Genomic DNA, 72,089 nt, shown 5'->3' with positions numbered 1-72,089 from the left:
TCTATAATTGCTTTAAGCTAGAAAATGAATATGAATATGAATTATGATTTTTGAATCTGGTATGGATATCATTCATTAAAACCCTTTACTCTGTTATTATTCACGGAGCTCTAGCTCACTGTATTATTTATGTATGTAGGTGATTAGGCGCGTGACCAGGCTTAGAGGCATCTGCCTAGAATCTGTTTTTGTTAGCCAACCTATGTGCCTCCCGTGGAGGTTCCGGATATGTCAAGTGATTATCGCTATGTGATTTAAAGTTTAAGTTCTATTTTCTTGTTTGCTTAAACAAGTCTTGTGTATTTTGAAAAAGGGGCCAAGTCCTTTTTGTCTGATCTGTATATATATTATGATGTAGGGATGATGTGAATATATGTATATAAAAAGTTTAAAATTTTTCTGTCTCATATAAGTCTGCACAGCTCAATGGACGTTGTATATTTGTTATTTGCTTCCGCTAGCCCCTAATATTATGTTAATTTGTCTCAGAGGCCTTCGGTAATCCCAGGATTATTGGCCAGTTACGATGCTAAACCTATAGGGACGGGTTTAGGTCATGACACTAATAGGTCCACAGTTTTTTAAATTTTGTACCCGGAGGTCTCATTTTTTATTTTCTTATTTTTTAAATGATTGTATTACCTTTTGTTTTGATATATATATATATATATGTGTGTGTGTGTGTGTGTGTGTGTGTGTGTGTGTGTGTGTGAAAAATCAAATATTTGCCTCTGCGATCTCGATTTCTCTCTGTTATGGTGATCTCTTTGTGCTGTGAGGTCGATCTCGTTGTGCTGTGAGGTGGATCTAGTTGTGCGATCTAAATCTCTGTGTATAGGCGATCTCTGCGTACGCTCTGTGTGTGTTTGTGTGTGTGTGTGTGTGTGTGTCTCACTCTGTCTCTATCTATCGATACATATATGTATGTATATATAGATAAGCAAATTTGCGTGATATCTAGTTTGTGTTTGGCAATGTTGTTATAGTTCTTTGTTTTGTGATAAACTTTGTTTGTTTGATACTTATTTTGTGATTTTTGTATGTGATATAGTGTAATGATTTTGATTTTTTTGATTTTGTTTGTTGTATAATGTAATGTGTTTTGAAGTTGTAGTTTGGAATTGTGAATTCTGATGTTTTGATACTGATATGCTGTAACTGTATAATTTTGCAGTTTGGAATTGTGAATTGTGAAGTGTTGATACTGATATGTTGTAACTGTATAATTTTGCAGTTTGAAATCTGTGAACAATTGTTTGTTGGTTTGTGATTTTGTAGTATGGATGGGTGTTTCATGTTAATGTGCAAATATAATAATTCTTGTGCTGCTATTAAGATTAGTGAGTGATGTAGTTATCATGAAGTTATTGAGAAAATATCTGCGAAGTTCAAGGAGTTGAGTGTTGATAACTTTTGTTTGTTTTTCTCTATTCTTGGATATTCTAATTGTATTGTTGAATGCGATGATGATTTGGGGAATATGATGTCAATAGTAGGTTGTAGTGGTTCTCATGTTATTGATATTGTTGTGGGTGATAGGTGGAGTGTTGGCGTTCCACATTGCATTGGCTAAGTATGCAGTTGAGTGTAGTTTTGCAGTGAATTATTTGAAGAACGATGCAACAAAAGTAACTGTTGAATGTATGATGAAGTCGTCTACGAGTTGTAAATGGTTTATGCATGGAAGAGTGTTAATGAATTCCAGTATTTTTTTTATTATGAAGTTAGATAATGTGCATACTTGTGGGGTTGTTGCTCGTAGATCTTCTAGCAAAATGGTTGGTTTTAGACTTGTGTCTGATACTGTGCATAATGATATTAGTGATAATCCGTTGACTCGTCCTATTGAAGTTAAAAAAAAGTTGAAGAAGTAATATGGTATAGATGTTTCTTATCGGGTTACATGGTTAGGAGTTGATAAGGTAAGAGGTGGGTTGTATGGTGATTTTGCAACTTCTTTTGACCAACTTCGATGGTACCTTGAGACGGGTATGAGAACGAATCCTGAAAGTGTATTTGAATTAGATGTGGATGAAATTAGTGGGCGTTTTCGGAGGTTGTTTGTGGTATTTCATGGATGTTTGTATGGCTTTCAATTTTGTTGTCTTGTTTGTTGATGGTACATTCTTGAAGGGGTGTTGCAAGGGGTATTTGCTTGCAGCAACATCAAAGAATGGTAATCAAGGTATGTATTTATTCGCAGTTAGTATAGTTTTGGTTTGTCAGTGTATTATTGTATCGTGAGTCTGCTAATTTTTGCTGTTTCATGTTATTTTGTTTTCAAGCCTGTTTTCTTTGGTTTTTGCAATTGTTGACACTGAAAATCAAGATAATTGGATGTAGTTCTTAAGTCAGTTGTTAAAGGCTGTTGGTTTAGGCCGGAGATTGACCTTTGTGTTTGACCGTCAACATGGATTGCTAGACGCTCTTTTAGTGGTTTTTCCCAATGCACATCATGTATATTGCTTGAACCATTTGAAGAGAAATTTAATTGACAAATTGGTGGGACTTCATACTAATTATAAGCTGATTTTGATGAAAATATTAGTTAAATGTGCTTATGCGCCAACTGTTGCTTCTTTTCAACATTATATGGAGAAATTGAGGTGTATTGCTAGAAATGATAGAATTGATAGTATGTTGGATGGTTTGCAAAATGATAAGTGGGCCAATGCATTTTTTAGAGGGAAACGATATGGTGAGAGGTCATCTAATGCTGCCGAGTCTTACAATAATTCGATTGGTGGGACCCGTGAGTTGCCTATTACTTGTATGGTTGATATGATTATGGTTCAAATCATGACTCAATTGTCTAATAGAAGAGCTGAATCTAAAGGATGGACTACGAAATTGTGTCCAGTTATGGAAAAGAAGTTGGTGGACTCTTTGAAGCTAGCTAAGACTTGGGATGTGATTGTGATACTATGCTTGAGGTTCATTCTTCTATTTCTTTTTATGTTGATATTGGTATATGGACTTGTTCTTGCCATGAATAGCAATTGAATGGTTTTCCTTGTTGTCATGCTGTGCATGCTTTGCGTAGAGTGGTAGAGGTGTGTATGATTTCATTGATCCTTTTTTCATGTGGATTGTTTTAGAGAGCCATACAAGGAATCTGTTTTCTAGTGCCTTCAAGTAAGAGATTTGACTTTGATGGTGCCAATAGTTCGATTATCAAACCTCCTATAATGAAGAAGCAGCCCGGGTGGAGCAAGAAGAAAAGGATACCTTATAGGGGTGAGAATGTGAAGCAAATCAAGTGTAGGAGGTGCTTGAAATATGGGAATCACAATAAGAAGACGTGCAAGGCTGCTATTTGAAGCCATAGTCTATTCGTTTGGATTTGTATTTGCAGTTGAGGAATTATGATAATAAAATGTGATATTTGGTATTATGAAAGTAATGAATAAAGTTGGTTGCATTCTTTTTTCTTTTTTGATGCGTTATTTAGTTATTGAAATTGTTTTGTTTTGTTTTGTTTGTTTGTTTGTTTTGTTTTGTTTTGTTTTTTGTTTTTGTGGATTTGGTGGGTTTTATTTTTGTGAAATGCTGAGAAGGTTGTTGAAAATTTCTTATTAAAACTGTATAATATTGAAATGTAGTTGTACTACATGATATATTTATTTCATATTTCATAGTGACAAAATTGTAAAATTTTACAGTTTTATTTTCAATTTTGAAATGCAGTTCATCTATTTGTTGAGTCATAAAATTGGATGCATAATTGTGTAGCATAATTTTTGTTTGAGTAATGAAACTGTATAATTTTGCAGTTTTAAGAATTATGAAAGACAATCTGATGAAACTACATAATTTTACAGTTTTAAGAATTATTAGAAACAACTTGATGAAACTGCATATTTTTTCAGTTTGAAGAATTATTAGAAACAACATTTACTGTATGAAAATATATGCAACCACAAATGTGACGACAATGAAAATATATGCAACCACAAATGTGACGACAATAATAAGCAGAAGAACACAAACAAGTATAATAAGTACAAGAAGAAGAACAACAATAATAATAACAACAAGAAGAGTAACAACAACATCAATGACAACAATCATTTTTACCATAATAACCACAAGAAGATCAATTCCCAAAAGAATAAAAACTACTTGTCACATGTTAAAAAAAAAGTACAAAAATATGTTCACTTGAGTATTTGTATTGTCAAGAAGTTTGTTCATTGTTTCTATGATTTGGTATGTTTTGTCAACATTTGGTAATGCTCGAGTTTCCAAGATTGGTTCTTATCATTGAGGAATTGACTGATGATTTCTGCTCGAAATTTGACCCACCCAGTTGGTCGAAGTGATTTCTGCACATGTTGCCAGTTGATATATTGGTTGATAACATTGCAGACGACGATTGCACAATCATTCCTGCAAAGTTTTAGATGAAGTTAATTAGTTAAGTAAAACTGCAAAATTTAGCATATTGGAACATTATGTCACGACCCCAAACCGCCCCTAGTAGGATGGTGCCGTGATGGCCAGTAATCCGAGATTACCGAAGGCCAATTTTCAAAATCCACACACAACAGAGTATAAATATATGGGGCTCACAAGTACAGAAGCAATACATACAAATCAGATTAGTCCATAAGAGCTGTGCGTAAGTCAAATGAAATGGCAAATATCTTCACATGGGTTACAACTTAGTATAAATGAAGTAAAGTACTTATTACATCTTGATCAAAAGGCTTCTCAAGCCGACGTGTGCAAAATATAAGTATTACAAGTCGAGAAGCATAATTTTCAAGACTGCCGACGTGAATACAAGTCAAGCCGACATAACAAAAATCCAAAACAAGCTCGCGAATCACATCTAGGCATCACCGCCTTCTTGTTCATCACCTACATATATATAGAGAGGGTGGGCTTGGATACTCAGTGAATGATATAAATAATAAAGGGTTTGCATGAATAATAGCCGAAGTCTTTTCAAAACGATACATATCAAAACTTTATATAACAAGGGATGGACCTCGTCTATCTAGCAAATCTTTAAAGCTTCAAGGGATGCTTACTAGCATCAACATATTACAAATGATGACATTCCGGACAAACAAACCCACGCGGTAAACCGTCAGTGGCAAAACAAGACAAAGCAATGGAGATATCTAAAACAAGATGTGCAGTTGCATTATCGTCCACTGGCACTAAGGACTCTCAAAACAAGATGTGCAGTTGCATTATAGTCCCCTAGCACTAAGGACTCTCAATACAAGATGTGCAGTTGCATTATAGTCCCCTGGCACTAAGGACTTTCCGAGAATGTCATCAAAACAAGATAATGCTTGATATACAAAATAGGGACAATCATTCATGCTTAACAAATACTTTTCAAAACAAAGCAAAACAAAGCTCATCAAAACATTGACAACATAGCTTTATTAAAAATACCACTCACTTAGTTCTTCAACGTCGGGGTCAAGGCAAAAGTCCGAGTCCTACAAACACATGACAAAGTCTATTGAACGTACTTTCAAACAAGATTCACATGCAAACGGATGATCTCGGCATTCATCAAAACTAAGTTAAATCAAAACAAAACACTATTTCTCATCTCGGGAGAACGTGCTGCGCACCAACCAGGTCTTGGCCAAGGTCCCACACCATCTCGCCGAGGTGCGGTCTCGACGGCCACATACAAAAGCGAAGTCGGGAAAATCTAGGTTTCCCTTGGAGGAACATGAAGAACATGAAGATGGAGAAGATGAAGAACATGCATGCTAAAATCATAACTTGTTATTACAAGGTCTGAGATTTCGTGCTATGAGTTTGAAAACATGGACCTGGGCACCCATATTCAAAGATCTTGTGAGAACAAACACAAAAACATGGTTCTAGATGCAAACTTTCGGATCAAAACAAGACTTTTCTTCAAGAGCACAAGAACACTATTTTCACTTACTAAAACCGACTTTAAATCAATGCATGGCATGCAAAATAGATTCGATCATGCAATGCAGCTAAATGATCAATAAGAACAACAAGAGTAGATTAAGATTCTAACCTCAAAACTAGGATCTAACGGTTCAAACTCTAACGATCAAGCTTGGAAGTCTACTCCCTCACTCAAAACTTCTCCTTCTCCTTCCTAGAGTCTCTCTCTCTAAAAGACAAGGTTTGATACAAAATGATATGTTTTCTCGATAGTCACTGACTTAACCCTCTGCTGGGACACGTGGCATCGGCTGATTGGCTCTACTAAAAAAAGTGACTGACTGACAAGACAAGACCATGACAAAGTGTGTTCAACAAGCTAGACAGCAACAGCACTCCGGCAAGTGATGATCTCGGCTAAGGGCAAAGCTTCAGCAAGTAGGGTGACAATGACATCGGCTTGGAAGGACGACACTTGACTAAGTTGTGCCACACCTTGGCCTAGATGTGCCACACCTCGGTCTAGGTCATACCATTCCTGGAACAAAATCACTAAGTGCAAGGATCAAGGATCTAGAATGCCTAGATAATAACATCTCGGCCTAGATGATGCACATCTCGGCCTAGGTGACGCGCACCTCGGCCTAGATGGTGACATCTCGGTCAATATGCCAGGGTGAAGATGGAGGTCAACCGAAGTGGTTCCAAGATAGTTCTAAGTGTGGAAAGGTTCCAAGGTGTCTAGGCTTAAGATGACCTCGGCAACACACCAGGCAAAAACAAGAATGCAAGCAACACTTAATCAAAACAAGACAGGATTTGCAAATGCACCAACAAAACAAGATCATACGTAAATGTATGCAAGTATGACTAAGTTGAAGTGAGGGTTGTTACATCCTACCCCCCTTAAAGAAGTTTGGTCCCCAAACTTGAGTTACCTTGTTCCAAAAACAATTCTGGATGTTGGACTTTCATTTCCTCTTCCATTTCTCATGTAGCATCCTCACCGTAATGCTCCTTCCATTCAGCTTTCACCATTGGTATCGACTTACTTCTCAACTGTTTCACCTGCCTATCGATAATCTGTATCGGCTTCTCTTCGTAGCCTAAATCTTCATTAACTATAATTCCGAAATAGTCGATCACATGTAGTGGATCTCAAATATACTTCCTTAACATCGAAATATGAAACACATTATGGACTTGGCTCAATCCTGGCGGCAAAGCAAGTCTGTAGGCAGCGAGGTTAACCTTCTCAAGAACTTCAAAAGGCCCGATGTAATGGGGTGCTAATTTACCCTTCTTCCCAAATCTTGTAACTCCTTTCATCGGCGAAATCTTTAGGAACAATGGTCCCCGACTTCAAATTCCAACTCTCTTCTTCTCTGGTCGGCATTACTCTTCTGTCGACTCTGTGCGGTTTTGATTCTTTGCTGAACGAGCTTAATCTTCTCGGTTGTTACTTGAATTAACTCGGGACCAAGCAGAGCTTTGTCTCCTACCTCGGTCCAACATATCGGCGACCTGCACTTCCTTCCATACAACGCTTCATACGGCGACATGCCAATGCTAGCTTGATAACTGTTGTTGTAGGTAAATTCCACCAATGGCAAATGTACTCCCCAACTTCCTTGGAGGTCCAATACACATAGCCTAAGCATATCTTCAAGTGTCTGAATCATCCTCTCTGTTTGCCCATCAATCTGGGGATGAAAAGCTGTGCTAAACCTCAACTCGGCCCCAAAGGCTCTTTGTAGGCTCTGCCAAAATCTGGAAACCAACTTCGGATCTCGGTCCAACACAATTGACATCGGTACTCTATGAAGTCTAACAATCTCATTCACATACAACAAAGCAAGTTTATCGGCGTTGAAGGTGGTCTTAATAGGCAAGAAGTGTGCTGACTTAGTTAGTCTATCCACGATAACCCAAATCGAATCCATACCCTTTTGTGTCTTCGGCAAACCAACCACAAAGTCCATGGAAATGTGCTCCCATTTCCACTCAGGAATCGGTAAAGGTTGAAGAAGTCCTGCTGGCCTTTGATGTTCTGCTTTCACTTGTTGACAATACAGACACTGGGACACGAACTCGGCTATTTCTCCTTTCATATTCGGCCACTAAAACGTCTGCTTCACATCCTGATACATCTTGGTGTTCCCTGGGTGAACAGCAAACTTGGAACCATGAGCTTCCTGCAAAATTTTTCTTTTCAACTCTGGGATGTCGGCCACACATAATCTTCCTTCAAACTTGAGCACTTGATTTTCTATGGTGTACCCTGATCTCGGCTTTGTGATAATCTCATCGGCTACCTTCTTGAAGAATTCATCCTCCATCTGTGTTGTCTTTACTTCCTCAACAATAGTCGGCTCCACTAAGATCGTGGTTAGACATGCCAAGGCGTTAGCTTTACCTGGATGATATTGAATTTGCATGTCATAATCTTTTAACAACTCGAGCCATCTTCTCTGCCTCATATTCAATTCTTTCTGAGTGAACAAGTATTTTAAACTCTTATGATCTGTAAAAACCTGACAAGAAGCTCCATACAAGTAGTGGCGCCAAATCTTTAAAGCAAATACCATGGTTGCTAGTTCTAAATCATGGGTGGGATAGTTCTTTTCATGTGACTTCAATTGACGAGAGACATATGCTATGACCTTACCCCCTTGCATTAATACACAACCCAGACCCTTATGCGAAGCATCACTATAAACATGAAACTCTTCATTACCTGATGGTAGTACAAGAACTGGTGCTGCGACTAACCTCGTCTTCAACTCCTGGAAGGCTGCTTCCCTATCCTCAGTCCATTCGTAAGCCGCTCTCTTCTTAGTCAGTTGTGTCAATGAAATTGCAATCTTTGAGAAATCCTTCACGAACTTCCTGTAATAACCCGCCAATCCCAGAAAACTACGAACCTCGGACACATTAGTCGGCCTCGGCCAATTCACAACGGCTTCAATTTTACTAGGATCGACCGAAATACCATCTTCATCAATTACATGACCCAAAAATGAAATAGTAGAAAGCCAAAACTCACACTTGTTAAACTTAGCATACAATTTCCGATCCCTCAAGGTCCATAAGGTAAGTCTCAAATGATCCTCGTGTTCAGCTTTACTCTCAGAGTAGATCAATATATCATCGATGAAGACAACCACAAACTCATCTAGGTATGGCTTAAAGACTCTGTTCATCAAATCCATAAATGTTGCAGGGGCATTGGTCACTCCAAAAGGCATTACTAAAAACTCGTAGTGGCCATACCTCGTCCGAAAAGTGGTCTTCTCAACATCCTCGGCTTTAACCTTAAGCTGATGATAACTCGACCTAAGGTCAATTTTGGAAAAGACTCGTGCTCCTTGCAACTGATCAAACAAATCATCTATCCTCGGTAACGGGTACTTATTCTTGATGGTTACCTTATTCAGTTCCCGGTAATCAATACAAAGACGAAGTGTGTAGGAGAGGGTTCAAGAAAGGAGTTGGAAAATTCGAAAATCTTCGAAGATCCTTGAAGAACAACTTCGAATTCTCTAGAAGAAATGTGAGAGGCCTAGATTCTTCAACGGTCTCAACTTAAGAAACACAAAAGAAAGGAGATGATGGAGATAAGAGATTGGGTGAAGAAGAAGGCAAAATGGCTAGAGAGAGAATAATGGCAAGGCTCTCCCAGGGATCTCCCACTTTCACTCTCAAGGTTGATAATGGAGATGGGAAATTAGTTCTTTCCCAAGAGTTAAAAAATCTCCAAAATCTATCCCTTGTAAAGCTATGGGTGGGTGCTATTTATAGGCACCTCATGATGTAGGATGGAGCCCATGTGCAAGGCACATGGGGGATATTCTCTCTAACCATCTTGTCCGAGGAGGTGACCTCTCCGAGGAGGTGACTTCTCCGAGGATGAGAAAACCCCGAAGAGGAGATCACTCCCTCGGCGAACCCTTCTTCTTAGCCACACCTAACCAATGATCCCCAATCATCCCAAAGGGTCAGGGGTAGTCCCAGAGGACGTCCTGCCGCAAAATATTGCCGAGTCTCATGGACCCCCCGTGGTCGTGCCACCTCGACCCGGGTATAGGCTAGTTTAACCGAAGAGTGAATTTATCTCCACTCACCGTCCTCGGGATCGGGTCCTTTGTTCGAACTCCATTACGCCCATGGTTCTGGTGCGTAGATCCCGGAAAGCTCCGAGCCCGCAAGTGTTCTGGGACTCATTAACGGAGCGACTTCTAGATTGCGTCTGAATCCGTTCGAAGCCAAGTGTTTAGGACCTCTAGGTTCGTGGATCCGAACCCTTTCGAGTCTGGGCCCGAGTAAGTCTCTAGGTTCGTGGATCCGAACCCTTTCGAGGCTTAGAGCCATTCAGCCCGTTTGACGGCGATAAATCCAAGCCCACCAATCTTGGACTTGCGATAAATTCGGGCCCACTAATCTTGGGCTATTGGGCCTAAATAATTTAGTGGGCTCAAATTAGCTCCTCTTACATTTGCCCCTTGCGTGTGCGAGAAATTGTAATTTTCTCGGACATGCATACTGTCATTTCTTCGACCCTGCTTCGCGTCACGTTTTCCAAAAAAAAAAACATGTTGTCACGACAGAGCCTATGGATAAAGTTGATGACGCACTTCAATTTACAAAAAAAATTGACAAGCAAATTTTTTTTTTTTTGTACTCTTTTTTTTTTTTTTTTTTTTTTTTACAACTCAAAATATTGATAATTAAATTTTCATTTCTCCAAGTATTGGAAAACGTAAAACGTTTTTTTTTTTTTTTGTTCCAAGTCAAAGAAATAAGAACTAAAAAAAAAAAAAATCAATTTCTGTATTCTTGACAAGATAAGCCACACTTTACAGCTAGCCCACTTTTCACTTTATAGCATAAAAAGGTAAGGCTCATGCACCTTTATTTTTGATTTGGAAAAAAACAAACGGCAGGCTGTTATGTAGGCATCACACCATTTTTTTTATTGGCTCCAGATAAAAATAAAGCCCACGTTTCTCGGCCCCCTCTCTCTATGTATCACCAAAATATCTTAGGGTTTATAGAATCATACCCTTTTTGAGGCCAAATAAAATTTGTCTTTATTATTGCAAAAATCACTATTTCAGCACTATCTCTCTCTTTGAACGGAGAGACCCAAGTTGGATTCCATCTTCTTCAAGGAGGCTCTGTTTCTACAAACCAGAGACCACCACGTTTGCTCATTTTCCGCTGCAGCAACTTCGCTGCAGACCCACTGTCTTCAACTGTGATCTGGCCAACGCCGACCACGCCGCCCTTTCAACGCGGCGTCGGTCTGCCCAGCTACTCCGTCGCTTGTTCGCGTCGCAACTCGTGGCACTGTCAACAACGAGATTCAAACCACTGCTCACATGCATCATTGCCGGACCGGTTCGTTCTTGGCTGACCCACCGTGGCCGCTGGTTCTTTCTCGTATCTGACCTGTGCGCGTGGCTCTTAACCCACGCTGCGTGCTTCGTGACCCATGGTCTCACCACAGGTTCTTCTGATCTCCTCATTTGTCTGTTCCGGTGTCGTTTCTTGGTAATTACAACCTGTGTCGATTTCAGCTTGGCATCGTATCACTCTCTTCAACTTCGGACTTTACTTCGGTTTTTTTTTTTTTTTTTTTTTTTTTTTTTTTTTTTTTTGGGACTTGGCAGTGATCAACACCAGATTCAGCTTGCCAACTTCAATATTTGCCCACCCTGGCGCCGCTTCATCACGATCTCGGTTTATACTGTTCTTGGCCACTCTCTCATGGGCGTGGCCTTCAGATCTGTAAGCATTTTTTCGAAACCCACTCTCGATCCTCTTGTTTTGATGAAATCTGAATTTCTGAGCCTTACTAGAAATTTGATTTGGGCCTTTGAGATTTGCGAGCATTATTGTATATCAATTTTGAACTCGAGATAGCTGAAGCTTCCATTGAATCTTGACTTGCATATGAAATGTAATCCTGAAATTCATATTTTGGAGCTTCATTTTTGGTGGGCCTTGGTCTTCCTCTCAACTAATTTCATTTTTTTTTTTTTTTTTTTCAAAAACTTTCTTCTCTTGATTTCGGGTTTCAAAAAAAAAAATCTGGGTAAGTTTTGGCCCTTGTACAACTTGATTTAATACTCTGAGAATTTGTAATTTCTGTCACTCTGAGAATTTGCAATTTTTAGCTTGAGATAGGTAGTACTCTGTTGAATTTCATGACATTGCACTCCTGCTAATATTTAAAACTTGAGCCCGTGCTTTGATGATTTTGATACAAATAGAGCCATTGAAAAATATTGATCACTCGTTGGTTGTTTCTGGTGAGTTTATCCATCGCCATCCTTGTGAATGTTGGAATAGTTACTATTTGAACTCTTGTATATACATATAATTTATGGTAGTCTTATGATTCCAATGACACACATTCTTCTTTTAACAGGTTAGAGACTGAAGCCGTGTGTACATTGATTGCTATTGCAAGGCCAAATTCAATCTGCTATTGAAGCCGTGTGTACATTGTCGGTTTCAATCTGCTGCTACTCCATCACCAATCACTGTTGGCTTCAACGGTTCCAACGCACACCACACACGTTCGCCCTCTCAACGCAACGTGTGTGGTTGCTGACTCTTTTGTAGTACCAGCGTTGCTTCCGGCTTTAACTTGTCCGACGCCGACCACGCACGTTCGCCCACTCAACGCAACGTGTGTGGTCCTACCAAGCCTAGCCCAGTCTTGTTGATTACAGTCTGTAAAGCCTCTCTGATTTCAGCTTGAATTTCCAGTATCGGCTTTGGAGTTCACCTCTCTAACTGCCCAAATTTGTAAGTATGAAATTCGGCTCCCTCTTCCGAATATAAATATATTTAAATATATATAAATATATTTTTGTGGCAATGTAGAGGGCTCAAGCAATTTGATAAAAATAAAAAATAAAAACTGAATCTGAATATGGACTCAATTTTTGTGGCAATCCCAATGACATTTTTTTTTTAGCTCAAACACCGTGATTTTGGCCGCATGGAAACATACATTAGCACTTAAAACCTTATTGAGGTGCTTGGCTTGAACATAATTTGTTGAACTTTATCACCGAGGAAAGGCCGAATATAACTTGTTGACTAGTATTTGAGCTCCATTTTTGACATGGAGAGAGAAAATCCTGGGCTTATGAATATGGACTTTGGAAAGGACATTTTTGTAATTTGCATAATGATCCATTGAATCTTACTACTGATGAGCAATGTAATATGCTTCGGATCTCGGGCCTGCAATTTGCTATTGAACTTCACTCTGTCCAAATTTTGAGCCTCGTATAAATTGGACCTCTAACATGGAACATAGTGACTTTGAGAAATTGACCCAATTGAACTTCATCACAAAACGACCTATGATATTGCATCTCTTATCGATGATGAAAACTGAAAATCTGTATGTTGTTGATACACATATCGGTACTGTAATTTGTTGAGCTTGAGGAACACCCGAGAGAAAGAATTGTTGATGACTTCCGGGGTTGAACCTGGACTCTTGGTGTAAAAAAAAAAAATTATCGTAGAATTTGTTGAATTCATGGACTCTCAGAGAAACGAATAGTTGATGCCGAAATTTCATTCGAATGTGTTGCTTTAATTCCAATAGAATTTGTTGAATTTTAATACGGTCAACTCCTTACTATTTATACCTGTTATTTCAGCCATATGTCTTCTCAAAAGAAACCCGTAGCTCCGGGGTCATCAGAACCGGCTCTCATGAAAGAGAGGGATGTACCTCTGGCATCTGAGTGGAGGAAATCTCCTTATTTTGGTCGGAAGGATCCCTTCTGGCGGGCGGCTACCTCCACCACTTCTCTTCTATCTCCGAAGGCGGCTCCATTATGTCTCACTGAGGACACTGACTCTGGACATGAGGCCCTCATTTCTCCTTCCTCGGTGCTACGCTTTCGGATTGAGCGGGGGGACTTTCCATACTGTTATCCTCAGTTCAAGGCCTTCTCAAACCCTCCTTTTGGTTGGCGGGAGTGGGTCGATGATGTCCTCTTGGACAAGAGCTTCTGTGAGCGGCTTCAAGAGGCCCGACTATTGATCCCAGTGAAAATATCTCGATCCCTATCCATCCGTCGCAACAATGCTAGCCTGGAAGCCATGGCTCTTCGGTGGAGCACCGAGACACACACCTTTATACTTGGCCAGCACGAGATGGGGCCCACCCTTGAGGATGTGTTCATGTTGCTGTGTCTGGAAGTGACCGGCCCTGATGCCTTCGACCCTGAGCAGACACCCCCCGAAGATGATTCTTTGATCCAATCTCTGAAGCTAAATCTTCAAACTTGTGGTCGGTGGAGTTCCGTTTTTGATGGTTCAGCGAGGAGGACTAGTCGAGTAAGGACGGACCGTGCCTCCTATACTGCATGGATCCGCCACTTCTTCAAAGATCTTCAGCCCTTGGCCAGAGATGCTGACCCTAACTCTCGGGAGTATGAGGTCGGTCCGATGTATGACTCCAGGCTCTATTTCTTGGGATTTCTGGCTTGCTTCCTTTCATTCTTCATTCTTCCGAGCACGCCTCCGGATTCCCTCAATCCTTTCGTCTTCCCCTTGGCAGTCAGGCTCTTCAGAGGAGATCGGATCCCTTTGGCTCCACTATTTCTTGGGAATCTCTACTATCGGCTGGATCTACTACATCGAGATATGGTTCGCTCCGTGGGTCGATATGAGCCTGTCTCCTTTATTCACAGCCAGTTCCTGCTATGTTTCTTCTTCGAGAGGTTCCCAAAATTTGCCCCTGCTCCGACTGTATTTGAGGCGGAAGTTCTTCGGGAGATAGTGGATAAAGATGGCATCCCCGTGCTCGATACTGATGGATCTCGGACATTTGAGAAAGCGAAGTCTTGCCAGCCGTTGATTACACGGTGGTCACGTACTATTTCCACCTTATCCTTGAATACTCTGGTGGATGATCCCCAACGCTTTGTGGCACAGTCGTATGTATGCCCACCTGTGGGTGTGGCCACACCGCTTATCTATCATGGTTCCTCCCGCTCGGTGTCCTTTCCTTTGCCGAAGAACATCCCTGCACCTTTTGTTGATATGCTGATTATGATTCGTCCGAGTTCATTACCGGTGTGGCATGAGGAAGGCGTTGATAGTGCCGTTTATAGGCCTGACCGCGTAGCATGTCAATTCGGGTTTGATCAATGTACCCCGGGGCCAGCACCTCCTTTATTATCATTTTCAGCGAGCTACGGGCGCTTCGGTCGCGGGCTTGTACACACCGTGCTTCCCATATCCGGCTCTTTGACGATGCCAGGCTTGAGCCGAGTAGGGGGTTTCACCCCCTTTTTCAGGCGGTATTGGCAGAAGAATATCGATGCGTTTATTACATTTGTCCAGAGCAGACCGACCGTATGTTTGCCTCCGCCGATTTATAAGAAGGATTCTTCTCTTCGGCTACCCGAGAGCCGAAAATCTGACCACATGTACGAGAGTTTCTTCACCTCATCTGCTCCAACTGACCCTTCTGCTCGGGCATCTGCTTCTAGCTTGGCAATTACTTCTCCGGAGCCAGTCCCTTTGAATAAGGCCTCTGGTCCTCGGACGACCCGCCTTAAAAAGATGGCTCACAAGAGGACTTCTGATGCCAGTCCTTCCGCTCCTCGCCTTTCCAAAAGGCTTCATGAGGTACCCGAAATTTTTGATTTGAAGCTACTTTCCTTTTTGCGACTATACCTTCTAAAAATGAAAACTTTTATTTGCCCATGTTGTGTAGGATCCTGCGGTTGTTGACGTTCTCAGTACCGTGGCTCCTGGCCATGCTGCCTCCCCCAGGCCGGACTCAGACTTGGACGACACCCTCCATTTGTCTGCAAGACTTGTGAAGATGCGCACCTCTCGTATAGCAGTTATAGATGATGACGATGATGAGGCTGAGTCCTCCGACCATTTTTGTGACCTTATTCCACGTATGCGTCGTCACCGCCCTACCGTAGCTGAGGAGGAGCGCTATCTTGGTGACGAGGTTATTGGGGCTCACCGTTCTGATGTTGAGATTACTGGAGGGACTGATGCCTCAGAAATTGATGCCGTAGGCCATGCTTCTAGAAGCAATGTAGAGGCGATGTGCGCCTTTGGGAATGGTGTGGAGGTGGATGTGCTAGAAATCTCTGAGACTCGCTCTGGCACTTATGGTGATTCTCATCCTCCGGCCCTCCTTCCTTCTTCAGGGATGACTGCTACTGTTCAGGCTTCATCAGACATTGAGATCGATCAAGTGGTCTCTACACGACCAAGTGACTTTGTTGATGCTAGGAGTCCTTCAGTTGCCCCTGCTTTGCATATTGATTCTCCCTCTGGTAATCTTTCTTTCTGAAGTTTGTCATTTACTTATATCTGTAAGAAATCTTTACTTAAATGACTTTCCTGTCCCCTACCTCTAATAAGGCCTTCTTATCTTTTCTTCAGTGTTAGCTGCTAACGGGGTCTTGCCTTCACCTACCTCAGACTCTGCTCCAGTGTTAGCTGCTACCGGGGTCCTGCCTTCACCTGCCTCGGACTCTGCTCCAGTGTTAGCTGCTACCGGGGTCCTGCCTTCACCTGCCTCGGGCTCTACTCCGACTCTCTTTGTAACTCCTCACGGTTCTCCTTCTCAAGGGGGGACACCTGCCTTTGAGACGACTGCCAGAGGTTCTTCATCGCCAGTGCCTTCGAATATTTTGGATCTGAATCTTAGTGATTTCCACATTGATAGTGATGCTTTTGGTCTTTCCCCTTATCGTTCGGCATTCTCAGGCTCGGGACCTCTGCCGGGAGTTACCCCTCCGGGTGGTTCATCTAACCCGATAGACATTGGGGAGATTCCTGAGACTAGCAGCTTTCCGACCCCAATTCCTCCTTCAGCTTCTGGCAAAGTATCATTTCTCCATTATTGGGTAGCTCCTGAGTTTGCTTCAGTTCTACAGCTTGTGCATTCAAGTTACCCGGAGACCTTTGCTTCATTTGCTTGCCAGTGTCCACTCATTCAGACTGCTCTTCTCGAGTCTTTTGCCACTATCTTATATAGCTTGGACATGCAACGGTTGTGTGACCTTAATGGGAAAGTAGTCGAGACGGCGTATCAGGGGATCTCTGACATGGAGCGTCACCAAGTGGACTTATCATGGCTTCGGAAGCGCCTGGATATAGCTTCGAACGCCAGTCATCAGCTGGAACTTATGTCTGTGCTTGCCTCTTATCGCACCTCTATAGATGAGATAAAGGCAACTCTTCGTGAACTTGAGTCGGGTTATGCTCGGGCCTTGGAGACTTTAGAGGCACACTCTACTGTTTGTCCTCCAGATGTAGATATGACGGGCGGCTTCTTCGAGGGTGTCTTTAGGAAAGATTGAGTTTTTTTTATCATTACTTTCTTGCCCCTTTCGATAAAAATGTTTTATCTAGGACAATGCAATGAAATGACAAAATTTTTGTTGTTTGGACATTTTCGCATTGTTTTCTCATTCTACTTGATAAAATATTTATTTCGAATGACACAATGGAAAGAACAATCATATGCACATATAAAAGCTGAAATATTCTCATTAGTTCTTCAACTTTCTTGACGAAAGTATAATAGATTCACTGTAAGTGATGGGATAAAACATGCACCATAGAGAAAACCAGCTTCTTCATAACGTAAGGGAAATACAACTTTTAGACAAAGTAAGAAAGTGAAAATGAATTTCAACATAGATGAGTCCAACTATGGGTAGTAATGCTTGATAAACTTTGCATTGAGCGGGCCAGTTTGGAAGTCGTCTTCAACCCTTACAAGTTTGTAGTACCCGCTTGAGCTCGCCCGAACCACCTTGTAGGGCCCTTCCCATTTTGGAGAAAACTTGGGCAAAGGCTGTCCTCGCATGATTGGGTCTACAATCTTCCATACTAGATCACCTTCTTCAAACTTCCTTGGTATCACAGTCTGGTTATAGGCTCGGGCGATGGATTCATGATACCTTTCCATGACTTTTGCAGCTCTGTCATGCTTTTCCTCTAATGCTTCCAATCTGGTGGTTCGAGGCTCCAATACCATCCCCGAGGCGAGAGCCATTCGAGCAGATGGCGTTTCCAACTCTATAGGTAACACTGCCTCGGACCCATACACAAGGGAGTAAGGAGTTGCTTGAGTTGGCTTTCTCTTCGAAGTGCGATACGCCCATAGGGCTACTATCAACTGTTCGGACCAAGTCCCCCCAAACTCATCCATCATCTTGCTCAGAATCCTTATCAGTGTCTTGTTTGTGGCTTCCGCCTGCCCGTTCCCTTTTGGATAGTAGGGTGTGGATTTGTGATGCTTCACTTGGTAAGTCTCTAGGAGGCTCTTCACATATTTGTTTATGAAGGGAGTGCCGTTATCCGAGAGGATGGTGTTTGGTACCCCAAATCGGCAAATGATATTCTCCTTGATGAAGTTTGCGACTACAGGCCCCGTAGCGTTCTTTAGAGGAATTGCTTCGACCCACTTTGTACTCAATTCTGTGGCTGCGAGAATCCACTTGTACCCCTTAGAAGATGTGGAGATGGGCCCTATCAGATCAAAAGCCCAGGTATGGAACGGCCATGGCGTTCGGATACTATGCAGGTCTACAGCTGGAGCGTGGATCAAATTTCCGTGTTTCTGACAAGTCTGGCACCTCTTCACGTGATGGGATGCATCTGACTCCATGGTCGGCCAGTAATACCCAAGGTGTATAAGTTGCTCGAACAGCCGAGCCCCTCCTTGATGTTCAATCTCGTGGGCTCTTTCGAGGACTAGATCTGACTCCTCCTTGGAGAGACATCTCAGGGGAGTGCCCTCAATACTTCTTCTATACAGCTTGTCCTGATCAAGAAAGTACCGCCTCGCTCTCCTCTTGAGGTGTGCAATGTCCCTCGGGCTCTCAGGTAGTGTTCCCTCTTTGAGATAGTCAATGTAGACTTGCCTCCAGTCAGGGGTATCAATTTCAAAGCAACTCTCATCCTCCTGGATGTATGACTGACACTTGGGGCATTCCCTCTGTAATTGATTTGAGTCCTTCTCCATCTCGGGCCAATAATAACCTTGTCTTTGGATTCTTCTATACAGACTGATATCCCCATCTCCGCAAGACTTTTCATGGATCTGTTGTAGTCGGAAGCTTGCTTCTTGTTGGCCAATACACCGGGCTAGGAATCCGGTACCTCCTCGGAAGTAAAGTTCACCTTGAATAATTGTGAATTGGGCAAGCTTGGCCATAGTCAGTTTTCCAACTTTGCTTCTGAGTTGCTCGAGGACTTCTCCTCTCCAGTCCTCCGGAAGGCCTTTGTCTTCGGGTATTATTGAAGGTTCTGTTCTCTTCTTGATAACAATTGTTGCCTCTTCCTCTGGAATGTCAACTCTTGCCCCTAATGTTGCGAGGGCATCTGAAAACTTGTTGTCGGAGCGAGGCACATGCTCTATTTCGACCTTCTGAAATTTGTCAAGAAGCCTTTGGACTGTTGTTCGATATGTGGCCAAGGCAGGCTCCTTTAAGACGAACTGTCCTGAAACTTGCTTCACTATCAGCTTTGAGTCCCCCCGGATCCGAATCTTCTTGATACTGCGCTTCTCAGCTGCTATCAAGCCTAAAATAAGAGCCTCATACTCGGCTTCGTTATTCGAACAATGGAAATCCAGTTTATAAGACAAATATAACTTTTCCCCACTTTTTCTTGTAAGGACTATCCCGGTTCCTCCCTTCCCTCCGGCTGCTGCTCCGTCAAAGCTCAATGTCCAGAAGCTTTCCTCGGAAGCCATAGCTGCGTGCACCTCTCCTCTTAATTCTTCATTCACTGGTTCATAGTCACCACTTGGAAATTGGGCAAGGAGATCAGCTAAGGCTTGGCTTTTGATCGCCTTGGGGGCTACACATGTGATCTCGAATTCACCCAATGCTAACAACCATCTTGCCACCTTCCCGGTTAGAGCAGGCTTGCTGAGGAGGTATCAGATTGGATCACTTCTAGTAACAATCTGAATCTGATGTGCTAGGAAGTAATGTCTGAGCTTTTGGGCAGTGAATACCAAAGCTAAACAATGTCTCTCTACTGGAGTATATCGGACTTCTGCTCCTCGAATCTTCCGACTGATGTAATACACCGGGCGTTCTACTCCATCTACATCTTGGACCAATAATGCCCCTATGGACTTGGGGGTTGAAGTTAGGTACAACATTAGAGGCACCCCGGGCTGCGGGGCTATCATGGTCTGAGGCGAGGTCAAGGCCGCCTTGATTCTCTCAAAGGCCTTTTGGTGCTCTTGGTTCCACTCGAACTTGGCATCTCCTTTTAACAAAGAGCCGAAAGGCGCAGAGATCTCTGCCAGTGCTGGGATAAACCTCCGAATATAAGACACCTTCCCGAGGAACTTCTTTAACTCCTTCTGAGAATGCGGGGGAGGCATTGCTCTGATAGATTTGACCTTGTCTTCATCTGCCTCGATACCATGCCTATGTACAAGAAACCCGAGGAACTTCCCGGCCGTCACCCCGAAAGCACATTTGAGAGGATTCATCCTCATTTTGAATTTCTGGCACCTCTTGAATACCTTCTCAAGGTCTCGGAGATGGTCTTCTTCTTTCTTGGATTTCACCACTAGATCATCAACATAATCTTCCATCTCATGATGGATCATGTCATGAAAGATTGCAGTCATAGCCCTTTGGTAAGTTGCACCGGCATTCTTGAGTTCGAAAGGCATGACTGTATAGAAGAAGTTTCCGAGAGGTGTTCTAAAAGCAGTCTTTTCTGCGTCCTCTTCAGCCATCTTAATCTGATTGTATCCACTGAATCCATCCATGAATGAGAACATCTGGTGTCCCGAGGTAGTATCCACGAGGGTGTCGATGTGAGGAAGAGGGAATTCATCCTTCGGGCAAGATTTGTTCAAATCTCGAAAGTCTACACATACTCTGATTTGGCCATTCTTCTTCTTTACTGGCACGATGTTTGCTAACCACGTGGGGTACTGTATTGGCCGGATGAAACCAGCCTGTTGAAGTTTTTCAATCTCCTCCTTAATCTTCTCTTCGAGATCTGGATGATATTTTCGAGCAGCTTGCTTAATTGGCTTGGAGTTTGGGAACACATCAAGATAGTGGGAGACTAGGTCAGGATCTAGTCCGGGCATTTCCTTATATGACCAAGCAAACACATCTGAGTATCGGCTTATCAACTTTAACAACTGTTCCCGCTTTTCTGGGCTAAGGCTCGAACTTACGAATACCGGCCTCGGTGCATCTTGTCCATCACTCAGATCTATTTCGATAAGTTGTTCAGGCTGAGGCTTCGGCCCATCTTGCATACATTCTGGAGCCACTTCAGGCTTTATTACTATATCATTGTCAGGAGGCTCTTCTTTTGACTCGGAGTCGGTGACTGAAGAAACCGACTCCCCGCACCTTCATAAATAATACACCATCTTGCCTCCTTCTCGAACTTTCATCACCTTCCGAGGAATAGGCGGACTTTCTGGTCTAGACATCGCCCGCTTACTTGATTCTGTCATCGGCTCCTTGTCATCTTTGATATCCTCCCAACGAGGAATTTTGACCCCTCGAGGCTTAGAGGTGGTGGGAACTTCTTCGACAGCCAGTTCGGTGAAGTAGATGGCATCAGAATAATGAGCTTCATGGATCTCGAACGGCCTTTCTGTAGCCTGAATTGTCACCGTCTTCTTTCCCCATTTAGCCTTAACACACTGATGATAACTTGATGGTACAGCCCCATATCTATGCATCCAGGTCCTCCCTAGAATGATGTGATAATTTGCCTCAGAATCGATAATATGGAACTTGGTGGCCGAGCGAATCTCTCCAACGGCTAAATCAACTGTTACGCATCCGATAGTAACTCTCCTTTCTCCACCGAAGCCAGTGATGACTATCGGCTGCTTCACAATGCGTTCTTCAGTGATTCCGGCCTTTTCTAGAGTAGCGCGAGTCATAATGTTGATAGAGGCTCCACTATCTAGAAAGGCCCTTTTGAACTCAACCCCGTTAATAAAAGCAGTCACATAAAGCGGGCGATTGTGAGAAAAAGGATACTTCCGATCAACCTCGGAGAAAGTAATGGCACTAGATTGCTCTTTTGCCTTCCTCGGGATAGATCCCTCAGTCGACATGCATTCCTCATGGTGTGCCTCGGCTATATTAATGATAGACTTGGTGATTTCTGTTCTTGCCACCTTGGAAAGTCCAAGTTGGTCAAAGAACTGCTTGAACTTCACACAGTCTTGCAAAGTTTTGGCATAGTGATCCGGATCTTTTTCCACTCTTGGAGGCTCGTAGTTAACCATCTCCTCGGTCTCCTCAAAATAAGATGCCACATAAACATGGTGTCCTCCTCTTCCATAGTACTCTTCTCCTCCTTCTGGATCAAAGGGATCTTCGCCATGAGTCATAAATGCTCTGCCCTCTGGATCGATAGCACTTCCATAGTAAACTTGCTCACCCTCTGGCTCGAGGATGTCGTCCAGATAACAGTCATCGTCATCGAGATTGGCGATAGCCTCGATCATCGGGCCTTCATAAGCTATCATAGCAACATTCTTGCCCTTGTCTCGGTGTTGAGGATATGGTTGTTCTCGGATGTCTTGAGTCCCTCGCTTTTTGAACCTCAATTCGTCTGCCTCGACTTTATCTCTGAAGATTTTCCTGAGAGTCCAACACTTCTGTGTCGGATGTTTCAATGTACGATGGTAGACACAAAATTCAGGGCTCTCGCGGTCCTTTTTTGAAGGCATTTCTTCAACATAAGGCAATTTTAGCTCTCCGTCAGCCACCCATTCCTTAACTAGAGCTTTTACTTCCTCGATTCCACATGGATAAGAAACATTCGCCTTTTCACTATTATATTGCTTCCTCTTCTGGCCTCTATGACCTCCTCCTTGTGAATTTCGGGTATCCGGGGCAGAGGCAGCAGCAACGATAGGTCCACGAGATGACTTGAAACTAGTCTTGTAACTGGCTTTAAATCCGGACTCCTGAGCCTGAGGAATGCTAATGTTCCGAGCTGCTTCTATTAATGCCGAGAAGGTGGGTAGCTTGTGGTTAACTAGAAACATTTTGTACCTGCTCAATGCCCCTTCTAGACAAATTTGAACCAGATAACTCTCCTCAACAGCTTCATGACAATCCACGGCCTTGTCCTGAAACCTTTTGACGTAGTCAAGGATGTCTTCACTTTCTTGTTGCTTCTCTTTACACAATGTAAGTGTGGTCACCTTCTCCGCCACTTGAAAGAACTTGGAGTGGAATTTGTTAACCATTTCCTCCCAACTTCGGACAGAGTTTGGGGCCAAATTAACATACCAACTATATGCTCGGTCGGTGAGGGACTTAGAGAATTCTCTCAGTCGGAGGACGTGGTTTGAACCATGAATACCTAGAGTCTCGATGAATCGCACAACATGTTCTCGGGCATTTCCTTGTTTGCCGTCGAACTTGATGAACTTCGGCACTGTATACCCCTCAGGGTATGGATAGCTCAGCATCTCAATGGGGTAAGGCGGCTTGACGTCTGGATCAGGCAAAGAGGGTAAGGTCCTCTTGCCCCGTTCGAGATCGAACATGGCCTGCACATCGGCGAGAGTGAGAAACTGTTGAGGGAGAGAGTTTGATGATGGTATTTCCGGGACTTGGCTTATGTACCCGAAGACTGAGCTAGGGGCGTCTTGGCCATTCTGGTGCTGCGAATTCATCATTGGTGAGGACATTTGACGATACTGGCCATCAGCGCCTATAGACAAGCCAGTTGGTGATGGGATATTGAATTGAGGCCCATAGAGTCCACCGCACGGCGCCGCTATACCGGGTTGTGCTTGCAGATTTGTTGTCGGCACCAAAGGAGGCCCGCTTGGTGCTTGGGTAACATTTACTGGTGGCGTGACAAGATTAGGTACGGGCAGAGCCCCCTTTTGCGCCATCATGCTCCTTATGCTTTCCTGGACACCAACAGTCGCCGGAGCACCATTCATTACACCAGAAACTCCTTTAGTCACCATTGGATCTTGGCTCGGCACGCCATGGAGCCCGGGCATGGGCAAACTGCTGCCGCCTATTGTGGTTTGAGCATGTGTTACTGTGGCTGTGTTGCCATGAGCCATAGGTTGATTGGGGCCTACTTCTCCTTGGATTTGATTTTGTACTTCGGCGGGAATAACTCCACCACCAGTTTGATTTTCGTTTGGCGCCGGTGCAAAGTTAGAACTCATCACCAACATGGTGTGAGTGAGATTCTGAAGAGTGGTAAGAATCTCTTGCTGAGTATTTTGAAGTCCTTGAATGGCTTCAAGCAAAAGTGATTGATCTGAGCCATGGTTCTGTCATCACCACCATTAGAGGATCCTTGTTGGTGAACTTCATCTTCTCCCGCCATCCTTGTTGGAGTTGTATGGATTCCAGATCTCGTTGAGACCATTAACCAATCTGCCTCCCCAGCAGAGTCGCCAAAATGTAGGAGAGGGTTCAAGAAAGGAGTTGGAAAATTCGAAAATCTTCGAAGATCCTTGAAGAACAACTTCGAATTCTCTAGAAGAAATGTGAGAGGCCTAGATTCTTCAACGGTCTCAACTTAAGAAACACAAAAGAAAGGAGATGATGGAGATAAGAGATTGGGTGAAGAAGAAGGCAAAATGGCTAGAGAGAGAATAATGGCAAGGCTCTCCCAGGGATCTCCCACTTTCACTCTCAAGGTTGATAATGGAGATGGGAAATTAGTTCTTTCCCAAGAGTTAAAAAATCTCCAAAATCTATCCCTTGTAAAGCTATGGGTGGGTGCTATTTATAGGCACCTCATGATGTAGGATGGAGCCCATGTGCAAGGCACATGGGGGATATTCTCTCTAACCATCTTGTCCGAGGAGGTGACCTCTCCGAGGAGGTGACTTCTCCGAGGATGAGAAAACCCCGAAGAGGAGATCACTCCCTCGGCGAACCCTTCTTCTTAGCCACACCTAACCAATGATCCCCAATCATCCCAAAGGGTCAGGGGTAGTCCCAGAGGACGTCCTGCCGCAAAATATTGCCGAGTCTCATGGACCCCCCGTGGTCGTGCCACCTCGACCCGGGTATAGGCTAGTTTAACCGAAGAGTGAATTTATCTCCACTCACCGTCCTCGGGATCGGGTCCTTTGTTCGAACTCCATTACGCCCATGGTTCTGGTGCGTAGATCCCGGAAAGCTCCGAGCCCGCAAGTGTTCTGGGACTCATTAACGGAGCGACTTCTAGATTGCGTCTGAATCCGTTCGAAGCCAAGTGTTTAGGACCTCTAGGTTCGTGGATCCGAACCCTTTCGAGTCTGGGCCCGAGTAAGTCTCTAGGTTCGTGGATCCGAACCCTTTCGAGGCTTAGAGCCATTCAGCCCGTTTGACGGCGATAAATCCAAGCCCACCAATCTTGGACTTGCGATAAATTCGGGCCCACTAATCTTGGGCTATTGGGCCTAAATAATTTAGTGGGCTTAAATTAGCTCCTCTTACAAAGTGTACCATCCTTCTTCTTAACAAACAAGACGGGTGCTCCCCAAGGTGAAGTGCTCGGCCTAATAAAACCCTTATCTAGCAACTCTTGTAGTTGAAGTTTCAATTCCTTAAGCTTGGCGGGGGCCATCCTATAGGGTGTTTTAGAAATGGGCTGAGTTCCCGACATGATGTCAACAGTAAACTCTACCTCTCTATCAACTAAGTGACCCGACAAATCATTTGGAAAGACGTCGGGGAACTCATTAACAACGGGGACGTCGGCTAACTCAACACTTCCATTCAAATTACTTAGTACACTACACAAATAACCTTGACACCCTTTTTGGATCAACTTATAGGCTTTCATGGATGAAATTAAGTAAGGTGGGGATACTACTCCTTTACCCTGAAACGTGACCTCGGCTAGGTTTGAGGGTTTTAACGTGACATTTTTAGAAACACAATTTATGGATGCGTGATTTGCCACTAACCAATCTATCCCCAATATAACATCAAAATGAGTCATGTCCAATGGCATTAAATCAACTAACAATTCAACATTCCCAATCACAACAACACATGCTCGATAGATGGATACAACATTCATAGATCTCCCAGATAGAGTAGATACAGATAACACATAACTAAGGGGTTTTAGTTTCTTATTAATCTTCTTGGCAAACTTAGTAGAAACGAATGAATGCGTAGAACCCAAATCAATCAATATATATGCATTTTGAGAGCAAATTGGGAGTATACCTGACACTACTGTCTCAGCATTCTGAGTGTCTCCTGGTACTAGTGCAAAAACTCTACCTTGCCTCATCTGTCCTTTCCCAACATTACCTTTCTGTACGGAACCCGAGGTATTCTCATCTTTCTTACTATCGTCAGCCCTTGTTTTAGGACAGTCATTCACAAAATGACCTATTTCACCGCATTCATAACAAGCTCCAGACGCCCGACGACAGACCCCGAAATGTGGCTTCCCACAACTTGAACATGTCGGCTTAGTACCACTTTTCTGCCTTGGGTAGCTTGAACTGCCAACATTCACTTTCTTCCTGGTACCAAATTGTGCTCGGCGATTGTCATAATTCTGTCTCTTCCTCTGGCTCTCCCCTGAACTCTGGTATCTGTTCAAATTAGCTTTGGCTAGAATGGCTTTGTCTAATACTCTGGCGTAAGTCGGCATGTTGAGCATGTTAACCCGGTCTTGTATCGGTCCACGATGCCCACTTTCAAACTTCCTAGCCTTCATATATTCATCGTTGACCATGTGGGGTGTATACCTCGCCAACTCAGTGAAGGAACGGTCATATTCAGCTACTATTCTATTGCCTTGCGTCAAAGTCTGAAACTCGGTAGTCTTGCGATCTCGAACACTTAGGGGAAAGTGCTTGGTGTAAAATAACTCCAAAAATCGGGTCCAGGTCAAGTCTGGATTGCCTTCTCGAACCATCATCCACCATCTACAAGCGTCGTCATCTAGTGTAAAGGCTGCTAATGTCACATTCTGGGTGTCGGTGCTGGGAAAGATCTCGAACAGCTTCTCTATTTCCAAAACCCACGCTTCGGCTTTCATCGGCTCTATACCCCCTTGGAATCTCGGTGGCTTCATTTTCTTGAACTCTCTGATCAAGGCTATTGTGCCGTCCTTATATAAGGCTGGTTGTGGGAGCACTTGTGGCACTGGAGGAGGTGGAGGTGGAGCTGGAGCTGCATTTCGGCCATTTGTCTGCTCGGCCTGAGTCGAAGTAGCACTAGCGTACTGCTGTCTTGTCTGCCTTAACTCGCGGGCCAAACCTTCAACTAACCTTTTCAGTCTGTCTAATCTATCATCGGACTGATCTCAGCTAACTGGAGGTCTACTTGTCCTCATGATGCTATGAGTATGCAAAATGTGACTTTAAAACAAAATGAACAAATAAACACGTAGGCAAGTAACAATTAAGCATGCCGAGACGATGCACACCTTGTTCACATAGCAAGCAATATGATGCAACCCTAACATCCTTCTAAGGGGAAATCCTATGCTCATTAGGACTCAAAGTGTGTGAATAATGTATACTAAGGAACTTGTTCTCTGATACCATTCTGTCACGACCCCAAACCACCCCTAGTAGGATGGTGCTGTGATGGCCAGTAATCCGAGATTACTGAAGGCCAATTTTTAAAATCCATACACAACAGAGTATAAATATATGGGGCTCACAAGTACGAAAGCAATACATACAAATCAGATTAGTCCATAAGAGCTGTGCGTAAGTCAAATGAAATGGCAAACATCTTCACATGGGTTACAACTTAGTATAAATGAAGTAAAGTACTTATTACATCTTGATCAAAAGGCTTTTCAAGCCGACGTGTGCAAAATACAAGTATTACAAGTCGAGAAGCATAATTTTCAAGACTGCCGACGTGAATACAAGTCAAGCCGACATAACAAAAATCCAAAACAAGCTCGTGAATCACATCTAGGCGTCACCGCCTTCTTGTTCATCACCTACATATATATAGAGAGGGTGAGCTTGGATACTCAGTGAATGATATAAATAATAAAGGGTTTGCATGAATAATAGCCGAAGTCTTTTCAAAACGATACATATCAAAACTTTATATAACAAGGGATGGACCTCGTCTATCTAGCAAATCTTTAAAGCTTCAAGGGATGCTTACTAGCAACAACATATTACAAATGATGACATTCCGGACAAACAAACCCACGCGGTAAACCGTCAGTGGCAAAACAAGACAAAACAATGGAGATATCTAAAACAAGATGTGCAGTTGCATTATCGTCCACTGGCACTAAGGACTCTCAAAACAAGATGTGCAGTTGCATTATAGTCCCCTAACACTAAGGACTCTCAATACAAGATATGCAGTTGCATTATAGTCCCCTGGCACTAAGGACTTTTCGAGAATGTCATCAAAACAAGATAATGCTTGATATACAAAATAGGGACAATCATTCATGCTTAACAAATACTTTTCAAAACAAAGCAAAACAAAGCTCATCAAAACATTGACAACATAGCTTTATTAAAAATACCACTCACTTAGTTCTTCAACGTCGGGGTCAAGGCAAAAGTCCGAGTCCTACAAACACATGACAAAGTCTATTGAACGTACTTTCAAACAAGATTCACATGCAAACGGATGATCTCGGCATTCATCAAAACTAAGTTAAATCAAAACAAAACACTATTTCTCATCTCGGGAGAACGTGCTGGGCACCAACCAGGTCTTGGCCAAGGTCCCACACCATCTTGCCGAGGTGTGGTCTCGACGGCCACATACAAAAGCGAAGTCGGGAAAATCTGGGTTTCCCTTGGAGGAACATGAAGAACATGAAGATGGAGAAGATGAAGAACATGCATGCTAAAATCATAACTTGTTATTACAAGGTCTGAGATTTCGTGCTATGAGTTTGAAAACATGGACCTGGGCACCCATATTCAAAGATCTTGTGAGAACAAACACAAAAACATGGTTCTAGATGCAAACTTTCGGATCAAAACAAGACTTTTCTTCAAGAACACAAAAACACTATTTTCACTTACTAAAATCGACTTTAAATCAATGCATGGCATGCAAAACATATTCGATCGTGCAATGCAGCTAAATGATCAATAAGAACAACAAGAGTAGATTAAGATTCTAACCTCAAAACTAGGATCTAATGGTTCAAACTCCAACGATCAAGCTTGGAAGTCTACTCCCTCACTCAAAAATTCTCCTTCTCCTTCCTAGAGTCTCTCTCTCTAAAAGACAAGATTTGATATAAAATGATATGTTTTCTCGACAGTCACTGACTTAACCCTCTGTTGGGACACGTGGCATCGGCTGATTGACTCTACTAAAAAAAGTGACTGACTGACTGACAAGACAAGACCATGACAAAGTGTGTTCAACAAGCTAGACGGCAAGAGCACTCCGGCAAGTGATGATCTCGGCTAAGGGCAAAGCTTCGGCAAGTAGGGTGACAACGACATTGGCTTGGAAGGACGACACTTGACTAAGCTGTGCCACACCTCGGCCTAGATGTGCCACACCTCGGTCTAAGTCATACTATTCCCGGAACAAAATCACTAAGTGCAAGGATCAAGGATCTAGAACGCCTAGATAATAACATCTCGGCCTAGATGATGCACATCTCGGCCTAGGTGACGCGCACCTTGGCCTAGATAGTGACATCTCGGCCAATATGCCAGGGTGAAGATGGAGGTCAACCGAAGTGGTTCCAAGATAGTTCTAAGTGTGGAAAGGTTCCAAGGTGTCTAGGCTTAAGATGACCTCGGCAACACACCAGGCAAGAACAAGCATGCAAGCAACACTTAATCAAAACAAGTATGACTAAGTTGAAGTGAGGGTTGTTACACATTAGTTATTGAGTTTGTATCTTACGAGTGTGGGGTTTATTGTAAGCATTCCTCAATTGATGCAATTACTGTCTCGCACTCTTGAGATGATAACATGTTTCCTTGATTGCTGAATAATGCTTTATTCCATCTCAGTTGATATTGTTACTACAAAATAATTAGTGGGTGTTTTTGTTAGTTATAGTGATGTGCTGAGATGTTTTGAAAGGAATGAAACGAAGTAGGAAATTTTATTTAACTTACAATTTCCTTTGCAATTTCAAAGTGCTTGTTATGACAATCTTTTGCTGGCTTTAAAGAGTCATAGTGCCTCTATATCCCATCAGCATTGTCAAAGACCACAATTATCCAATGGTTGTCGTGGTTGATTAGGAAATGGATATATCTGTTTTTCATTGCTTCTGGAAAATGGATGTCCATTATTTTTTCTCTTAGTGCTAGATCTTGGTTTTGTAGTGGAGTCTGTAATTTATATATGTTTGAAATATGTTATAACACTATGTAGTAAGACATGTTAAGAAAGTAAAAAATTTTGTAGTTTGAATAGTATTGAAAGGTATGTTAAGTTTTGTTTACATTGATGAGTGTTGAGAAAACGTAAGATCTTTCTGCGTATGGATTTCTTGCAAAGGCTAGATCATGTTTCTCAAATTCTTCAATTGATGGTTGGAGTGCCAATTTCATTTCTGCGAAGGCATCAATGACCTAAAACATGTTATATATGAGAATGTGTTAGGTTTGTGGAATAAGTTATTGAATATGGACAGAAACTGTAAAATTGTGCAGTTGGAGACCTACATTCCCATATGAGGCTTCCTTGTTGGTCAATCTACATATATCTGAAAAATATATGCAAATTTCATCTTCGCTGCCAGACTAGACACAAGCACTTGATTGTGTGTTGTTGATGAGCTGAATTTGGTCTTGGTCTTTTTTGGATAGGCTATGCCAAACCTTGTTTGTTTTACGGCATGAAATGGTGAGTGACTTGTTGTGGATTGATTTTTCCTTGAAATCATCATCACTTTCCAATATTTGAACTTGTGCCTTCTCTTGATTGGCATCTTCTTTTGGCTTGGTTTCAGCAGCACTACCTTTTTTTCATCTTTTCTTTCTGCTGCTGTTTTGCTTCATGAGCACCCTCTTTTTGCTCGGGTTCAGTAGCAGGTTCTTTCTCTATTTCGATTTCTTCTTTTTTCTTTTCATTCTTCTTCTCTTTTTCTTCATCGGTACCCTATGTTGGTTTGGGTACATTAGCAGCAACTTCTGTCTTGTTCCTTGTATCTTCTTTGGCTTTTGTCGTTGGTTGGTATTCAAAATCTGGCTTATGTGCTTATTTTCTTAACTTTTGTTTGATTCACTTGACCATTGATCTTTGTTGGGGACTTCCAGTTTTTTTGGCGGACATTTTCTTCAATTGGTCTTTTTTTCTACGCAATTCAGCCATGAATTTTTGTTCCATTTCTTGCATTTGTGCTCTCATGGCTACTATGAGTTTGACTTTGTCGTCCTCTTTGGTTGATGTTTGTGCTTGGTTATCACCTATAAAAATGTTGGATTGTGTTTTGGTTAGTTTAATTAAATTTTGCAGTTTGCTTCAATATTAGACAAGAGTTTACCTTGTGCATGAAATGTGTCAGATTTTTCTTGGAGTTCTTCTTGTTGTTCTGTCCTTTTTTCTTCTTGTTATTTTGTTTGTTCTTTTTTTTCATGTTGTTGTTGTTGTTGGTTTGTCAATTCTTGTTCCTTGACTTCTTATTGTTGGTTTGTTTGTTTTTTTTCTTGTTCTTGTTGTTAGCCTTCTTCTTCAATCAGTGTCTTCTTGTTGATCACATTCTTCTTGTTCTTGTTTTTGTTCTTGTTCTTGTTTTTCTTCTTCATTGTCTTGTTGTTCATCAACTTCTTCTTCTTCTTCTTCTTCTTCTTCTTCTTCTTCAGTCACTTATTTTTTTTCTTCATCACTCTCTGCTTCTTGTACATCACTTTCTGATTGTGATAACCCTCACCACTGATTAGTGCTAATCTATGATTAAGCATGTTAACTAACTGATTGACTAAAATTCTGAATTGATTGATTTAGTGTATTAGTTTAAATGCATGCCTATCTGTTTGACTGCTAAATTATCTGTTCATGTATTATGTTTAGACTGCAAATTGAAGGCTGTAGACGTCCCCGAACGCCCCGGGAGGAACGAGCTCCCGTTCCGTTCATTTTGGGGTCACTACAGCTCAGGACTCTCAAATTTGTCACGGTTCTAAGTCTGAACCAAAGAGTCCAAATCCGGCAAATCATTTTGAGAAAACAGATTTTGAAAGAAGTGCCAAACATGGACTGCTTTGCCAGATACAGAGTCGCCACCTAAATATTTTTTTTTTAATGGGAAATTTAGGAAACCCTGACTCGGTGCCAAAGGCCACGTGTCCGTCATCACCAAAGTTGCCTCGGCTCGGGAACTTGGGTACGATTGGGGAAGGTCACTTCGTGAGCACCCCCGCTCGCCCGATCAAAGATCGGCCTCTACTAACCATGATATCTATTTTTGAAAACATTGTATGTTCTTATTCCGGTTATTAGCCTAGGTTACTATGTGATGCGCACAGCATACAAGTATAGACTGAGTCGCCTGAATTAGAACAAAACATTTCATGTTTGTTTGTTTGAAAATGGTTTGATGGTGCTACCCGCAGGTAGGCTAAGACGTGGATTTGCCACCCTCGGGTGGGCTTAGAAAACATGATTTTGCCACTATCTAGTGGGCTTGAAACACACATTTGACGAATTATTCAAATTCAAATAACCCAACCTTCACCCACAGGCACTCAGGCAGTTATATCACATAAGCAATTAGCCTCATGGTAAGCATGCTATTCATGGCAGTCACTCACACGCATGCAAGGATGCTAAAGCATAGAACTTACCGAGTACTCCAAGCCAAAAAAGAGACTACATTAGAAATCATGCATGACCCTAAGTATACAGAAATGCCTAATGCAACACATGCAAGAATGCAAACTATAGCAGGCTCGGCTATTCTAAGATGACATATGAAATGCTACAACTATCATGTATTCAATTTGGAATTGAAAGTACAATGCAGTTAGTATGATGCGCCGAGCCCGGTGCATGCAATACAGATGAATGAATGCAAACATGCTATCATACTGTATGTTAATTGAAATATGCCCTAATCTAACCATCATAAGCGGATAAATAAAAGGGAGAAAGACGTGGGGTTGGAAGACATACAACACACACACGCACACTTATTACAGTTATGCCCTCGCGCAGAGGGTCCGAATAAATATACATTCCCGAATAAAAGAATATTACAGTCCAAATATTACAGTCCAAATAATATACAAATTCCTAATTAATTAACAAATCAACTAAGAAAATAAATAAAACTGGCATGCAAGTCAGGGACTGCCTTGCTTCTGATGGATGATGCATGTCCGGGTGGTCTTGCGCGGAAATCCACCGGGATGCCCCAATTAGCCTCTGTTTAGCAGTTATTCTTGAAACGCGTGCCAAGTCCCGAAAAGTTGCTGATTCTTCATTTTGCTGCAACAGAGAGCAGGAAAGGGGCATAGCAATGTATTTTCACAAGTGTATGCATGCCTTGATCCTCGTGCCACCAATCACGCATACCGAGGCATGATGGCGGAGGAGTCGAATTGCACAACTCAATATAGAATGAATGCACATGAAAACACAACAAGACCTAACTCCATCATGGATGATCCGGAGTGTCGGTGATTGGGGAATTGAGACACATTCCGTCACTCGGAGTACGAAACGCACCTCGTTTCCCGTGTCCGGGCTAACTCCTATCCCGAACACGATGCAATATGCATGACATGCATGAAATGCGACTAAGATACAATCCTAACATACACAATGCTATGAAAATGAGATGCCTCAAAATGCGTGCACATGGGCACGTAAATCGAGAAAATGACAGAATGCGATCTAAGATACAACCTAGTATGCACTATGCTGTAAAAATGAGATGCCTCGAAATGCGTGCACACGGGCACGCAAACCAAGAAAATGATAGACGCAATGTAAATGACATGGAAATATGATATGGGCTTACACTAACATGAGAGAGCCTCAGCCACACTCACATAAGAGGCCGATGGATGAAAATGAAGTGCCTCGAAATGCGTGCACACAGGCACGCAAACCGAGGCAATGGCATATGCAATGCAATATGGTAAAAATGGCATATAGAATGCAACATGGACTTATACTAACATGAGAGAGCCTCAGCCACACTCACATAAGAGGCCGGTGGATGAAAATGAAGTGCCTCGAAATGCGTGCACACGGGCACGCAAACCGAGGCAATGGCATATGCAATGCAATATGGCAAAAATGGCATGGAAAATGCAACATGGACTTATACCAACATGAGAAAGCCTCAGCCACACTCACATAAGAGGCCGGTGGATGAAAATGAAGTGCCTCGAAATGCGTGCACACGGGCACGCAAACCGAGGCAATGGCATATGCAATGCAATATGGAAAAAATGGCATGCAAACATGCTAATGGGATTTCAGCACTGAAAAGTGGGGGAAAACAGCCCCGAAATGAGGCGAAAACACACCCGATGCATGGAATCTCTTCCGAAATGCAAATTAGGCGCATAGAATGAACTACAGCTATACAAAGCATGCATAATTGGTACACAAGATGAAAAGACAGAAGCAAGGCAGCCTCAAAATAAGCATTTTTTCAGTACAAATCATGGCCAAACAGCAAGCAAAGATAGGGTAACAATGGCATGCAAAAATGGCCCTAAACATGAGATTATGAAGCAACTCACAGTTGCTAACTCCAAATAGGTTAGGGCTCTTCAACAACATTGAAGAGGGGCCAAAAATAAGCCACTTTATAGAACTGTAAAAACCCTAAAAACAAACATAGATATGGCTAAGCTCTTATGCAAGAAAAAGGGCCAAAAGGTGGCCAAAGAGGCAAGTGGTATATGCAAAGCCCAAACTAAAAAATTCCCTTCTACAACATTGAAGAGGGACCAAAAATATGCGTATTTACAGAACTGTAAAAACCCCAAAACAGTATACAAACATGCTAGAAATGCAATGCAAAATGAGGCTCAAAAGTGGCTATAACACAAAGTATACAAAATATTCATCAAACATCCAAAGACCCTTAATGAAACATGTTAAGAAGGTCAAAATAAGACTTTTTATAGCTCTGTAAAACGGCCAAAAACCGAAGCATAATAGGCTACCAAAACATGCAAAAAAAGGGGACCAAAGAGGGATATAAAGGCAAGTATAGCATGGAGGTCCCAAACAGTGTTGAGCCCTTCTTCAATGTTGAAGAGGAGCTCAAAATAAGCCTATTTTTAGTTCTGTAAAATGCCCAAAAATGGAAGCGTAATGGGCTGCCCAAGCATGCAAGAAAATGGCATTCAAGGGAGATATTGAAGCAAGTGCAAGATGGGGGGCTCAAACAGGGTTGAGCCCTTAATGAAACAAGAAAATGAGCTCAAAATAAGGCCACTTTAAGTTAGGGCCGGAGCTCAAAACAATAAGCATGTATGGCTAAGAAAAGATACCAAAATAAGCTTAAAAAGGGAAAAATACTACTTACCCTTGAAGGCTTGACTTTGGTTGCCTCTTGGCTTGAGTTTGTGGCTCCTTAGGCCTTGGAGAACACCTTCAAACTTCTGGAATGGAGGATGGAAGGGTGGAGGTTGATGGTGTAGAAGAAATGGTGGTGTTGGACTTGGAGGTTTTCCAAGGAAATGAGAGAGATAGAGAGGGATTTTTGTATGCAAGCTTGAAGACCAATTTTTCCAACCTCTAAAACCAATGCTTGCAGCTGGTTATAAGGACCAAAAGGAGAGGGAGTATGGAAGGAAAGGGTGGGGGAAAAAGGACCAAGGCTTTCCCCTACAAAATATCCCCCGGATTGAGATATTTTCTGGGGAAAACAGCTATACAGCTGTAAAGTCCCTTTTGAGAGGATCATGGCCGGCCACCTTTTGGGCTTGCAGGTGGCCGGCCGGCCACCCCCCCTAGCCGGCCGGCTAGGGGTCAAAAGGGTCAACTTGATTTAGTGGCCGGCCACCACAAAAAGGTGGCCTCCCAGGTCTCCTCTTCACAACCCTGTTGTTCGAATTTGGAAACTCTAAAACAGGAGAGAGAACAAGCCATTTTGAGGAGGGGCTCAAAAGGTTCAAATGGAATTTCTGGCCGGCCATAAACTTTTAGGGTCCTCCCATGTGTGTACAACACAAATATGTGGTTTGGGGTTGAAGAAAGTGGCCCCAAGGTGTTCAACATTGGCTCGGAAGTGCGAAAAACGGGTGTCGGAGGGCGAAAATGGAATATAACTGGTTGCCAAGATAATTGCTGGCCTCCCACCCTCCAGTGACCTTCCTGGTGATGAAACAGAGGCACCCGCCAAGAATGAACGAAAACCGATGCAAAACGAATGTTCGGGGGCCAAAACACGCAGTTCGGGGTCCCAAAAACGGGCTGTTAAGCACCGAAAGTGGCGTTCGGCCACGAAGTGGGTTTCTCAGACCCCAGTGTCCCTTGAAAGGGAGAAAATAAGCTGTATGCCAAAAATCAGAGCGAACGGAGATGGTTAGGCGGTCCCGAACCGAGGCACACGGCCAACGGTCCCAAAAAATCGGAAACCGGACTCCGAAATGGGCAAAATGGCCTACGGCCACAAAATGTAGCCCACGGCCACTGAGAGATGGTCTACGGGACCTCTCCCTCCCCTCAGGAAAAGAAACAGAGAAAACCGAGTATGGTTCACAAACCGAGGCAAGGCACAGAAGAGGGTTCGGAAGTCCGGAGGCAGGGCTCACGGCTGCGACTCTGAAACTTCTGAACGAGCACATTATGCAACATCACCAAGCGCTCAATCGGTGACGTCTGAGTCTTAAGGTCGGTCAAAAATGGGGTGTCTACAAAGGCATTATTGGCGGCCGAATCTGAAATTGATTAGTGTTTTGTGCTAGTTAGAATTTATGTAATTTTATGGTATATTTAATTGAAATTTGATTTTGTATGTTTAAATTGGATTAAATAATGTTAATTTACAAGAGTTGGACTTATTCACCAAATTGCCATGCTTAGTGGGCCACTTTCTCCAACACCTTGAGGCTTGAGTACACTTAGAAATACCTTTTGCTCAGCCATTTTGAAGACATAACCGACTAGAGAGAGCGAGATAGGAGAAATTGAGTTCATCTAGGCATTTAGCTTGCAAACTTGAAGATATTGAAGGTTAATTGCATAATTGAGCCTCTAGACTGAAAATTGAGGAACCAAGGTAAGGATTTTATCCTTTTAATTGTGAAATCAAGTTAGTTCTTGCATGGTTCTTGGAAGATTAGAGTTTTAAAGCCAAGAATTGGCTTAATATGTTGAATTGAGTAGGAATTCATGCATGCATGTTCATATTGTTGAATTTTGAAGTTGTTTCATGAGGATTTCTTCATGCATGTTCATATTTTGAGTCTTGATCCATGAACTCACCATGTTTTGAAGTTAAACATTGCATTTGATCTTATTTTGTAGCATTGGTGTTCCTAGGAACCCATGTATGTGTTGAATTTGCATTGTTTTTCATGTTCGTGAAAACCTCTTTGAAATTTGTGTTTAATTGAACTACCTTTGGGTTTTGATTTCTCAAATTGATCTTTGAAACATGTCATATTATGAGTTTACAAGTGTTTTCTAGAAAATTATCCCAAAAGGATCGAATTTGATGCATTAAAGTTGAGTTTTGAGCTTGAGTTCAAATCTGAAAATTCCAGATTTTGGACTCACGCTCGAGCGAGGAACTCCACGCTTGAGCGTACGCCTTGTGTTCATGCAGTCCGCTCGAGCGAGTAAAGTGGCGCTCGAGCGTGAAATGCGTGTATCCAGCACTTTGCATGTGTTTACAGTCCGCTCGAGTGAAGGAATGCACGCTCGAGCGAGGACTTGTGTCTCACGCTCGAGCGAGGGTCGAGCGCCCGTCGAGCGTGAATTTCACCCATCCAGTACTTTTAAAGTCCGCTCGAGCGAGGAAAGTCACGCTTGAGCGGAGATCCTTTGTCTGCATGTCCGCTCGAGCGTAGAAAGCCAAACTCGAGCGAGACCCTGCTTTCTGAAAATTCTGAAAAGTGTTTTAAAGTGCATCTTTGCATCCTCATTCTATCCTAGGCACTCATAGGCCTAGTTTAATGCATCTTAGTGATGATATTGATATAGAACCACACCGAGGTAAATTAGGGATTAAGTTATTATTTCCCAACTGTGTAGCTTAGTATGTGTTCATTCTGTAACTGTAGGGTTGGCATCCGAGGACGCTCTAGCTGTTTATAGCCCAGTGCTCTGCGAGTAACAATGTTGTAAAGATATGTTCAATTGAGATTATTTCCTGAACAAATGACTGTACTACTTTATGAAATGACATTATTTACTGAGTGAATATATGTCCTATTTGTGAACTGTATTCGTGGCATCCATAGCAATTTACTGTTACTGAACTGTTACTGCTACTGTTACAGAGATCTCTGTCGGTTCCCGTGTTTGGAACCACTACTATTTACTAATATGATGGCCATCATTGACTGCTCGGTCTGTTAAGACCTACTGTACTGTTTTGCTATTGGATGTGCCACATATGACTATTATAGTTTCTGAATAACTGTTATGACATGAATTATGAGCTACAAACTGAATGACTGATATACTGATAAATGATCATTTTCAATACTGAAAGGACATTCATTTTTAACCTCTTTACGCATATGTTATTCACTGGGTTTTAGCTTACTGTTTATATATATATATATATGTAGGTGTCTAAGCATCGGATCGGAGCTAGGAGCGTTGGGTTAAACTCCCTTTTTGTCAAGCCAACCACTGTGCCTCACTGCGAGGTTCCATGTACTGCTAAGCCAAGGCTGCTTCAGGGCGTTTTAGATTTCCCCCTTTCTGTCTCTGTATTGTATAGACTGTATAGACTTGTACTGTACTGTTGTGGTAGGGACTTGGTCCCTAACCTGAATGATTGTATATGATGTACATATATACTGTTATGGTTTGAATGTGTATATGTATAAAAAGTCTTTTTGCATACAGACTGTCACAGCTCATTGAACATCTTTTATTACTGATTTGGCTTCTGCCAGCCCCTGTACTCTGTATTACTGTCTTACTGATAAGCAGGCCTTCGGTAATCACGGATTATTGGCTGGTTACGGTGCTAAACCCATAGGGGCGGGTTTAGGTCGTGACATTGGTTCTTCTTATGGTTCTTGTTTTCTTTTCTTTTCTTTCTTTTTTGTTGTTGTTGTTGTTTTGATTCCGATTGGTGTTCTTCTTCGAGAAAGTCATCCTCATCACTGTCTAGACGTCTTTTTTTTTTGGTTTCTTTTGTTTGTTTTTTTCGCTTATTGTCCTTTTTGTGGTCATGTTTCTTTACTGAAGAGTCTGTTGATGTGTTTTGATTGATATGCAATAACTGTATTTCTTGTTCAGTTGAGGTTAAAGCACTTTGGTCAACCTGCATTGAAACAATGTGGCATATATTAGTGATACTGTAAAATTGGTTAGTTTCATAACATGATTTGTACTGTGAGTAATGTGAGTTAAGTGTTGAAAATATGTTGTTTGAAACTGAAAACTTTTACAGTTTTATAACATGATTTTTACTATAATGACTGTGAAAGGATTGTTGAATAGATTTGTGCGTTGAAACTGCAAGCTTTTGTAGTTTCATAACATGAGTGATGCTAAATAGGTGTGTGTTTTGAAACTACAAACTCTTACAGTTTCATAATATGATTTGTACTGTGAGTAATGTGAATTAAGTGTTGAAAATATGTTATTTGAAAATGAAAACTTTTACAGTTTCATAACATGATTTTTACTATAATGACTGTGAAAGGAGTGTTGAATAGATTTGTGCTATGAAAGTATAGAAGAGTTTGAATACCTTTTCAAAGTCAGTAAGGCTGATGTGTTTCCACTTGGAGTGCATTTTGCCAAGGTTCCACTTCATAAATCTTGGGAAGCTTTCTTTGTTGGATGGTCGGAGGAGTTTACTGTGCTCACAGTACCAGTACTGTAAAAAAAAAATTAAAATATGTTAGATAGTTCGAAATAGTTGGATGTTTGATATTTTTTGTGTGAAGTAGTTGAATAGTGTGTTTACCAAGAGTAACATGGCGCATCCAGTGACATGCATTGGGTTGTTGCATGCATTGGGTTGTTGCTTGCATTTGCCATTGAATTCATCAGTGTGTTGTTTATTGCCTCAACCCAATTATACTTATTGATGTTGTTGAGATTGTTAACAGAGTTGAGAAAACTCTGTTGTAGGCATGAGAAGTTTCAAGTACAAGTAAATGGTGATGACCCTTGCAAGATCTTGACGATCATTGGTTGATTTTTTTTTTGTTTGTTGAAACATTTTGGTCAATGACTTGCCATCCAATCTTTTTATTGATTTGCATCTTCGTTTGTAAAATGCAAGCTCAAAATCCTTTGGTCTTGCATAGGATTTAGTGGTGATGGTGTCTTCTCCACAGTCGATACCAAAAATGAGCCTCACATCACTGTTTTTGAGTTTCATTTCTTTTTTGCCAAGTATCAATGCTCTTTTTCTTTTGTTGTAGAGTGTTGTCATTTTGCTACAATGGAATTTTAGCATTTGCTCCAAGAGGCTTTCAGTTGTGTTGAGGAGAGAGCATTTATAATGGGCCAAAAAGGGATTTTTTGCAGCTCTGTCTGTTGGGCTGTTGTGAATTTGACCCTCTTCAACAGTTTGATTACTGTTTCGATGTTGGAACGGTAATTAAACTGTTGGACTCTTTTTCCAGGGACTGCTCCTTTTTTCCCTTTTGATGGCTTGGTTTTTGTTTCAGGAGTTGATTGGCTTTCTTGGAGTTTTCTTTTTTTGGTTGGAGGAGCTTTTTATTTTTTTGCTGGCTTTTTTTTGTTTTGTTTTTGGTGGCTGGAGGTGTGGTCGGTGTTTGTTGTGTGGGTGTGGTCTGTGGTGTAGTTCTTGGGCTTTTTTTTGTAGGTAGTGTGGTTGTTTTGTGGGTTTTTTTGGTTGTGATGGTTGGGTTTTTTGTGGAGGGAGAGATTTTGGTGGCATTTCAGTGGATACAGGCAAAGGACTGTCAAAAGGGGAGATACTTAAATCCCTGATTGAATTTTTGGGCATATGGGTTTATTTCTTCCAATATCTTCCAACAGCTATTTTTGAAAAAATGAAAGTGACAGCAGGGCATGAGTAATATAGTGACAAAACTGTATAATTTTACAGTTTTATATGCAGTTTAATATGAAGTTATATCTATTTGTTGTTAATAGTTACAAAACTGTATAATTTGACAATTTAATTTGCATTTTATAATAAGTTATCTATTTGTTTTGAATAGTGATTAAACTGTGTAATTTTACAGTTTCATTTGCAGTTTAAATAAATTTAGATATGTTACTTGTAGAGTGATGAAACTGTCTGATGTTTCAATTTTATAAACACTATCAACAATAAGAACAACCCATTGTATTTTGTAAACAATAACAATAACAACGAGAAGATTAAGTATTCAATGAAATGTAGCAACAATATGAAAAAGAAAAACCAATATTTAACAAGAAGAAGAAGCAAGAATAACAAGAATAAGAATAAGGAGTTGAATGTGTAAAAACAGGGGATTAGAATGTTTAAAAACAGGGGACTAGAATGTTTTAAAACAGAGGATTATATATAAAAGATGGTTTATACATTTTGAAGTATGTAAAATGTGTTTTACAAGGATTTTTTTTATGAAAGTGTTATTGAAACGGTATATACGAAATATGAAAGAATAATGTACAAATTTAAATGAAAAATAATAAGTGAAAAGAGATGTTACTTTTTTTTTTTTTTTTTCCATTTATGTGAATCGGAAGTCAGGAACTATGAAATTTCTTCAGAATTGTGATGGTTCTTCGTGTTGTTGAGAGTTGCCAATTGGAGAAGATGAACGGCTTGGTATTGTGTTGGTAAGAGTCGACGATTGGAGAAGATGAATGGGTTCGTTTTGTGGTTAGGGAAGGGTTTTAGAGGTAGTGGAGGTGAACGGTGGAGAGTTGAAGGACTAAGAATGCATAGTCGAGTGGCGGAGATGTAACGGAGTACTCATCAGACTAAGATAATCGCAGGTAAATATTGCGCGCGTATAAATTAGATAATATATTGTGAGTATTTTCGTCTGATTGATAATTTAAAAACTTAATAAAATATTAAATTTATTTTGAAATTAAATGAGGCATAATATGTTAGACTTGGGCCTTTGAGTCGGTTTTCCAAAATAAAAATCATAAAATATAAGCCCATGGCCCGATCAAGCAATTTAGAAATGCAATCAACAGTATCACTGTAACCATTTCTCTCTCTCTCTCTCTCTCTCTCGGGAGGACAGACAAAACAAGAACTATGTCGCTACCAGCAGCTGTGCATGGGCTAAAACCTGAAACCCCAAGACTCTTCTCTCTCCTTCCCACCTCTCTATTCACTTTCTCTACCCCTCACAGTCTCTCTTGCTCCCAAACCCTAATAGTTTCACGAAAATCCTTCACACTCTCAACCTCTTCTTCACGCTCGTCCTCATTCCAGTTCTCTCCCCAACACCAACAACAACAAGAAATCGATTTTCACGACGAAGACGAAGAACATGTCGTCGGCGATTGCGTCGTATTCGAAGAAGGCATATTCGAAGACCCTTTCCTTCAACCGAACTTCGATTCCGATGCGAATTTCCCCAAAAAGAACACTGAATCTTCTTCTGTACAAGTTAATCCCCAGGATTTGATTCCGGAAAAATGGAAGGAAGTTCAGGCACAGATCAATATTACGAAGAAGGAGAGGCGAAAGATTGCTCAGGAATTGGAGTTTGGTAGACGTGTTGAGAAGAGAAAGCAAGGATTGATTCCGATAAGGAATGTGGAGGACTATGTGGCTTATAGGGATGAAAAGCTATCGCAATTGAAACCTGTTGTTCTTGATAGTCCGAAATTTTCGGATTCTGGTGACGAAAAGGATGAGAATGATGTCGGTAAATCCAGAGAAGGTTCCAAGAGTAGCAGCAGAGTGGCTCCGAGGAACCCTAAATTGGCTGTTTATGGTGCTACTTTGGATGATATTTCGGACTTCTTTAGCACGAATTATGATCCTAAAGCTGCCAAAAATCCTCAAGGTAATTTTTTTTTTGTTATTAGTTTGCAATTTGTGGTGTCTTCAGCATGCTAATTGGATAAATTTCATGATTGTAATGTTCAATTTATTTATATGGTTTCGAAGTCGGCATATAAGTGTGTTAAATTCTAGACTAATTGCTAACAAAGTGAGGAATGGAGTTTATCTAATTTCATTGTGGTGGGGTTAGAAATCAGAGTACGGTTAGTTACGTGGAATTATGCCAAGTTGAAATTGTGCTTCTCTGTAATCTCTGACCTGTAATATAGCAACTTCGATTTTCTAGAACTTATCAAATACATTGCCAACTTGAAGTTAAGTCTTGGTCCAGTCCATCCCTCCTAGGCCCTAGCATCTTATATTTGATTTTCAGTTTGTTGACAGTAGCCTTGATGATGGGGCTTGCTTATGCCTCTACAATGATGGGGGTTGCATCAAAATATGAACTAGTATACAAACAATACTGCCTCTCTACCCTGACATAATCTATTTGACTGTCGCCTGTGCAATGCTCTGCACGTTCAAAATGAAGGCTTGAGATCATTTATGCACTTTCATGGTTAATGTTTCTGTGTGAATTTTCTGTTGGGTTGGATTCCAAAATTGCAGGTTATGTAGATTTTGAATAACATCCTTCAGCTGTAACTTTATATCCTTATATTTTAGGGCTTAGACTCTGTTCAAGGTTTTGTCAAATCTGCATACGCATAATATAAACAATTCAGAAAATTGATTTAAATTTTGGCATTCAAATCCAAATCCAAACCTTAACTATAACGGATAGATAAGGGATTCTGCACTCTAATAATCTATCTTGCAACTATTGCAATATGGGTTTGTGTTGAATTCTACTTCCAATCTTCTTGTTAGGAATTTTTATTTTTATTTTTCACTTATTCCCATTTTCGAACACAAGCAGTGTACGTGGACTAAATTTTATGAATGTGAGATAATTCTAACTTTGGCTACAATTTGATAGAGACCTGGGATTAATATGTCTTTATGCACATAACTTCCATTTTTTCTTTTTTACACTTAACCTTCTATCTTTCCGATGGTATATGGAAAATTCCTTTTTACGTGGTTTCACATACTTTCTTTTGAAGTTAGAATTTACCTGGTAATTTTGATTGTATTTTGTTGAAATGACATTAAGGCTGTTGGATTTGGGTATCTGATATGATTATATTAATTGAGCAGGCCCTCGTAAGTTGTTTACTAAGGAGGAGAAGGTCCTACTAAATAGGCGGATACCTGAGGTGTTGGCTGCTACCTCTGTAAGTTTCATAACATCTCCGAACAGTGTCACTCGTCATTTTTTTCAGCTTTTTATTTATTTCATGATTATTTTTTCCACTTCTGCATAACTACTTAATGTGCTTTTTGTTTTGAGTTGACTGGATGATGTACATGGTGTAGGTGAAATGCTTTTTATGCTTGCACACTCTCTGTGTAGTTGTAAATAGGTGGTCTAGGTTGACGCTGTAGTTATTTTCAGGACAAGTGGCTACCTCTGCACAGCCTTGCTGCATCAGGAGACTTTTACCTTGTCAATGCTTTGTTGAAACATAATGTTGATATCAACATCCAGGACAAGGTCCGTAGAACGATTACTTTTATATTGCTGTTCATGTAGTTTGCACCTTTTTGTCTTACTCATTTATTTTTTATAAAAATCGTTTGTTTCTACAGCATGATACTGCTTCTCTCTCTCTCTCTCTCTCTCTGCTTTTATCCTTATTGGTTTAAACTCTGGTTTGCCATTTCTTTCCAGGATGGACTGACTGCACTTCACAAAGCAATGCTTTCCAAAAAGCAGGCCATTTGTAACTATCTTTTGCGAGAATCAGCAAATCCATTTGTTCGGGATAAAGTGAGCATATATTTACCTGGACTTTTCATTTGTGTCATATACCACAGCTAAAGAATTGCATTGTTTTCAGCTTGCGTAGAATTTGGCAATGACTGTTTGTATGAGCTGCCCTTGAATGCATGCCAAACCCTTATGATGCTGATTCGGAATCCATTTCTGTGTTTCTCGTATGATTGTTTTTGTGTAATTGTGGCATTTTTCTTGATGTTGTCCAGTGGTTTTGTTGTTGTCATTGCCATCATCATGGATCGCTCTTCAATTTTGGTGGAAACATGTAATTTTGTTTTGTATATATTTGCATGCTTCCTTTTTCAACTGTATTTGTTTGTTTATTTTAGCATTTATCTCATTTGATGTGTTAAGAGATGTCAATATTTGGCTAATTTGTTGACATTTGAGTTCCCTCAGATTATTGATTAATTTAAAAGCACTATGCTTCTACATTCTGTTGATTTAATCATTTAAATGTTGGTTTCAGCTTATTCTTTGTGCATCTATTTTCTTTCTTGACAACAGGACGGGGCTACATTGATGCACTATGCTGTCCGCATGGCTTCGAGTCAGATGATAAAAATTCTTCTATTGTATAATGTTGATATAAACCTCCAAGACAATGTAATGCCTAATAACTCCTTTCTGCCTTTGTATTTTTCTTACCAAATTCCAGGATTTCATTCTATGTTGTTCTTGTCGTGCTCTTTTCAGGATGGGTGGACACCATTACATCTGGCTGTTCAAACCAGCAGAACAGATATAGTGAGACTTTTGTTAATCAAAGGTGCTGACAAGACATTAAAAAACCAGGTAAACATCTATTGGCCTTTTTGCTATGTAGGAATAGGACCTGTCTCACAATACGGATACGCTGAGACAGTAGAAACAAAAATAAATTAAGGCACGGGCATGGTGGGAACACAGTTATAATACATGTCTATTCATGTGTGTATATTTGAAAAGTAATATATATATATATATTTGAACAAATAAATTTCTATTTACTATATGAAAATACTAATATATTATTTATATGTTGGGACTTGGAAAAGATGTGAGAATACGAAGCACTAATGTATTATTTTTGGAAACCATTACTATTCACGAAGAAATTTGGAGTTGTGAAGGATTATGATTTCAAATATATATATATATATATATATATATATAAAACCCTAACGAGAAACATAAGCGAATAAATCCACACCTTTTTTTGTTTCCATCTTTGGCCCCATTTTGTGCTAAGAATCTAGATGTGTTTCCTGTGTTCAGGTGATATGACATGTGGATCTGAAGCATGTTTGGTTTTAAAAAAACTAAAAAATAAAATAAAATAAAATGCCACATATAGACGTGTCCAATGCATGTTGGCCTGTGTCTAATGAGTGCAGTGTTTGACAACAAGAACACATCACCCTAAGAGGTGTCCTTTCCTCCTACATCTTTGAATGTGTCTTAAGTGCACTGAATTTTCTGCTCTAGACTAGGTGCTTCAAACATGAGCCCTGAGTCATAAGAAATCTATTTATGAAATTCTGACTACAATCCATTTTATAGGATTGCCATAAATCATATTTTGAGTTCTATAAATAAATTATTTTGTTGGTGTCAAACTATTATCTAAGCACTGCTTGGTTCAGGGGGCAGGGAAGATGAGCAGAAATTTTTTCAGATAGTCTTGCTTCTTTTTTGTTTTTATTAGCTTAACGAAGAGTTTAGGATAGAACATATACTACCCTGGCCTGATTAAAAATATAACGTGGCGTTCTGAAACATCATCTTGGAGTTGATTGAGGTGATTTAAAATTATTGAGAGAGAAGTAAAAACATCTGAGCCCAAGGTACATAAGTGGAAAATGGCCTTAACACTGATGAAGTTCTCACTTCTGTTCCATTCTGTTCTCGTCTCCTGTTTATTATCCCTTCTATCCGCCCTTGGCAGTGACAAACCAAATGGTGTGTGTTGCTACAGATGACTATTTGCATAGTATTACGATATCAGTAGCTTATGCCTTATCTGCAGCTAGTGTTACAATCACATTTCAACACATTTGTTTGTCTCAGGACGGTTTAACAGCACTTGACCTTTGCCTCTATTCTGGTCATGACACAAGGACCTATGAGCTAATCAAGCTGCTGAAACAGCTTCCCAAGCCGCGGTAACAGCTTTGACCATAGACTCAAGTCAGCAGTAGTACACCTTGCCAAATCCTTTGTCAATTTACATCATCGACTACCATTGTATTTAAATATGCGAGATCCACATTTGAGTCGAACAGAGATCGTGTGATCTTGACAAAGAAGAAAATGCAGATGATACTACCAACAGCAGTGGCACACAATTCAAATGCCTGCTTCAACACCCTATTTATTGGCTACTTCTCTAACCCATGATGTTCGGTTTTAAAGTCTGGATGTGTGAAATCCAACAGTTCTACCTAATGGCACTCTTATTGTTAATAGGCAATCTTCTTATCAATACCCTAGAAGCTGATGGTGGTTGTCCGAGGAAAGCATTAGTGAATTTGATTGTAACATAGTAAATAATTATTACTGGATCGATAGCGAAAACAGTGATGCTATTCCAGATGGTTAGTTTGTTGATGCATGGTGATACTTAAGTCAATCTGACCCAACTTGGGCTGAGACTCATTGGAGGTAGGGTGGTCATGGGTTGGGTTGGGTTCGGCTCCTTGGATGGTTTGAAGTTCTTTGACTACCCAAAGAAAGAACACTGCGGTTCTTTTAGGTTGGAAATGTAATTCTGGTAAGAGCTCAAAGAAAGAACACAAGAGAAACCAGAATTGAATAAATGGCAGTTGTAGAAAAACAGAACACAGGTCTTTGTTTTTTCTTCTACTTTTATTCAAAGCGACATAAATGGTTTCCGTACATGACAACCAGTTCTTTAAACAAGCACAAGAAGAGAGCCCAACATGTCATAGGTTAAATCGGAACAATCTGAATACACCCTTTCATTCCCAAATTGAATATTTTTTAGAGTATTATTTCACATCAATCATTAATTATTATGTTTTTTGATTATTTCTCCAAATACTAATATAAAAGTGATGGAAACAATGTATAAAACAATCATATTTAGGCCAAGTTTGACAACTCTAATATAATTCATCTTTTTATCTTTTTTCCATCACATTACCTCTCTACTTTTCTACATATCTTTTCGTAAAAAGATAAAAAGGACATTTATTTAAGTTATGCCAAACAATCCCTTAAATTGAGACATTACATGACGGTCCTTAAGACTATCCGGTAGCTTTTTGGTCACACTACCATTTAGGATTAGCAAGCATGTCTCAAGGGTCCCACTAATAACTAACGTATTAGATAACTCAGCTAATCATTTCTATAATCTTTTTTTATTTTATTTTTGAAGTCTATCCTTTCTATTATCAAATCACATATTTTTGGAAGAATCTCAGACTCGCACTACTTAATAAGGGATTCTGGAGGTTAATAAATTCAAGTTGAAGACTTGTACTACTTAATAATAGGCCTCGTTTGGGAACAGGTTAATTTAGTAATTTTTTAGTTATTTGGTTAAAATATGAGCTAAAAAAAATTAATATATTTGGGATGACTTTTTGATTTTTTACGAAAAGATGTGCAAAAAGTAAAGAGAAAAGAGAATCTTTGACTTTTTGGTATGGGTTGTTGACTTTTTGACTGATTTAGTAATTTTTTGACTTTTTGATTAAAAAAGATGGTTCCCAAACGAGGCCTCAGTAGATTAGCAAATTCGAGTTGAGGACAATCTGTCCGATGCATTCTAACCCTCAGATCATTTTTTACTTGCATGCTTGAAGTACTTGAAAAACTAGACATTTTTTGGCCACTTTATAATTTTAGTCAATGTTGCTCTTTTTTTATTTTTATTTTTATTATTATTATTATTTTTTATTTAAAAAAAATGGTAATTTTTCCGGCCATCCAAATTGGTTGAACGGATGAGGGCTCAAATCCCTTGACCAACCTAGTGCGTCGGAATGGGGCTCCCTAACTCTAATGCCTCATTTCTCATCCAAAAATTTTAAAACAATAAAATATTAATAACAAAAAAGCTAGGTTCTTAGAATTGACAATTCATAATTTATTTAGAATGAACATGTGTGGTGGTAATTAAATTAATGAAATGTGAGATTTATAAGTAAAATGAATTTGAACCATTAATTCTTAATTTTGAGTAAATTCTAGATAAATAATTTTGAATTTGTAGTCTTATTATAATAATGATAGTACTTGAAGTCTCTTATTGTTCTTAATTATTAGGCCAGCATGGCAGTAATATGATCATCACATTTTGGAGCTATGCATTAAGTTTGTGTTTGAATAATAAATTTGAATAAGAATTTAAAAAGATAAATGAAAAATATATGTAAAATATAATTATATTTTATTTATATTTTATCTATCTTTTTTCTTTTTCTTTTTAGATTTTTATTTAAATTTATAATTTAGACTCTAAAATAGTTTTATCCCTGTGAAAATGAATATTTGTGAGAGAGGTTGGCCCCGTTTGGTAGAACTGTAGAAAAGTAATTATAACTTATAATCTAACAGCTTATAGCTTATAATTGTGAATATAAGCTGATTTTTGACTTATAAATTAAGGTTTTTCCCCACCACTCAAAGAATAAGTTGATTTTTGACTTACAAAAAGTAATAAGCTGTATTATTAAGTTAAACCAAACACATCAAAATAGTTTAAATTAAATTAAAAATTAAAATAAGTTAAAAATAAACCTAACCAAACAGAGCCGTTGTAATATGAAATTGTGACCTTCCCATTTGCTACAAGAAGTCAGGGCTTAAATTCCAAGTCCTGATCTACTGGTCGAATTCCAACAGTGAGAGAGAGAGGGGACCATAACAACACTTTGCTTGGTTTCATTTTTCTAAAAATACTTTTTAAAAAATTTTACTTTCTTATTTTTTATATATTTTTTTGTTTTTACTGATTTTTTTATAATATTTTAATCATTTTTTTTTACCTTTTAGACATAATTAACATAAATATACTTAAAAAGTAAAAAATTTGTGAATTTTTTTTTTTAAAAATTCATTAAATATCAACAATACAAAAAAAAATACAAAAATTCAGTATATTTTTTTATATTTTTATGTATTTATTAATTTTTTAAAAATATTTTTTCACAAATTTTTTACTTTTTAGATACATCTAAGTAAAGTGCATCTAAAAAAGTAAAAAAAAATGTTTAAAATTTTAAAAATATTCATTAAAAACAAAAAAATACGAAAATTAAAAAGCTCAATTTTAAAAAAATTTAATCTAAAAAACTCAAACCAAACACACTGATTTCTCTTTCATTTAAAAAAATAAGTAGGTAGTTTTTTTTAGTTTTCGTTTGGAATGTGGGTTGACGTTTTAATTTTTTAACTATTTTAGTCTGAAATTAAAAAGTCTCGTCCGGGATGGACTTTGTTAGAGAAAAAGCGAAATAATTATGATTTGAATGTGATATTTTGTTTTATTGACTTTTTAACTTATTTTGTCTTTTTATGATTAAAATAACTAAAAAAGTTTATGTCAAACATAGCCTTAATTTACTTTTAAACATTGTTTAAATCGTGAATTTGGATAGCAATTTGAAGAATAAATGTAAAAAAATAAATAAAATGTGAGTAAAATATAATTATATTTCACCTATATCTTATCCATATTTTCTCTTTTCCTTTCTAAATTATAGTCGAGTTCATAATCCAAACGGAACATTAAAACTAAAGGGCAATACTTTTTTGCATATCCAGTATAGGTAAATTACATTTTACTTCCTTTATGTTTGGTTATTTTCTCACTTTGGCACTTAAAAGTTTATTTTTTTCTCTACTTTAACCCTTAAAGGTTTAATTATTTTTCAATTTACTCCAAAATCTGGCTTCTGTCCAAAATTAGATAGAAAAAGTACACATTAACATTCACGGGATGAGGGGTTACCGGCATAGTAGTAATTATTGTACCTCAATTTGAGGTTTATTATGGCCTTATTTTTATGATCTGAACCGTTCATTTTGTAAGGTTTGTTGAGTACTTCTTGCCTACCAAAAATCATATTAATCGGATATCAATAACTATATGATCGAATTACATTTATCATAAAAAAATAAACAAAAAGTTTTTATTTTGAGAAATAGCAAAAAATATATGCAATCCGATCTTATAGTTATTGATATCCGATGAATATAATTTTTGATAGGCTCGAAGTACTCAACGAACCCTACAAAATGAACGGTTTGAATTATAAAAATATGCTCATAATAAACCTCAAATTGAGGCACAATAGTTACTAATGTGCCTTTGACACAAAAGTAACCCCATATTCAACATTTACGTGACATAAAATTCTTTTATTATATGTAACTTACATCTCTAATAAAAATTCAAATTTCAATGTAATAATAATAATATTTTTTTATATATTATGTGATAGTTAATATAATATTTTTTTATCTAATTCTGAACATAAATTAATTTTAAGAGTAAATTAAAAAAAACTTAAAATATAAATGATTAAAATAAAAAAATTTAAAATTAAAAATCAAAGTAAAAAAATAACTAAACATAAAGGGCAAAAAAAAAAAAAAGAAAAAAAAAGGAGTATAATTTACCTTATCAAACTGTACAGGAAAGAAATAAACCTTCTCGTATAATCCTGTTGATCAAGTCTGCGCTCCTCCGTACGCCGTCGCTTTACTCCCTGAAAATACAAACGTGAGCTAGCCGGCGAGTGCGTGCCGAAAACCTCTCCGATGCCTAAGTCAGCAAAATGGACAAGTAGACAAAAGCTCTGTGTATTCAGGAATCAAAGTAGTGTTACCTCTCCATAGGTGATGTTTGTGAGCTTTTATAGGTTCCGTGTGGCACAATCTAAGTAGCACTCTTATTCCTCCATGTAGAGTCCTCCTAGGATTCATACTCCCAAAGGATAATGTTTATCCTTTAACACCCTTCACTGCTTAAACCAAGTGAGATGGTTATGCCATGACCGGACTACCATACAACCTAAATAACATTGCCATGCTAGACTAACTAGAGCGACCGATCTAATTTGTTAGTTCGGCTATTCCTTGCTTTTCCCCTACCTCAGCTTCATATGCCAAGACCGAACTATCCATAGAAGAGCTTAAGCCGAACTAATCCAAAACCAAGTCATGAAGAGGGCTCAGTATACTTCCTCACTTCTACCTCGCCTTTGCATGCCATGACCGAACTAACCAATTTGGCCGTGGCAACCGAGATAACAACAAGGCCTTCTTGGACCGAACTAATGAAAAAAGTCATTTTACTCTGCCTTTCTTATTACGGCCCAAAGCGACCTATTACCCAGTCTCGATCTAATTTATTCATACAAATTACCCTCTCACAAACCATTGAGGCCACGAAAAGGAAATCAATAGTACAAAGACTTTCGACTTTTGACTATGGAGTTCATTTTGATTTGGAAATGGGCTTCATCTTTTTCACCAAATTGAATACTCTTGTACAACCGCAAATATTAATTAGGGGTCGGATGGTTTCTCAACCTCTTACATTCGTATGTCTTTAAAGTTAAAAAATTGTTCAATACTCTTGAAATGTTATGTGTTTATATTTTTAACTAATCATTATATATCATATTTTTTTATATTACCCAATCACTTAATACAAAATTATAAATATTATCTTCTGAAAAATTCTATCATACATGAAAGTGGTTTTCATGAGTATGGTAAATAAAAAAAATATAAACTATTAGATTTGGATAGAATAAATGTTAGCCATGAGATGTGTTGATAGTAAAACTAGGCATAAAATGACAGGTGGTTCTCCAAAAAAGTAAAGTAGTTTTACTTAATTTTGAAATTTAAAAAAAAAATATTAATTTATTATTTGCTACAAACATACTTACTATTTGCTATTCACTCATTTACTATTTGTTATAAATAAGTTTACTATTTAAAATTTTACCGGCTAACAGCTCACCTTTATTATTTGAAAATTGTGCCATCTTTTGAATTTTAAATATTAATGACATACTATATTTAATTATTTTCCTTCCATATTTTGTCTTGTTATGATTTGTAAAAAGTAAAATATGATATGTAAATATTAATTTATTAAAATTTGTTAAAATTTACTAATTTTTTAAAATAATCATTATTGTGAAAAATATAATTTTTGATATAATATTAAAAATAAATAAATAAAATGTTTTTAAATTGTAAGTTATTTATATGTATTTTTTTTAAAATAATTTAAAATAGTTACTTTTTTTTATGGGTAAAACATCAATAAGTCCTAAATGTTAATGTGTTGAACCATGTGGTCCTACTTTTTATTTAGTAGATTAATAAGTCCTGTGTGAACATTAATTACGTATCTACCCATTTAATTAACACATGACCTTTTGTTGGTGGAGAGTAAATGTGAGATTTTAGTGATGTTGTAGCGACCAAAATACCCAAAAAATTACTATAGCCCTTTAAATGTGTTTCCATCAGTAGGAACCATTAGTAGCAAACATCAGTAACATTACGGTGTGAGTTTAGATGGGTATATATGCAAACATCAGTAGCAAACATCAGTAACGGTGAACAAACACAAACACAGAACATCAATAACGTCGGTGAACAAACATCTGCTTCGTTACCCCCATTAACATCGCCGTCGTACACAAACACTGCAAATTACGCAGACGATTCAGTCATCCCCGGAGTTGCTGACGTTGATGATGTTGCTAACGTTAATCATGTTGATGATGTCGCTGAAGTTGCTGATGTTGATGATGTTATTGATGTCGCTGATGAAGGCCAAACGTTGTCGTTGCGATGTTCATTCCGGAAATACCAGTCGTGTACATTGTTGTGTACATTGTGGTGTATGTATACATTGTGATGTATGTATGTATTCGGAAATATTAGTCGTCGTCAATGTTGATGTTCATTCCAAATACACTGCAATGTTGATGTTCATTGCAAACGTTGATGTTCATTCCGAATACCAGTCGTCGTCAATGTTGATGTTCATTGCAAACGTTGTCGTTGCGATGTACATTCCGGAAATACCAGTCGTGTACATTGTGATGTATGTATTGCCTTCCAAACGTTGATGTTCATTCCGAATACCAGTCGTCGTCGATGATGTTGCTGATGTTCCTGATGTTGGTGAAGTTGATGATGTTGGTGATGTTGATGATGTTCGCATCCATCGGAGTATTTCTGACGAGCAATGGAAGAGTGAGGGAGAGTATGGACGAGTTTGAGTTCTTTCTTTCCCTCTTCAATCGGCTCGAACACCACACCCGTAAGAGGCCGATTGTCCGAGCCCTTGGAAGCGCAAACCACAAACCCATTTCCGATCTTGGCTTTCGAAGAAACCCCCAAAACAGAGGTTCAAAATGGACTCAAATTGTATAATGGTGTTTGTATAGAGAGAGAGAGAGAGAGAGAGAGAGAGAGAGAGAAACAACCATTATAAATATGGGCAAAAATAGGCTCGTTTCGTTAGTCCTTGAGACATTGAATTTGAAATTTGGGTTGTGTTTGGATGCTGAGATTTCCATGGAAATGGATCCAAGGACGTTTGATGTTGTGAAAATGAAGGAGTTGATTGGGTTAGGTGTGAACAGAGTGTCTTTGGGAGTTCAGCCATTTCCAAAATGGACTCAGATTGTATAAATGGTGTTTGTATAGAGAGAGAGAAACAACCATTACAAATATGGGCAAAAATGTAAATTTCATACATAATATATCAAAAACATATATCATACCAAAAATAAAAAGGACTAAATGGTTTAAGAAAAAACACTTAAGACTAACTAAAGTAACATTCACTAAAATGAGATTTATGAGTAATTTTTTCTTTTTTTAACTACAGCACCTCAAAAAATCCTTTAGAAACGTTTTTAAATTCATATATTTTTTTTTATCAATTTAGTATCCATAATGAAATATTTTTTTCCATATAAGTTTTCTTCATAATATTTTTTAATATCTAAAATATTGTAAAGTATAAATTAAAAATAAAATATAATAAAGTAACTTAAAAAGACTTTTCATTTGTCAATATTTATTAATAATAATAAATGAATAAATGTACAGTAATTACTTTCTTTTATCTACTACATTTGAAAACATTAATTGCTACATAAGAATATAGTTAATTAGGAAAATATAGAAAAACCCTCAACTCATTTGCATACACATGAATAAGATTTGTGCGCGTGCGCGCGTGTGTTTTTTTTTTTATTTTTTTTTAATATTTTTTAAATATTTTTTCACAAAGAATAAATGAAAGAGGATGATTTAGATTTTACAAATTGAAGACAATTTTCAGATAATAATTTATTTATGTCTCTATCTCTCTTTTATTTTAACTTTGTGTGATATTTTAATTTAAAAATTTTAGGATTTTGTTGGAAAATCATTTCACATAGTTAAAGAGAAGGTGGAGTTTTAAAATTTTAAGTCAACTTTAGTGAAATAATAAGTATAATTTCATTGACTAGTAACTTAAATTTATTAAAGTTGGGTCTTATTGATTAGTAAGTCATGTTCAATTAGTAAGTAAAGTTTGATTAAGTAGTAAGTGAAAATTCATAAGTAATAACTAAAGTTTAATGGAGTGGTAAGTAAAAATTCATTAAGTAGTAAGTTGGGTTTAATTGAGTAATAAGTAAAATCGAATGAACTAGTAAGTGAAAGCTAATTGAGTAGTAAGAAAATTCTTATGCAAGAACTAGAAACTAGGGGTGAGCAACGGATATTCCGATCTGCTTAAACCGATCGAATCGAATTGATCCGCCACATTTTGGACGGATGTGTGATGATGAACAGAAGGTTGTAGATTGATTTTTTTCAATCCGTCTAGTTTTGGACGGATGACGAATTTGAGGTTCCTTTGGCCGTAACCGAACCTCCAAACGGTAAGCACCCCTAGTAATTTGTAAGACTTTGTGTTTTTAATTTATTTAGATATTTTGTTCGTATTTTCAATTAAAAAAGAGTTTAGATATTCTGTTGTGTTTTCAACTTAGAAATCCTTTTATCAAATGGCAAGTGTTGATATTTGATATTTTTGTGTGGAGAATATAAGGCTTAATTTTGTCATTTAAAAAAAAAAATCAAATTAAATAGTTTTTCAATAAAAAAAAGTAACGAAATAGTTTTGATAATGCATTGTTTTCTTATATGTATTTATTATTGGTATTTGACAATTTACTTGATAATCTTTTGGTTATGTTGAGTTATATATTATCCCCAAAAAAAAAATGTTGACAAGTTGTTGTATATTATGTTCAAAATTTATAAAAGTTTAAACCGCCAAACCGTTTTGCATCCATCCGTCAATCTGTATCCGTCAATCTGGTGGATGGATGGCAAATTGAAGGTGTTTCGGCCGCAACCGAACCACGAACACCCCTACTAGAAACTCATTAAATAAGTAGGGTTTAATTGAGTAATAAGTGAAGTCTAATCAAATTATAAGTGGAATCTCATTAAGTAATAACTCAAGTCTACTTATCATGAAATAGTAAGCAGTAAGTCAAGTCTAGTGACATAGTAAGTGAAATTTATCTGAGTTGTAACTAAAGTTTGATAAAGTAATAAACAAAAACTCATTGAATAATAAGTGAATTCTAATGAAATAGTAAATAGAAACTCATTAAGTAGTTAGTGAAATGTAATGAAGTAGTAAGTGCAAGATTATTGAGTAGTAAGTGAAATTTAATTGAGTATGAAGTAAAGTCTAAAGAAGTAAGTGAAAACTCATTAAGTAGCAAGTGTAATGAAATAATAAGTGGAAGATTATTGAGTAGTAAATAGAATTTAATTGAGTAGCCCATGACATCGACAATATATCTCAAGTTCACAACGTTTTTCGAAGTATTGTTGCCATTTCAAATTTTTTCTATCAACATTGACCTCGTGTGGTGGTTGATCGTATGCTTTACCTACAATTACGTAATCCACATCTGATTGCCATGGATAATGCATGAAAAGTTTATTGTGGAAGTGATGCTTTGTTTCATACCATGTTTTTTCTAATGGATCAGTATAGGAACCTATTGTTGGAGGTGTTTGAAAATCATCATCGTTACCAAGACTAACTATAGAGCTCGATGGTGTAATATTTTTAGATTTTCGTTAGGTATTTCCACTAGTTAGGCTTGTAGTGAAGTGTGATGTATACATGTATTAAATAAGGTTGTCACATGTGATCTATTAGTATTATTTTAATCATTGTTAATAGTCACATGTGAATTCTATGAGTGTCACATGTAATATACTGGTGTCATGTTTAATCATTGTCAGTAATCAAGTTTACTAGTCAAATCTAATGAAATGATGTAACGCCCTAGAATAATTACAATAAAACCACCCATAATATTAATAAATAATCATACCATTCTGAATACAGTGTCCCTTCCACTTCATATGATCTCATAGTACGAAAGATAACACATGCAATACATTTATAAGCCCTAACCCTGAATCTGTAGCATGTGTTATATGTTAAAGATATGAAATACAAGTTATACAATTAAGACATGCCTTAAAGGCTTACAACTTTCCAAGACAATGTCTGGTTATAACAAAATGCATTTTAAATCCAATACAATTAAAGCCCTAGGCTTGTACAAAACAAGTTAAACAAAATGAAGCTCTTCCTTCCAAGTCCTCCCAAGCTATTGCCTTGGTAGAGGCATACCATATGCACTTGAAAATGGTTTTCCCACATAAGGTGAGCTAAAACCCAGTAAAAATAATCCAACACAGGGGTCTTTTGGGAAGTGGGTTATAATCCATTTTTCAGATTATAACCCGCTTCCCTCTCTCACAAAAAGCTGATTATAATAAACTTTTAGCCAAAAAGCTGATTATAACCATCGTTCCAAAATAGCCCACAATTTATGAATCGTAACAAAGATATAAGGTGAATGCATATGCAATGTTCATGCCAAAATATTTTCATTTCTCTTTCGAAAACTGTGCAATGCCAAGCATATATCTCAAATCATGATATCATTTCCGTTACAATAGAAAACAGGGCAATGAATACCTTGGTAAATCTGGGTAGGAGTGTAGTTGTGGTATTAAGTTGGCCGATGTGTCCTTGGTGAAAGTCCAAAACTTGCGCGGTTAAGTGTCGAGCCGGTGAGTTTTAGAGAGAGAGAGAGAGAGTCTCAACTTAGAGTTTTGAAATGTTTAGAGAGAGAGAGATAAAAAAGATTTTTTTTTATAATCGATTGAGTGAGAATGAAGGTTTTTTTTTAAAAAAAAAAAAAAACCAAAAAAAACCTCACGCTTGAGTTATTTAATTTTCGCCTAATTGATCTTTGAAATTCGGGACGTTACAAATGATAAGTGAGTTTATTTGAGTGGTGTTGAAGTCTAATGAAATTGTAGTAAGAGAGATTTATTTGAATAGTAAGTGAAGTTTACAAAGTGGTAAATGAAGTTTCATCGATTAGTAAGTATGATTGAATGAAATGGTAAGTAAAAAATAATGAAGTAGTAAGTGGAATCTATTTGAATGGTAGTAAGGTTATTTGAGTGGTAAATAAAGTTTATAGACGTGTTAAGTGAGGTTTATTTCAGTTATAGTCAAGTCTAATAAAGTGGTAGTAAGTGAGATTTATTTGAATAGTACGTAAAGTGTAAAAAAGTGGTAAGTGGAGTCTCATCAACTAGTAAGTATGGTTGAATGAAATGATAAGTCAACAATAATGATGTAGTAAGTGAAGTCTATTTGTCTATTTGAATGGTAGTAAGTAAGGTTTATTTGAGTGGTAAATCAAGTCTAAAGATATGGTAAGTGAGGCTTATTTCAGTGATAGTCAAGTCTAATGAAGTGGTAGTAAGTAGGGTTTATTTGGATGATAAGTAAAGTGTAAAAAAGTGGTAAGTGTAGTCTTATTGACTAGTAAGTATGGTTGAATAAAATGATAAACCAAAAGTAATGAAGTAGAAAATGAAATCTAATATAGTAGTAAGTGCAATTTAATGAAATAGGAAGAGACCAAAATTGGAAGAGATAAAAAATAATGAACTCCATCCATTAGATGGCCGAGTCCTTACCATTTATAAATACAATACTTACCATATGTTTTGATTTTATTTACCATACTTTTTTATTCTACTTGCCAGTCGTTCTGAACTTACTACTTATTATGAAACAACTTATTATTCATTTTAAACTTACTAGTCAAGTTTGATGGACTAGTAAGCGGAGTTTTATTAAATAGTAAGTAAAGTTCAATGAAATAGTAAGTAACCTCATTAAATAGAAAGTGAAATTTAATTGAGTAGTAAATCAGGTCAAATATAGTGATGTCTTGATAAGTACCAAGTTAAGTCTAATAAATTATTGGAATTGCGACATTCACACAAAAATAGGTCCCTCGACTCCCCCGAATAACGTGGGATATTTTTTAGTATAGTAAGTCAAATCAAATGAAGTGGTATTTTTTTAGTACTAAATGAAGTCTAATAAACTTTTACATTTTGTTTGATAATTTAAAATTCATATTTCTAATTTATTATTATCAGTTATTGCGACTCTACCTATAATTTGTTTTCATTCTACTTACCAATTAATAGTAACTGGATCTTATTGAGTAGTAATCATATTTGATTAAATCGTAAGTCAAGAATAAAATAATACTTTAATATTGTTAGTAATGGGCGCCCATGTGGCATGACCATTTGAATTTAAATTTGAATCTAATCCAAATAGGTTTTGAAATTGAATTCAAACCTATTTAGGATAACCACTCAGGATACATATATTATCTCCATTAACTAATATGGATAGATAATAATATATATTATATATTTGGTATATGGGTTATGGGTAAGATAGAGAGAAACAACATATGATCTGAGTTTTACCCATATACTGACTTTCTCCCAAAAACAACGATCAAGTCATTTGCACTGTGATTTGTGTGGGTGATATTCAATCTGTGATATCACTTCACTGCTGGGTTGGTTTATCAGACTCTGGAAGCACATGATTTATCCACGAGGTTCTATCATAAAAAAGGTATGATCTAAACATTTTATCCGCTGCATTTTTTATACTTTGATTTAACATTGGTATCAGAGCCATTGATGGATATTTTCGTGTTTCCTTTAATCATGTGTATATTTTTACATGTGTATGTTTACATTATATACATGAATGTTTGTAAAGGAGAAAAAAAAATCTACTTTGATTAGATTAAGAGCATAATTTTTTTTTTTTTTTTTATGTTCATTAATGTCTTTTTTCATACCATAAACGGTTTTATTTTGAAAAAAGGAGTCTGACAGTACAAAAATCGGACCAGAAAGTACCCTAGAAGGCGGCGCGTGGTCTTCACGCGCCACCTGACGCCGTGAGCCGCAGCCACCCGCTCCCACGCGCTGCCCACGCGTCCACACGCGCCAGACGCCCTACAGACGCGCCTGCACGCGCCATCATGCGCGCGTCAGCGGCGCTGTCCACGCGCACGCCGTCCGCGCCTCGCATGCGCGCTGCGTGCTGGAGCCGAGCGCTGAGCCGCGTTTGAGCCGTGCGTCGAGCCGCACCGAGCCGCGGGCTGAGCCGCGCGCCGAGCCGAGCCGAGCCGCTCCTTGAGCCGACTCGCGCCGAGTTGCGCTGAGCGGCGGCGAGCCGAGCCGAGCCGTTTTTCCCGCCTGGCTTGGCTCTAAGGCTCTGTTTGTTTGTTTTTAATTCTGAATTGCGTTAAATGGTCATTATTAATTCATTACAAATTTTTTTTATGCGTGGTTTGTACTGTTAGACTCAGAATTAATTTTTCTATATTCTGTAAAATTTTGAAAATTTTACGAAAATAAAAAATATTTTTTCTGTGTTAATAATTCATTTTTTATGCTTTAAAATGATTCTAGTATTGCATAAATAATTTTCTGGGGTTGAAATTTTTATTGTGGACTTCTGAAATGTTTTACTATCTACTGGTAATATTGTCTCAGCTTATCAGTTTCTGCATTTTTTATTTCTAATTTTATGTGTGTTTATTAGTTATTTAAAATTCCAGAATATTTCAGAAAAATTCCAGAAAATTTCAAAATGATGTACACTTTAATTATGGCATAATCTGAATATTGAATACAACATATTTTTTAGGTTTGTAATATGTTGTAATTAGAGAAACATGATTATTTATTTATTTATTTATTTGAATTCCATTATTAAATGAATATAGCATGAGTTATTTGTAAATTTACATTAAGATGCTATTGTATGGAATTTATCATGGTTTGTATATTCCATAGTCAGTGGGAGGTTATTCGGTTGAGAGAAATCTTTATAGATTAACTCCCGAAAACCAATATTTTGCGCATAAATTAAATTAAATTTTGGATAATTGTCACCTGTGGCGCAAGAGATGATTACGAGCATAGCGGATTTTCGATCTTGCGACTTGTGTAATATTGTCACTATTTAATTTAGATTTTTGTGGCAAAATTATATTATGCTAATCAAATTAATCCCAATGCGAATTTCTCTCTAAATTGACTTAGCTTATAGAAGTTAATTAGTTGACCTAGACTTAGTAAAGATGTTCAAATGTGAACAATGTAATCCCATTCTTTAGATGAGCAAAAGTCTTGGAGACTTTAGGTCAAGTCTTAATTGAGCCAAAGTAAGGAAACATGACTCAAAGTTGCCGTGATTTTGTTGCCTTGTTTGGCATAATAAAAACTAATGTGTGCGCTATGGTTAGCGGCACGCTACGTAGTTTTGGTTGGCGAGTTTTGTAGTTATGAAATTAGTAAGCCCTCAATAGATCAGTATATGATCTTGACTAATGAGCTGCGCGGATTGACTTTGTAATTTGATTTGTAAATAATGTTACATCATTGGATGAAGTAACATTCAAGAGTCACGTCATCCAAGAAATGCGAGCTTAAATAAATTAGTCATTAAGTGTAAGACGAGTAGCCAGTATGAGTAGTGTTTTGCTCTCTACCCAATTATTGGGAGTGGATTGAGCGAAATTTCATGCACTATAATAGTGTGCGTAGAAATATCACGTGAAGTGAAAAGATTAGTGCTTAGAAGCTGCAAAATCTATTAACACTAAGTGAAAAGATTAGCGCTTAGTGGCTGCAAAATCTATTAGCATTGCCAACTTGTCTAAGTTTGGACACTTACTGTTTCCACACTTGAGTGTGAGACATGGATGAGGTGCTTCTTTGTGTGATTCCTTTACTAGGCTAATGTTTTAACATTTACCACTAAGCGCAAACGTTGCAGCATAGTAATGAAAAGGTCAAGGCCGACAAGGTTGTTATGACTCTAAGAATTTGGCGCATCGCTTGTGAGAGCATTGTGTTCAAATTAGACTCATTAGCCTCATTCGCGCTTAAGTTACTTCAGGAGCTGCCATAGGTGATAGCTTATTCTCTCTTTCTTGTGGATAGTAGAATTAATTGCAAGTAACTATGAAGCGAGAAATAGATATGGCAAGAGGAGTATTGTCATCTTTCAACTAGATGTATTAAAGTGTATGGAGAATAAAATTGACTTGAAGGTGCAGGGGATTAGCACTTACTAGTTAAATTTGCGACTTAGGCGCAGTTGATATCTCCATGACATCCTTTTATGATCTAGTGAATATGAATTAGTCCTGAGTCATTACCTAGTTGGGCCTAAACCTTTTAAACTTATCTTCGAGAACTCATACATTAAGATGATTGGAATTAGTTTATGACATTGGTCATGAACCGGTGACTTATTATACTTAATCACATTAATGAGATGATAACACGATGGTTTGAGTAGGCCTTCTCGGGCCCACTCGCTTATGACATCCTGCTCTCATGTAAATGTGTAACTTTGTTCGCAATGGGTGCGCACAAGTAAGTAGGAAAAGCCGTAGAAGGTCATTTGATTTGGCGCATTTAGTCCACTATGATATTTGTGACTAGATATGTGTAAGGGTATGATAGCTAAGCCTCAATCTCGACACATTTATAGATTACGATACGCATCTGAGTCAAGACTATTTGATTTCCCATAAGTCAAAAGTTTTGAGATGATTTTTGACATTGCACATATGAGGTTGAGATCAATTAGATAACAGCTTTCATGTTTTTAGTTTTGACCAAGGTGGCGAGTATCTATTTGAGTTATTTTTAGAAAACTCTGTGAAGAGAGATGGATGCGTAGAAAACTGATTATTCCTAGTACTCAACAACACAATGGTGTAGTAGAGATAAGGAATTAAATATTGTTAATGTTAGGTGGATAATGGCGCAAAATGTTTCCTAATTGGGAATTGCACTAGTTTGTTGCCTATATCCCTAACTAAGTGCCCTCCATATCAGATTTTACACTCCATTTGAGTAATATGTTAGTGGAGAGCCATCTATGGGCGATCTGTAACCGTTAAGCAGCTTATTTTTATTTTACTTCTCATAAGATTGTGAAGTTAAGACCTAGGGTTTTATAGCGCATTATTGTATGCTGTCTTGTAAACACAAAGGGTCGTGTGGCGCATTATTGTATGCGGTCATGCAAACCCTCCAGGTCATATGCATATAGGTAAGCAGCTTTGTGGTAGTGTAACTAAGTCACATAAAGTTTTATTAGTAAAGGTGACGTGAATAGAGTTTTTGGAACTCTATAAGATAGAGAATTCTAAGCATAGCGCTCTATGTAGCCTACTTAAGAATGGAAAGAAATTTTCAATATCCTAGGGACAGTGGGAGCGATGTGCCTACTAATGGATTACTCCATTAGAGAAGAATACTCTACATTCTTAGTTGCGTGGTAGCGAATGTGAAAATTTTCCACGTCATCACTGGGTGATTGAGAGGGAAACATTCATGATTGCTCCGCAAGATGATAAAGAGCCTAGGATAATGCCCAAGGCTCTAGTCCCCTATTTTTAGAAAGTGGATCAATGTTGCGCAGTTTAAGACAAAGTCTTTGAGGATTAACCATTTTTATAATTTGGTTGATTTTCCATTATGACGCAAAACTGTTCTAAATTTATGCGTAATTTGGATAGTCATTGTTGAGGCATAAGGCTCGCTAGATATCGAAAAGTCGCACCATTGAGGAAAGTGTAGACCATGAGAAGACTTCCTCCTGGGGAGTGAGGTTATTTTGACTTAGGCTATGATTGACATAAGTTCGGAAGATTGATTTGTGGACATTGTGACCCGATTTCTCATTAGAGAATTGGATAAGTATATCCGTAGGGATTTACCTTCTGCTTTTATGATGAAAAGTTAGGAACCCAAAAAGGTTGCTAGTTCCAATAAATCTTTTACAGCCTAAAGCAGTTATCCAAACAGTGGTTCTTAGATTTCGTCAAGCCATGATAGGCCAATGATGATCGATGAAGACCACTGAGGCATGATCAATGGTCCAAAAGAAGTTTTTCCTTACTTAGTCATTATGAGCCAGGAATTTATAAGGTTGTCGCCACCTAGGGTGGGCAGTCCTCTGTTTTAGATATGATGGACATGGGTGATGTAATTTATATGCTCGGATGTACGATCCTTAGGGATTGCTTTAGGAGAATTCATGTTTTGTCTTCGATGACTTACATAAGGAATATCCTAGAACGATTCTAGATGCAAAATTACAAACCCATTGACTTACCTATCGGTAAAAGCCAGAGCCTTAGCTATTAAGTGTATCCTCAGATTGTCTTTGAGAGAAACAGATGACCTATATTCCTTGATCTTTTCTTTGTTGTGGGAGCCTAAAGTACGCTATGTGGGTGTATTCGGCATGATAAGTGTTATCTTTGGTAAATGGTCAACTGAGTTGTTTAGACATTGACCTTGCTCATTAGACTGTGGATAAAATGCTTTACTAGTAGTATATTAATTTGCTCATTGTAAGATTCAATGCGCTAGTTGGGCGCATCTGTGCTAGTTGGGCGCACTAAGAATGAACGCAAATTGGTCACCAAAATATCTTTAGAGAGGTTATTGCGCAAAAGGTAGTGATCTTAAATTACTTCATGTGAGGCGCACATGGTGGATTCCGTTGTATATACTTATCGCAAGAGGTGCTGATAAGGCTTATGTTTGGACTCTATAATTACGCAAGCTGTGTTTTTTTTAAATCGATCACTTATTTTGAGATGATGGGATGTTGACACTATTATGGTTTGTGTCATAATGATTAGCAGATGATGATGTCAGCAGGCAAGATTGGCTCACTCACACGAGCAATCGCCCTTGGCGCTTGGGAGCGAGCAAGGATGAGACTGGTGGTTTATTTTTATTTGGAGCCAAGAGAGGCTTAAATCATCCACTATGTATGTCGCCTTGGTTATAACCAAGATGAGGTCGTGTTAAGGACCAAACATGGATGTTAGTACCCACTTTCCATGTTGTGCCTGTTATGATTAGCCAGATGCGAGATCTCATTTGGCGCCTAGAAGGCGAGCAAATAGAGAATTCGGGTTAGGCGCTAGAAAGCGACTAGACTAATATCTGTACGGTGTATCGAGTATGACGTCACTCTTTATGGAAGAGTTACTCCACCGTAACATGTATTCATACTATATGTGCTTAGCGACCGAGTAATGAGGTGAGAGAATGGATCCCTGCTTCTTCACCGTGTGAGTCTTACGTGTCATTATTGATATGACTTTCATTTATGTACCCTTTTGTGACTTTTGACTATGTCATAAGGTAAGGGGTTGATGTTCTGCTACTTTGGTATGTTGCCTGCGGTCATGCATGATTCGGCCTTAAGGGACATCACTGGGAAAGCGGTCAATCCTAAACTAAATGGCATGAGTGCAAAGGGAAGATCATCTAGTATTACACCACTGTTGTATATTCACTGCCGGCAACTCACATCGCTCTGTATGAGAGGCGAATTGAGTATGAATATATTGCAAGAATTGAGAGGGTCAAACATGCTCTTTTTGAGGGATTAGAGATGTTTTTGGACCGGTGTAATTAGATGGGTCTGGGGTATATGAGACACTATTTCTGTTCTTTTTGGGTTGATATCTCTATGCTGGCTCATTTTGAGTTTCTAGTATAGAGCTCCCACATGCAGGTGTTCTCAGCAGTCGCACGGTGCAGTGGCTAGTATGAGATTGTTTATTTTTGGGAGATTGAGATAGAGATGTGGCAGTGTCATGCCAACTCATGTGCGAGTGAGAGATGTTAGTAATGGGCGCCCATGTGGCATGACCATTTGAATTTAAATTTGAATCTTATCCAAATAGGTTTTGAAATTGAATTCAAACCTATTTAGGATAACCACTCAGGATACAGATATTATCTCCATTAACTAATATGGATAGATAATAATATATATTATATATCTGGTATATGGGTTATGGGTAATATAGAGAGAAACAACGTATGATCTGAGTTTTACCTATATACTGACTCTCTCCCAAAAACAACGATCAAGTCATTTGCACTGTGATTTGTGTGGGTGATATTCAATCTGTGATATCACTTCACTGCTGGGTTGGTTTATCAGACTCTGGAAGCACGTGATTTATCCACGAGGTTCTATCATCAAAAAGGTATGATCTAAACATTTTATCCGCTGCATTTTTTATACTTTGATTTAACAAATATTAAAGAAATAACATCAATTTTTTTATTCATACAACTAACAAAATGTTATAAATAAATGAACTAATTATTATGTAAATTAAATTTTAAAAGAAGTCTAATATAATTATGTCAAATTTTATAAAACTGAATCTATTTTTTAAAAAGATTAGTGTAACTCTTCTCCTTTTTTTTTTCCCCTATATTTTCTCATTACATAAAAGGTTTCAACCTATTCTTGGGAAAAAAGAAGAAGAAGAAGAAGTCAGCACCTGCAAAATTGGTGATTTGGGTAAAGTGTGTCGAAAGTGGTATTCCACTTTTATGTATGGTACAAGAAAATTATTTTTTTGTATTATAGTTGGATTCTTTCATTCTTCACCAATCACAACACCTTAGAACACTACGTGATCATACTTCAGGAGCACCCAATAACTACTCCTTAAAGTTATATCTCTATTACATTATTAGGCTATTTAACTAAAAAACTAACAATGATATGCAAGTTTACTTTTATTTTTTTAAACTTAACAATGTGTAAGATAAATGATTGGTTAATGATTAGAGAATATATGAAAAAAAAAAAATTGATTTAGATATTCTAATTGATTGCCATATTATTGAATTTGAAAAGTAAAACTAATTTTTGAGCTTGCCCTTAACTTAATCACATGGTGAAAACGAAAAATCTAAATGAATAAATCTATATACCCCAGCTTAGCTATCCCGAATTTATCTCAAATGAGATTGTGCAATTAGGATTGAATTTGTATAGTTTGAGATTCATGTATAAAATAAATTTGAACCACAAAATAATAATTATAAATAATTTCTGAATAATTAAATCTAAGTTTGTAACATTACTCAATCTAAATTAAAGACACTTTATCATTAATTAGTGATTAATGCAAGTGTGTTGAATAACCCTTCGCGAAAATAGTTTTGTTAGCACAAAACACAAATTGTGATTAATCTAAAAAGGCAAGGACAAGAGTGATGGTGATTGCAAGGTTGAGTTTTATTTAGATATAGATTTTGTTTTTTCAAATCACATCTATAAGAGATTGGTAATTTTTCTAGACTGTAACTGGCTTTTTGACGGAATTTTTAGTTTTTTGTTGTAGTTTTAGTAGAGTTTCTTGTCTAGTCCTTTGGGATTTTGATATTTTTCTTTTTATTATTTTGTATGATGTTAATTTTTATTTTAATATAACTACTTCATAACTTTTTTCAAAAAAAGAAAAGAAAAAAACAACATCTCTAATTCTTCATTTTTTTCGTCGTCAAATTTGAATAAAAAATTGATTTGATATGGGAGGTCCAATTGCTTTTCATCAAATTTAATTAAAAGCGTGATTTGATAAAAAATTTGAATGCTTCAATGCTTTCTCACTTAAAATTTCAGCATATTTCCAAAAGTTTTTTTTTCATCATATTTAGTGAAAAACTTATTTTTGCCTTGATTTGATGAATAATTTATTAAAACTTGATTTGATACAAGTTTAATAAATGATTAAAAAATATTTTGATCAAATTTAAATTTGATAAAAGATTCAATGAAGAATTAGATACGTCATAAAGTCCATTTGAAAAAATTAATATATTATCTATCCTATTGTGCCTTCAAGCACAAACACTCAACAGAGACATATAGCCTTACCTACCCAACAAAAAGACATATAGCCTATTTTAGTAATCAAATTCAATTATTTTGTAACACTATACATCGTTCATAAAATATATATATATATATATATATATTACACTAATTTAATAATTATATCTATATTATCTTTTTTATATTTATATTTAAAAAATAGACTGCTTATTTTATTTTAAAATCATTCCTATCATTCAATTTTTTTTGAATAAAAATATTTAAAAAATAATTAAAATTATCAGATTAATATGATTTTTTTTTCAATGACAATCTATATACAAAGATGGGATATTTACTGATAAATCCCATCCAACAGATGGTTGCACCAATTGGTTCCAACATTTCATCTATTGTTCTAATTAGTCCTTTTAGTGGGGGAATGTCTTCCTATTTGATCCTATTTCCTTTATTTGGTAACATTTAGTGGTCAATTATACCCTTTCTTTTATATTGGGACGTTTTTGGTGGGATTAGTTGTGCATATTTGGCAAGTCAAAAATTGTAGTACAAGATGTTTCCTCCATTACGTTAGGGTTTTATGATTTTGTTGTGATAGGGTGTATGGGAACTACAAGATGTTTCCTCCATTACGTTAGGGTTTTAGGATAGGGTTTTATGATTTTTATGATTTTTAGGATAAACAACACCGATCTTGTTTTAGACCAAAACCCTAGTTTTTCAAGCCTAAAAATCCTGAGACTTGCAAGCCCCTTTCTTTGGGCTGCCGGCCACTACTATTGGCAGTTGGCCACTGATCTTGGCTGCCGGCCATGTGTGTGGCCTACCGCTAACATTGGTGGCTGGCCGGCCACAAGTGTGTTTTTATAAATATTTGGCCCACTGTGCCAACTGTTTTCACATATGTATGCACCTATCTACACGTGTATGTATTGATATTTCTGAGGGATTTTCATTGTTTTCTATATATAGGAGACCTCCCCTTCCATTTTTGAGGGTTAAACATTTTGGAACAAAAATATCTCTCTCTCTCTCTTCTAAATTCCTAAGCTTTGCAAGCTTTTGCCTATACACTTTAAACCAAACCTTGTGGTATTTGAGCTAAGGTACTTTTGAGTCTACTTTAAACTCTTGAGGGTGTGCAAGTGTTGATTTGTTGCTTAAAGGTGTTCTCCTCTTTAAGAGGTATAAGGCTTAGCTTGTTGCTTTGATTTATTTGTTATTTTTCCTACTATTTTTAGACTGTTTTTGGGCTGTCTAAGCTCTGTATTTTTAGGCTGAAACTTGTGGTTTAAGGCCATTAGGGGTGGAGGGGTGGACCACCCTTCTTTGTACCTCATTTCTTGGGCCTTTGCCCTTGTGTTTCCCATATCTTTGTCCACTTTTTTTAAGCTTTTAAATACTGATTTTTAGAGGCTTTTCAGTGGCAAAAACCATGTTTTGAAATCCCAAAAATGGAAGGGGTAGCCTTCATTCCTTGTGCTTGTTTACTAGCTTAACATGCTCCATGTTTTAGCTTATTGTTCTAGTTATTTTTGTCTTAATTCCAGTATGTTTTAGGACTGGTTTATCACTATTTTAGGACTGTTTTTAGCTGTTCATTGCATTTGAGCTTTGTATTGCATGCTTGTAGTGTAATGGTCCTTTTACGTTGGTTGTTTAGGCTTTAGCCACCAACCTATTTGAATTGATAGCATTTGTTTATGACTTTCCATACTTGTTTTCACCCCTAATCACTTCTGCAACCTCCCTCCTTTCTTGGCTTTTTGCTTTGCCTTGAAAGTTGGTTCAAACTAGTTGCTTGTTTAAAGCTTGAGATTGAGGTCTTATCTTAATGGTTTAATCCCTTTAAGGGTTCATTACTAACGGCATGATACTTCTCTCATACCTAAAACAACTCTTGGTTTGGTACTCCTTTCCATTAGAGGACTTAAAGCTCACTTTTGGACTTAATTGACTAAGGAATGGTTGGTAATTAAAATGGAGTAATAAAATGAAGCCTAAAAGTGATGCAAGATAATAACTTGGTTAGCGTTCAATCGGGCATTAATTGAACCCTTGAGTCTTGAATCGTTTCATACTTGTTTGTGATGAAAACGGTTCAAGAGTCATTGTCAACCATTTCCCTTGATCAATCCATGATATGGAGGGGGTTTCAGAGTCTTTTATTGTTGCATTTATTAAACTTGTACACTTTGGTTCATAGGCCATCATGCAATAAAATTGCATCAATTGATGGTTTGTGAATCAAACTTGCCACTCCTTTGAGCTGTTTGATGATAATGAGGGGTAAAATGTACAAACATACATTGAGAACACCCTGTTTGTGCTCTGTATGCTTTTTATTGTAACAGAAGGAACCAACCATCAGTGGTCAGCAGGCCACTATTTCTGGACGGCAGGCTACCATTTGTGGCCGGCAGGCCACCACTTCTGGCCTACCGGCCACTTTTGTCAAATTGAGCAGTAACCCTTTTGGAACAGAACAGAGTAGAGGCTGAGGTGAAAAGATGCTCTACTGTGCAACAGAAGCCTTCTGGCCACAAAACAATGTGCTTTTTGGGTGGAAATCCGTGCATACATGAGCATCCCTCGCTTCTCGAGGCTAATTAGTTATTTTAGTTATTTTATTTCATATTGTATTCATGTTGTAATTAATTAGTTAGCTAATTAAAATTTGTAATTAATTAATTAGTGTAATTAATTAGTTAGTTCTAATTTGTAATAATTAGCTAGAATAGTTAATTAATTACGGTGTTGTAATAATTAGCTAACATAGTTAATTTATTTTAATTCGGTTTGTAATAGTTAGTTAATTCGTAGTAATTAGTTAGCTAGTTAGCTCAAGCAATGTAATAGCGTGTATGTCTTCCAACCCCACGTCTTTCTCCCTTTTATTTACTTTCTTATGATGGTTAGTTTAGAGCATCATGTTTCATTTAGTATACTCTATGTTCGCATTCATTTGTATTGCATGCATCGAGACTCAGTTCATCATTCTAACTCGTATTGTTAGTTTAACGTTTCTTTGAATATGTGCTTAGACCGCATGCTATCAAATTGATTCACATGTTATGATAAATAGCCGAGCTTATTTAGAGTGCATATCACTTGTGTTGCATTAGTCATATTACATAGTTAGGATCATGCATTTTTCTAACTCTTTCATCTTTTTGGCTTGGAGTACTAGGTGAGCTTTTACTTGTTTTAGCATATTGCATTGTATGTTAGTATTGCCATGTCAAAGCATGTTCACCATGAAGCTAAGTGCTTAAGTGATAAACTATTTGAATGCTGGTGGATGAAGATTAATTGATTGAATTGGAATAATTTGAGTAATGTTCATATGCGATCACTTTTTCAAATGGTACATATTCGAAAAAAATTTCAAAACAAATATGAGACCAAGTGTTTCAAGTCTTGCAAATTAGTCTATACTTGTGTGTGTGCGCATCACATAGAAATACTAGCCTAATAAATCAGAACAAAAGCATGTAATGTAAATAAAATTCACATCATGATTAGTAGAGGCCGATCTTTGATCGGGAAATGGGGGTGCTCAATTCATGACCTTCTTCTCTCATACCTAAGTTCTCGAGCTAAGACAATCTTGGTGATGACGAACATGTGGCCTTTGGCATGAGTCATGGGTTTCCTAAATTTTTCAAAAATAAAAATTTAGGTAGCGACTCTGCACCTGGCAAAACAGTCCATTTTTGGCAATTTGATTCAAAATCGTTTTCCAAAGATTTGGCGAATTTGGACTCTTTGGTGTTTATCTATTTCACATTGCACTTGTGAGACCAGATTTAGAACCGCGGGAGTCCGATACTGTAGGGCTTATTCATCTTCCGAAAGGAGCGCGAAAAGTTGAGCTACAGCTGCCATCAAGTTGTAATTCCCGTTCTGATTCGATGATTTGGTTAGTTGTGTGTGAGGGAAATTTGATGGTCTCACATGTGGTGATGTGTGTTGGTTTTTCAAGATGTCGGGATACAACAATTTCACATTACAAAATGACATCGA

General features: G+C 38.3%; 2 protein-coding genes across 2 annotated transcripts; both read left to right on the top strand.

Annotated features, from left to right (window-relative positions):
- The first annotated feature begins 15,850 nt into the window (after positions 1–15,850).
- On the top strand, positions 15,851–40,961 carry LOC145824281 (uncharacterized). Its single transcript, XM_082923907.1, has 3 exons — positions 15,851–16,238; positions 16,348–17,022; positions 40,834–40,961. The coding sequence occupies exons 1-3, from the start codon at positions 15,851–15,853 to the stop codon at positions 40,959–40,961; spliced, it is 1,191 nt and encodes a 396-aa protein (XP_082780033.1).
- A 1,185-nt stretch (positions 40,962–42,146) lies between these two features.
- Positions 42,147–47,693, top strand: AKRP (ankyrin repeat protein). The gene is made up of 7 exons (XM_028219255.2): positions 42,147–42,997; positions 44,197–44,273; positions 44,495–44,593; positions 44,771–44,869; positions 45,386–45,484; positions 45,575–45,673; positions 46,928–47,693. Exons 1-7 carry the CDS (start codon positions 42,238–42,240, stop codon positions 47,024–47,026), a joined length of 1,332 nt encoding a protein of 443 aa, XP_028075056.2. The 5' UTR covers positions 42,147–42,237; the 3' UTR covers positions 47,027–47,693.
- The last annotated feature ends 24,396 nt before the right edge of the window (positions 47,694–72,089 follow it).

The sequence above is a fragment of the Camellia sinensis genome, chromosome 4 (assembly GCF_055761805.1).
Source record: "Camellia sinensis isolate YWXY chromosome 4, ASM5576180v1, whole genome shotgun sequence".
Classification (NCBI taxonomy): Eukaryota; Viridiplantae; Streptophyta; class Magnoliopsida; order Ericales; family Theaceae; genus Camellia; species Camellia sinensis.
This window is presented reverse-complemented; position numbering and strand designations above follow the sequence as displayed.

Coding starts and splice junctions, on each gene's coding strand:
- LOC145824281 (XM_082923907.1), top strand. CDS start 15,851: ATGCGTCGTCACCGCCCTACCGTAGCTGAGGAGGAGCGCTATCTTGGT. Junction 16,239..16,347: donor GCATATTGATTCTCCCTCTG/GTAATCTTTCTT, acceptor TCTTTTCTTCAG/TGTTAGCTGCTAACGGGGTC. Junction 17,023..40,833: donor GGGGATCTCTGACATGGAGC/GTCACCAAGTGG, acceptor TTTTTTTTGTAG/GTAGTGTGGTTGTTTTGTGG.
- AKRP (XM_028219255.2), top strand. CDS start 42,238: ATGTCGCTACCAGCAGCTGTGCATGGGCTAAAACCTGAAACCCCAAGA. Junction 42,998..44,196: donor AGCTGCCAAAAATCCTCAAG/GTAATTTTTTTT, acceptor TTAATTGAGCAG/GCCCTCGTAAGTTGTTTACT. Junction 44,870..45,385: donor ATCCATTTGTTCGGGATAAA/GTGAGCATATAT, acceptor TCTTGACAACAG/GACGGGGCTACATTGATGCA.